At 46.2% G+C, this 60,889-nt stretch overlaps 1 protein-coding gene across 1 annotated transcript; it reads left to right on the plus strand.

The window, feature by feature from the left end:
- Window positions 1-12,800: 12,800 nt before the first annotated feature.
- MMP24 (matrix metallopeptidase 24) lies at window positions 12,801-60,406 on the plus strand. The gene is made up of 9 exons (XM_079321291.1): window positions 12,801-12,983; window positions 15,346-15,494; window positions 21,704-21,820; window positions 23,506-23,810; window positions 45,548-45,709; window positions 55,310-55,524; window positions 56,828-56,966; window positions 57,840-58,106; window positions 59,350-60,406. The coding sequence occupies exons 1-9, from the start codon at window positions 12,885-12,887 to the stop codon at window positions 59,685-59,687; spliced, it is 1,791 nt and encodes a 596-aa protein (XP_079177417.1). The 5' UTR covers window positions 12,801-12,884; the 3' UTR covers window positions 59,688-60,406.
- The last annotated feature ends 483 nt before the right edge of the window (window positions 60,407-60,889 follow it).

Genomic DNA, 60,889 nt, shown 5'->3' on the forward strand with positions numbered 1-60,889 from the left:
TTTGTGCTCTGAGCCAGCCCTGGGGCTAACGGCACCCTTGGGGAGATAGAGAACATGGGGCTTTGGTTTTCCTAGGTTCTAACCTGTCTGTTGCAGTATCCTGGTGTGGCAGCTTTGCTGAGGTTCCAGTCAAACAGCAGCTGGGGTTCCCTCTCTCCAGACAGAAAGAAAATAAGTGGAGTAGTTTGGTTTGCCCTAAAGTGCTGACACAGACCGTGAGGGTCTTCTTGGCAATGGGAGTGTTCAAAAGTCCCTGTCAACCAGCAGCTGCCGCAAGCAACAGGCTCACCCATGGGTGGCAAGGAGAATTCTGAAGCAGTGCCAGGTCCAACACTAAAAACTGCCCAAACTGCCCTGCTCCTAGCATAGCCACCTGGTTCTTCCCTCAGCAAGCCAGTGCCCAAACCTGCTCTCCCACCTTGGAAGCTTCCAATGGAATGGGAGGGTCACTGGCCAATTCTTTCATATCTCAGCTGCCCATCATTTATTCCCCACAGCTGTCAACTGCCCTCTCCTCTCCATATCCTCTTTTTCAGGTAACAAATGGGAGAAAATTCACCAAAAAGTCCTTCCAAACCCACAACATTTTCCACCTTGAATTTCTTCCTATACCAATATGTTACATCAAACTTAAACTTTTAAACTATATACATACATGTATTATCCTATATTATATACATACATACATGCAGATGCGGATACAGGCACAGTGTCTTGAGCAATTTACCCCAAAACAAGGTCCTCTTGAAATACACATCTTGTTTCTCCATCTTTCTGCATCACCCACCAAGTGCAACCCAGGCCCTGACAAAGACAACCCCATGGATGTGTTTGTCTTTGCTCAAGGTGGAATTAATCCAAACAGTCTTTTCTAGTATACTTCTCATGCACCACCAGAACCTTGTCTCCATCTGCTGTACACAGGGGTTTGGATTGGGCATGGCCAGCTCAGCTGGTAGAACCTCTGGTATTAACTAATCATTAAGCCCTGGCTAAATGCAGCTCCTGCTGCTTGAAATTCCCACCCCACCAATGCCTTCAATGTTGTTTTTAAGAGTTCATTGCACTGCTAAACTTTCCTGGCAGCTAGTACGTGGTAGGGAATATGATACATCCACTGAATGCCATGTTTTCTGGCCCAGGTGCTTATAAAGCTGTCCTTGAAATTAGTCCCGTTGTTGGACTAAATTCTCTCAGGGGTACTGTGCCTCTAAAGAACCTATTTTACAAGACCCAGGTGTTATGGGCTGTAGCATGAGGCACAGGGGAGATCTCCAACCATCCTGTGGCGGTTTCCACCATTGTGAGCACACAGCATTTGCCTTGGCAGGTCTGAGGCAGTGTGATGTAGCCAGTCTGCCAGGCCTCCTGTCCTGGTTTTGAAAGAACAGGTGTCTGCCAGTAAAGACAGAAGTTTCCCTTTGAAATAGAGACTTTGGTTCCACTCCCCCCAAGTATTATAATTGTTTGAATCAAGGACTCTGAGGCAGAGATAAGGGCGTAGGAATAACAGCTCTTTTACTAGTATATCTAACCATACAAGCAGAAAACAACAGCAGTTGTTAAAATTGCTAACAGAACAGAATAGATAACTCGGTTTCAGTCCCTCCTTTAGATGCAAGCACGCTGTCTGTGCTTAGTCCCAGTCCTGCAGCTGCAGAGGGCAGGCGGGAGCAAAGGCGGGAGGGGGCGGCAGTGGCCACGCCGGTCTCGGGTGGGAATGGGCTGGAGAGGGCGGCTCCTCACTCACCGTTTGTGGCCGGGTGATCAATTGTGTCCGCAGAGGCAGGAGGCTGGAACAGGGCAGATGCAGGGCAGCTGATCACAGAGGGTCTGGCTCTCCTGTGTTTGGCCACGTGGGCTGAAGATGGGGCGTTCTCCTCCCAGCTCGCTGGAAACACAAGTCTCCTCCAGAAGCCCGAGAGGCCTCTCCAGGAGCCACCGACCCCTTTTGTCTAGAGTCATCAGAGATCCTGGGTGTAACCAGGCCAGCTCCATTGGCATGATAATGGGAAAAATTCTTTCAATTGACACAGTAACAGAAAAACACTCAACCCCCAACATTGTCCACCCCAAATTTTTTCCATGCCAACATGCTACATCATATTGAAACCTTTAAATCATATACATACTTGCAGTTACAGGCACAGTATCATAGATAGTTCACCCTAGAACAAGGTCCCCTTGGGGTATGCAGCAGGTCTCTCCATCCTTTTGCATCACCCACCAAGTGCAACCCGGTCCTTGAGCGAAAACCACCCCACGAACAGGATTGCCTTTGCTGGAAGCAGAGTTCACCCAGACAGTTTTCCCTAACATGCCTCTCAGGTGTACCACTGGAACGTTATCTCCATCTGCTGCTCCCAAGGGCTCTGATTGGGCAGGGCCTGCTCGGTTAGTGGAACCTCGGGTATTCACTAACCATGTGGCCTTTGGTAGATTGATCTCCCAGTTCTTGAAAGTCCCCCCACCAAGTGACTTTAAGGTGGTTATCAGCATTAATCATTGCAATGTAGGTGGTATATTGAGATGGACCCAAGGTTGCCAAATTCCACAGCATCTGCCCTGTGTACTTGACCTTGTCAGGGTCATTGTCATGCTGTCTATCCCTCCCAAAGAGTACCTCTAATACTGCTGTTTCTCTCAGCTGCTGGATCCCTTCCTCAAGGGCCTTCCAGCGCATCCTATGGTGGTGCTCCTGCATTCTCTCTCTGTGTACAGATTTCTCTCTCACACTCATTAAAAGCCGGTCCCAGAGGGAAAGGAGGCCTTGTTCCCTTACAAATATCTGGTCCAAACCTGAATCCTGGGCCAAGGATCCCAAATTCCTGGCCTCAGTTCCATCCAGTTGTACACCTGTTCCCGTAAGGTCTCAGACCCAGAGTAACCAAGTTGTAAAAGGCTCACGGCCCCGCCGAGCAATGTCTTTACGCAGGTTACGGAGACTATCATATGAGAGGGACTTGGTGACGATCTCAACCTCTGGCTCCCTTGCTGGTTGTGAGGACCCTCCTTGCTGATCCCCATTATCTAGATGCCTCGTTTTAGATTTTCTAGTTTTCACAGGGGCAACTGCTGCTGGCTGTGGCTGCTCCTGTGATCCAGCTGGAACCTGGACAGATACAACATCTATGGGCTCTACTACAGCACCATCTGACTCTCCCTCTTTAGGGCAGGGGGAGGGTTTCTCACCAGCTGGAGAAAAATGCTCCTTCATCATGTGGCTGTGCTCCTTAAACATCTGGCTATGCTCCTTCAACATCTGTCTTTGCTCCTTCAACATTTGGCCTATATCCTTCATTAGAGTCCCCACCCACTCTGGGTGGCTCATTTCTGTGGTGGGCTGGGGGGCAGGGTTAGGCTCTGGGGCAGCATCCCTATTCCCTTGGACAGAAGCAAGTTCTGGGGCAACATCCCTATTGCCTTGGGCAGAGGCAGGTTCTGGGGCAACATCCCTAGTCCCTGGGGCAGAGGCAGGTTCTGGGGCAACATCCCTAGTCCATGGGGCAGAGGCAGGTTCTGGGGCAACATCCCTAGTCCCTGGGGCAGAGGCAGGTTCTGGGGCAACATCCCTAGTCCATGGGGCAGAGGCAGGTTCTGGGGCAACATCCCTAGTCCCTGGGGCAGAGGCAGGTTCTGGGGCAACATCTCTATTTCTTGGGGTAGATGTCAGAGTTGTTGTCCAAGCCAATATTCCCTTGTTTCTAAATGCTAAGTAGAACAGGCCTATCAGCAAGCCACCTACTGCATAATAGCACTAGCAATTAAAGCAGATTTGAAATCCTTGAGAACCAGTGGGGTAGCCTCAAAAAAACTGGATGATGGGTTGGGAGAAAATTTCCCTTGCACTCGTTATCTCATAGTAAGTATCATTACTGTAATAATCCCAGAAACACGCAGTTAGAGTACGATAGCTTTGGATCCATGCAACCGCTTCCCAGAAAAAATTAAAAACCATGAATTCCTGACATAATCAATCCACCAAACGAATTGGATAATAGCTACAGTAACTTTGGTGAGGAGGCCCATATTCAAATAAGGGCTTGTAAATGGGAGGGAGATGTCTGTGACCACATGGAGTCAAAACCAGACAACATATTGCCACTTAACAGAGCTGTTACTCCTGTCTTAACTCTCAACTCAGTGTACTCTGTCTCCTGCCTGGCTCGCCAAAATCTGTACTGATTTTGAAAGAACAGGTGTCTGCCAGTAAAGACAGAAGTTTCCCTTTGAAATAGAGACTTTGGTTCCACTCCCCCCAAGTATTATAATTGTTTGAATCAAGGACTCTGAGGCAGAGATAAGGGCGTAGGAATAACAGCTCTTTTACTAGTATATCTAACCGTACAAGCAGAAAACAACAGCAGTTGTTAAAATTGCTAACAGAACAGAATAGATAACTCGGTTTCAGTCCCTCCTTTAGATGCAAGCACGCTGTCTCTGTGCTTAGTCCCAGTCCTGCAGCTGCAGAGGGCAGGAGGGTGCGAAGGCAGGAGGGGGCGGCAGCGGCCGCGCCAGTCTCGGATGGGAACGGGCTGGAACGGGCGGCTCCTTGCTCACCGTTTGTGTCTGGGTGATCAGCTATGTCCAAGTAGGCAGAAGGCTGGAACAGGGCAGATGCAGGGCAGCTGATCACAGAGGGTCTGGCTCTCCTGTGTTTGGCCACGTGGGCTGAAGATGGGGCGTCCTCCTACCAGCTCGCTAGAAACACGAGCCCCCTCCGGAAGCCCGAGACGCCCCTCTGGGAGCCGCTGCCACTGACACCTTTTGTCTAGAGTCATCAGAGATCCTGGGTGTAACCAGGCCAGCTCCATTGGCATGATAATGGGAAAAATTCTTTCAATTGACACAGTAACAGAAAAACACTCAACCCCCAGCACCTCCCCATACCTATATTTGGACCACTGCCCCCCATCCCAGAGGGGCTTCACCTGCTTGGCCTGTTTGATTTTAGCACATCTCACAATCATGGATAACCAGAGAGATACTGTCCATGGTTCAATCCACTCCTCGGTCTCATGCCCACTTATAGTTGGCATCTCTGCCCTGATGACTTGAGGCATCATGGCCCCATCAAGCTAGGAACAACTGTCCCTTGTGTTGCCAATCCAAATCTATCTGTAACACCTCAATTTTTGCATCCTGATCCACCTGTTCATTGTTTCATGCTCATTAGCCCAACTCTTGGGGACACGGGCATTTAGATTACACATTTTCACAAGGAGCTTCTCTTCTCTATCCGAGTGGCAATGTCTTGCCATTCATCAGCAGCCCAGATTGGTCTTCCCCTATGATGCCAGTTGGCCTTTCTCTACCTTTCCACCCCAGGAAACAACTCCACAGAAGTCATTGTCTGCCATCCATGAGTCAGTGTGGAGGGAGAGTTCTGGCCACTTGCACAGCAATGTCCTGGGCCAACTGGATGGCTTTGAGTTCAGCAAGTTGGCTTGATCCACCTTCTTCCTTTGGTAGGTTCTGCAACCTGTCTCATGGGGCTCCAAACAGCTGCTTTCCACTTTCAGTTCGTCCTTACAATGTGACAAAGAGCATAATCTGTTTCTTCTTGTGGCAGTTGGTTGTAAGTTGGAGCTTCCTCAGAACATGACACCTGCTCCTGTTCCTCTTTTTCTGGTACACCAAAGGTCAAATCATAATTATCTCCAAGATCTTAGAGCAATTTGGGTTTCCACTACTGGCATGCTGTGTGATAAGGCAATCCATTTGCCCCATGTGGCATCAGTGGCATGGTGGGTAGAGGGAGCCTTTCCTTTCAACATCCACACCAACACCAGCAGTCAGGGTGTCAGGATGAGTTGTGCCTCTGTGCCAGTCACCTCTGAGCTTGAACTCCTTCATAGACACTCCAGCTCTCTGTTGGAGTGTAGTTGGCTTCAGACCCTCTGTAACTTTGGCTCCGTAATCCCAGAGGTTGGCCTCGAGTCTCGCCAGGCACCTTCTGCCAAAGGCTTCAGGACAAACCCTTGTTCCCAGCTGCAGAGTAAAACACATTCCTTACCTCTGGTCCTGTCCTGACTGGGCCATGTGCTGCTGCATGAGCGATCTCCTTGATCTGGGCAAAGGCTTGCTGCTCTTCAGGGTCCCAGTGGAAATCGTTCTTCTTGCAGATAACCAGGTAGAAAGGGATCACAATCTGGCTGTACTCAGGAATGGGCATTCTCCAAAAGCCCATGGCACCTAGGAAAGCTTGTTTCCTTGTTGCTGGCTAGTGGAGACATTGCTGTGAGCTTTTTGATACCTCAGTGGTATCTGGCATTGTCTGTCTTGCCACTTTACCCCCAGGAACTGGATCTCTCAGGCAGGTCTCTTGACTTTGCCCTTCTTGATGGTGAAGCCGCCTTCCAGCAGAATATAGATGATCCTTTCTCCTTTCTCAAATACTTGCATTACCATGTTCCCCCACACAATGATGTCATCGATGTATTGCAGTTGTTCTGGAGCTTCACCCTTTTCCAGTGCAGCCTGGATCAGCCCATGGCAGATGGTGGGACTGTGTTTCCACCCCTGGAGCAGTTGGTTCCAGGTGTGCTATATGCCCCTTCAGGTGAAAGCAAAGGCCTGCACTCTGCTGCCAGAGGAATGGAGAAAAATGCATTGGCAATTGGTGGCAATACCACCTTGCTGCCTTGGACTCCAGCTCTTCCTGGAGTTCCAGCATGTCCGGCACAGCAGCACTCAGCGGTGGAGTCACTTCATTCAAGGCATGGTACTCCACAGTCAATCTCCATTCTCTGTCAGATTTGTGCACAGGCCAGATAGGGCTGTTGAAGGGTGAGTGGACCTTACTGACCACCCCTTGGCTCTCCAGATCATGGATCATCTTGTGGATGGGGATTATGGCATCTCAATTTTTCTGATACTGCCAGCAGTGCACCATTGAGGTGGCAACTGGTACTTGTTTTTCTTCTTCCATCAAAAGTCCAACCGCAGAAATATTTTTGGACAGCCCAGGCAAGGACTTTCAATTGCCTAATGCCCTCTTCCTCCACAGCAGCTATTCCAAAAGCCCACCTGAGTCCTTTTGCATCTTTGAAATAACCACTCCAGAGGAAATATATGCCCAGAATACACAGGGCCTCTGGATTAGTCACAGTAGGGTGTTTCTTCTATTCTTTCCCAGTCAAATTCACCTCGACTTCCAGTAGGGTCAATTGCTGCAATCCCCCTGTCAGCCCAGCAATAGAAATAAGTTCTGTCCTCCTCATGTGTTCCAATGAGATTACACTCTTGCACCAGTGTCGTATTTCTATGGTTCTGATGTGCCAGGCTATGGGATCCACAGAGCCCAAAAGACACGAGACAGTTTTCCCTGGCTTCTACCTGGCTAGAGGCAGGGACTGTCGAGCCAGTGTTCCCTCCCTGGGTATATATTCTGGATGTTCCTTCAAGGGGATCTGACATACCATCCTCCCTTCTGTTATACCTGGCAGTTTGGTCACGGAAAGCTGGGCCTACATTCATTTGGGTGGAACTTGCTCCCTTAGTAGTTTCTTCCTTCAGCTTGCATACCCATGCTGCTAGAACAAAGATGGGTTTTCCATTCCATCTTCTCACGTTTTCCCCATGTTCACACAGGAAAAACCACAGGTCAGCTCATGAGGTGTACTCCCTCTCCCTAGCTGAGGGATGTTGGGCTCTGACATTGAAGCCTCTGGTTTGCACTGGTGGCACATTGGAACTGTACTTCCTCATCTCCCTCCTCATCTTGTCTCTGAATGTTTCCTTTTCATCCTTGAGATTCAACCACAGCAGAGACATGAGTGTGCATCAGGCCATGGACCATGGTCTCAAAATTCCTGAATTTGCTTGCTACAGAACTCACTATCTCTTGATTGTCCTCAAAATGCATTGTTCCCATGAAGCTGGAGTATTCAGATGGCCCCTGCTGTGCAAGGCGCTGTGTGACCTTGTCATGGTCATTATGCTGTCCATCCCTTCCAAAAAGTATCTCCAACACTGCCATTTGTCTCAGTGTTGGAGGTCAGGATTTTTCCTTTTTTTTTTTTTCCTTCTTAGGGAATTTTCTCACATTTGTTGCTAAGAGACTGATACTTGAGAGACCAAGGCTGGGAGCAGGAGGAGGTGGAAGGGTACAGCTAGCTACTGTCTTACCTGAGGGGTTTTCTCTTGGGAAAGGCAGAGACACCACAAGATTTTGGCCAGGGGGTGAGGGGCTCTGGTCCTCTCATCCCTCAGAATCAGAGGAGGGACAGCTTGTCTGCAGTCACTGCTTGGAGGATTCTCTGCCACTATAGAGCTTTTGTCTTCCCACTGCTTCTCCTACCATGCTTGCTGCTTTCATGGTTCCTGCTACAGCCCATTTCACCATCCGGAGGTGCACAGGGACCGGGTGCTCGCCGTGAGTTCCCACAGGCAGCCCCTTGTCCATCCCTCCCCCAGCCCACCCGCCATTCCCGTGTGGAGAGGGGCGGCCAAGCCCGCGCCACAGCGCCCCCTGCAGCCGCGGGGGAATCATCGCAGCTGCCCTGCCCGGCCGGGAGCCAGCAGCGCCCCTGCTGGCTGTGCCTGGAACTGCACCGCAGGGGAAGGTGCTTGTGTTAGGACAAGGCTGGGCCTGGGGCTCTGCTCAGGGCTGTGCTGGGGCTGCTGTTTGTTTGCCTTGCTGTACACACGCACACTGGGAACCAACTGCTGCTGCTTCTCCTGTAGCTTTGCCTGAAAGCCCTGTCATTTCAAAGTTATCATAATTCAGAGGGAAGGGGGGGGGGTCATATTTTCCATTCCAAGGGAGGTTCCTGCCTTCCTTGGCAGACACCTGTCTTTCAAAATGAGACACTCAGGCATCAGATCATTTCTTTTCTGGTCTTCCAGGGCTTTTTATGATGGTGGTTCTGCAGACTGTCCCTGTAAACAAACCTCTCTCTTATACTTGTTATAAGCTGCTCCCAGAGAGAAAGGGGACCTGGTTCCCTCACGAACACCTGTTTGATCCCTACATCCTGGGCCAAGGAGAAAAAAAAAAACTTTGGTTGTCCTCAAAATGCATGGTTCCCATAAAGCTGGAGTATTCAGATGGTCCCTGCTGTGCAAGGCTCCACCACATTTGTGCTGTGCACCTGACCTTGTCAGGGTCATTAGCAAGTTGCACACCTGTACCAATAAGGTCCCCAAACTTGAGTCAACCAGGCTGAAAAAGCCTCCTGCCATGCAATGTCTTTCTGCAGACTGCAGAGACTAACAAACAACAGGGACTCAGTGATGATCTTGGGCTCTGGCTCCTCTGCTGGTTCCCCATCATCATTTACTGGGTGCATCAGTTTGGTTTTACACTTCCTCCTCTGCAAAGGGGTAACTGCTGCTGGCTGTGGCTGCCCTTGTGGATGAGCTGGAACCTGGATGGTTGTAACGTCCATGGATTCCACTGCTGCACCATCAGCCTTTCCCTCTGACTGCAAGTGGTACTGCTGCATCATGTCCCTGACTCTGTGCCAGGTTTTAAGGTAGCTACCCAAAGGAATCCTTACCCTGTCTCAGAATGGTGAATGGACCTTGCTGAATACACACAGCAAAAGCATAAACAAGCATATGATCTCTTTAGCTTCTAGATGAAATTTAAACTCTCCAAAAGCTGTTGGGTTAGGGCCAAAGAAGTGAGTGAATGGTTGGGAGAAAACTGCCCCCTGTCTTGCTTCATAATGATAGGTACCATTAGTAAGGAAATCCCAAAACATTAACTTAGTGCATGATAGTTTTATATAGCCATGTGCCCACATTCCAGAAGACGTTCACAAGCATTGAATTCCTCACTTTGTTGACCCCTTCTACAAACTGGATCACAACAGAACAATGATCTTACTCACAGGACACAGGCTTCAAGAAGGAGCTGAAAATTGGAAAAATATAGCCACAATCATGTGCCAACCAAATCAGGGTGAGCTGAACCACAAGGTGCCACTTAACAAGGTTCTTTATCCTGTACACAAACGGGTTACTCAAGAACAGTGATTCTCTTTTCACCATCTCCTCTAGATGCCCTTGTGCTACTGGGTGCCAGTAATTGTCTTGGTTTTAAAAGACATGTCTGCCAAAAAAAGCAGGAACCTTTCTGGAATGGAAAAGATGACCCCGCCCCCTCCCTAAGTAAAGTTATAAGTAAATATAACTTCAAAATTACAGTGTTTCCAGGCAAAAATAAAGGAAAAGGAATAACAGTTCTCTACTATATATCAAACAGAACCAATGACAAACAACAAGATAAAACAGTAAAAGGAGTTTTCTACCCATCAAGCACCACTTTCCCCATTGGTGCAGTTACAGCCAAATCCGGCAGAGGGCGTGGGCAGACCCCAGTGAGGCGGGGCAGGGCCATGACTCCCCGTGGCCAGTAGGGGGCGCTCCAATGCGAGCCCAGCATCCTCACCAGGTGTGATGGAGTCTCGGGTCAGGAGCAGAGGGGAAATTGGTCCTTTTGTAAATTCATGGGCAGCAACAAGCCCCAGCACCATCACTGCAGCGGGAAGGAAACAGAGAGGGCAGGCAGATCGGATCAAGCAGCAATGGATCAGTTTTACTCACTGGCAGCCAGCAGAAATGCTGAAGGCAGGCAGATGTGATTCTAGCACCAAGTTACAACATAGCAATACCCCCGGCTAGATAAACACACACACACCCCCACAGCCACTCCTCCAATCCCCTCCACTGGAAGGGAAGAGGCAGCCCCAGCCCCACCCTCTATGGGATCCTGGGATCCTGGAGCTTATACCTCTCCTGATATCCCCCAAGCCGTGAGAGGCCTAGGGTAGGAAACAGTGACAGCTCCTGGCATAAATTACCATGGGATATCCTTCTATCACCATGAATCACCCCTAAAGACAGCTTGAAAGTAACCCTCTGAAAGCCCAGAAAAAAGGGTCTGTCACATTGAAATGTACTCCAACAATGATCTTGAATCTATCCCAGCATGGATAAGATAAGAATGTCTGTGTTTCAGAACCCCTGTGACAACAGTAGATAACATATCCAGCTTGCCAACCACTCAAAAGTCAGCATTCGTAACTTCACTAACAGAGCAGGACGTGATTCCAGCTATTACCTACCAGAAGCTGTGTGACAGAGCCTATATGTCAACTTTTCTCCAACACAAATTGAAATAAATATTACCATGGTCAAAAAACTGCTACAACAGCGAAGAAGAAAAGTCAGAAGACACTGATCAATGTCCATCACAATATAGAAAAGGCACATAATGTCCTAGAACAAATAAAGAGGGATTGAGAGAATTACTGGTGAGAAAACTTGCTTGGATGGTCCCCAACTGCCACAGGCTTTTCCAACATAAGCTACATCCGGCAGTTGTGATACTGGCACTAAGTGGGATTTGGTTTGTATTAATAATTGCAGTGTACATAAGAGTGTGGTACCTAATTAATCAATAGAGAAAACAGACTTGAAATAAATAAAATTTCTTGACAGAAATAAAAAGGCTGAAGGAAGGAAAAGTAGCATGCTTGTTTTCCCAGAACCAGATGCTGTGTTTTAGTTCATAGATGCCGCTAAGTTTTAACATTTTGATATAAGAACTGATTTGCTCCAACACTGAGCCAAGAGTCACCTCAGAGACCAAGTCAGTGAGGTGGGTATTTGCTTTAGTGGCCACCAGGTACATAGGGGATCGCTCCACCTAACACGCACTTTGCACAGCACAATATACTGTTACATTTCATGCATATTTATGTCATTCTTCGGTTAGGAGTGGTTACAGAAATTAATTCTTGGAATTTCTATCATTAGCATACATTCTGCACAAGCACAATGTCCTCTGGTGTTCCCACTGAGGAAGGGTCTGACTCTTCCTCAGGTGTCCTTCTTATGAAGGCCGGCAGTCTTATCCCATCTGCCCTTTTCACCTTTCTTTCCAAAGCATGTACAGTCCTTCATTGGCTGGCTCAGCATTTTCAACAGGTTTTCCTCCTCTTTGTTTTCACAAGGTGTGTTCTGTTTCCATTATCTTAAAATGTCTACAGCACATCTTCCTTCTTAGGCTTCTGATTAATATTTGCTGACTCTTAATACTTAACTCATGCATACCTGAGTTAACTACTGCTCCACCCCGTTTCAGGGCTGAAGCAGCAGAGCAAACATCTTCTGTCTGCTGGTACTCTCTAGTGCTTACCTGGCTGAGAAGAGGCTCCAAGGTGCCAAGATGCTCAGGAGCAGAACTGGCTACCTGCAGCGAGCACTACCCTCCCTGCCAGCAGTCTGAATTGCCGGAGAACAGCAGGGAGCTATGATCTGGCCTGGTAGGAGGGAAAGGCTCCCGCAGCCTGTGAGAGATGGGGCTGGCTGTGCACGTGTCGGGGGAAGTTCTGCTGATCCTGATGTGCTGGAAGTGTCCTGCGAAATGGGGTGCAAAGGAAAGGAGAGAGACTGGTGAAGTTCGTGGCTGAGCTTGATCCGCAACCAGGTACCTCTGATATACAGCAGTTCATCTGGGATGGCCTTCCACAAGCTAGAGCTAGTAAGTTTGTGCACGACATAACCCTCCTTCCCTGAGGAATGTCCCTGCTGACTGCCCCTCCAACTGTCCTGCCGTCGCCTACCGGCAGCTGACATCACATTCTCTCCCGGAGATGGTCACCCCGAAGAACAGCTTTTCTTAAAAAAACTTTGCATGTTCCACGCTTTGCAACATGCCGACCGGTCACGACGACCCGCGGCCGCACTCCCCGCGGGGCAGCCCTAGACCGACCAGCAGAGGAATCCATGGATTCCACTGCCCCCCTTCCCTTTCCCCGGTCCTCTTCCCCTCTTCCCCTTCCGGGTAGCCGCGCAGCCGCAGCCGCGGCTCCGCGCCGGAGCACTCGGAACCCCGCCGGTGCCGAGCCAGGCCTGGCCCCGGCGGGGCCATGGCGCGCTGCCCGCCCCGAGCGCTCGGCACGGCGGGGCCGCTGCTGCCGCTGCTCTGCGCGCTGCTCCGCGCCGCCGCCGACACCAGTACCGGACGGGTAGGTCCGCCAGCGGGGCCGGGCGGGGCCGCGGTTGCCACCGGCGTCCTGGGGCCGCGACGTGCGCTGGGTGCCTCGGGGTGGGCAGTAAAGCCAGGCGGGCAGTAGGTCTTCCCCTCCTCCGCCAGTAGCCTTCCATCATCTCCCGCAGGGCCTGTCTGAGCTCGGGTGTGCGGGCACAGTTCCTCCGCCCGCGCCTTGGCAGCTTGGGACCGGCGAGGAAGCAGCCGTGCCCCTCCTGTGTGATCATAAGCATCAGTCTTCGGGGACAGCTTCTCGGACTGGCCGTGTGGCCGTGGTGTGGTGCCCCGTTCCCGCTGCCGCCTTCGAGTGCGGCCGGGAGGGAAGGGAGTACGCGAGAGCAGCCCCGCTCCGACATGTTTTAGTTACTCTGCCCTCGCTGCTCGATGGCAGCTAATGTTGGTTATAATGGAGTGTCCCAGCATTGTTGTGCTTGCCAGGGACCAAAGCAGATGTAACAAATGGTCTTGAGCGGTTTTGCAGCTTGGCTTTGCCTGGAGCCATTGGTGATGTCCATGTTTAGCAGCGCTGTGTGTGCCCTTGGTGAGCTTCGGCGTGCCCAGTCCCATGTTCTCGTGTTGCTTCCCTAACCCGCCCGGAGCACTGCCCCTGGCTCTGGGGCTCCCAACACGAGACCAACGAGGAGCTGCTGGCACAAGGCCAGAGGAGACCACGGAGATGTTCTGAGGGCTGGAGCTCCACTGCTCTGAGCCAGACTGGGAGAGCTGGCTGAAGAAGAGAAGGCTCCAGAGAGACCTCAGAGCCCTTGCCAATCCTGAAGGGGCTCCAAGGGAGCTGGAGGGGGACTGTGGACAAGGGCCTGGAGTGACAGGACAAGGAGAATGGCTTCACACTGCCAGAGGGCAGGGTTAAATGGAATATTGACAAGAAATTTTCCCTGTGAGGGTGGGGAGGCTCTGGCACAGAATGCCCAGAGAAGCTGTGGGTGCCCCTGGATCTCTGGAAGTGTCCCAGACCAGTTTGGAGCAACCAACTAGATAGTGGAAGATGTCCCTGCCCATGGCAGGGGTGTGGAAAGAGATGGGCTTCCAACCCTTCTATGATTCTTTCTCCTGCTTTGAAAGCAAGACCCTTCTCTCTCCCTAATGGCTTCTGACATCTTCTTGTTGCCAGAAAGAAACAAAGATTGTTTTCCCACTTGTGCTTCTCCTGACTTGAGCCCCTTTTCTGCTCATAGCTGCTGTGCTATGTTAAGACAGAACAAATGTTTTCTCTCCCCTTTCACTGAGTGATCATGCTGTCAGTGGGAGAGCAGGTCATGCAGATGATTTATCAGTGGTGAAGACTGTTCTGTGGGTCAGATGGATTGGGAAAGAGTTTATGGGATAAATGCTGGTCTCATAATAATCCTGGTCTAAGAATTTAATCAACATGAAGAGTGAAGCACTAGGGGGTGTGCATGAAAAGCTATGGGAAAAAGTTTTTGAAAACAAGTTTTTATTCTCTTATTATTACTTAATATTCTGGTTTCTTCTCATATCAAAGTGAGGGAGGGGAAGAGAGGAGAGGAAGAAATATCCTGAATAATTGTATATTTTTGAAAATGCTGTCGTTAACATTTTGACAAGTTTAATATGCAGTTTTATCTAGGGCTGCATTTTAGGATGGAGGCAGGAAAAAGGGATGGATCTCCTTGAAGAGAGTTGGCTATTTTCCTGTTCTGGCAGTTTGCTGGTATTAGCTATTGGTTGAGGAAACACCCACCTAATCAGGGTCTTCAGATTTTCTGGGTGTGGTTTTTTTTTGGTTGTTCAATTTTCTGTATGTGTTTTCAGTTCTTTGGGGGTTTTGTTGTTGTTTGTTTGTTTTGGTTCATTTGGGTTTTTTTAGAATTACTGCTGTGCTCATTGCAAGTGCAAAGCTGAACTTGTGTTTTCAGAGATTTAAGCTGTTTTCTTGGAATGATGGCCCAGAGACAGCAGTGGATAGTGGGCAGTGGGCTCTTTGGAGCTTGCTGCTGTGGAGACTGAGGAGTCTCATTATTGCAAGGAGACAGAATGCACAGGAAATCACTGGAACAAGAACAAAGCTTCTTGGACATTTCTGGTGCTCCAAAGGCCTAAGTCTGCCCCAGTTGCTCAGAAGGGATGATGCTCATTTTTAAGTGGCAGGCCTGCCTTGTCATGTCAGGACAGGTGATCCTAAGCTGGGTCTTCATCCCTTCCTAGGAATCAGCTGATGTTACCAAACCTAATAAAAAAATAAGAGATGGCTGGATTTTTTTGGGCTAGTTTGTCACTTCTTCTTTTGAGGAAATATTCTGAACTGTTATGTTGGAAACTTACTGTGGCATCTTACCATCTGTTTCTTTCTTTTTCAGGGTTGGTTAAAAACTTACGGCTACTTACTTCCATCTGACAGCCAAATGTCTCCCTTTCAGTCAGGAAAAGATGTGCAGTCTGCAGTTGCCACTATGCAACAGTTTTATGGAATCCCAGTAACAGGAGTTCTGGACCAGACAACTATTGAGTAAGATTAATATAGGCTGCTTTTGTCTTTCTCTTTCTTAATGTGTTGTCGTATTTCCTGGGTAATTATTCCAGGTGCAAGAAGTCCTCAAAAGGGATAGATTTGCCTGACTGACTGTACCAGAGAAGTCTTGATTATGAAAAGGTGTCTCTAACAAAAAGCTATGGACAATTCCACTTTTCTTTTTGCCAACAGTATTTTTTGTGAGTATGAGGAGAAATTCTTGTTACTATTGTCCTTGGAACACAGATCCCCACTGCTGGTGCACAATCAAAGTGTGAATCTTGTGAGTTTCTGAAAGTGGATGGCATCAAGGGTTTATTTCCATCTCTGTCTGAATTTAGGTTAAATTCTGGCTCCAGAAATGGCTTCTAATCTATTTTTAATTATTTGGATTTGTGTATCTCCATAGATGCTGTTTGTGGAGATCCACAGTTTGAACTGAAGCAAGTTGTTATAGTCTGATGACAGTAGTCAAGGCTACTTAGCTGCCCATAGTTGCCATTTTTTGGACATTGGGTGTTCTCTGCTGTATGTTGACCATGTGTTATTTGTGATCAGAGTTTTGGTAGCTCAGAAACGTTGGTGTAAGTCACTGGTGCTGGAGGGACTTTGTTTTTTAGCCTTCTCTTCAATATGGGCTGCAAAGGGTGGTTTGGAAGTGGCTCCTTGTTTGCTTGTGTAGTGGCTGGATCCATCTGCTATTGGTCTGGGGAGCATCTGCTAACTAAAGCAGAATGCAGAAAATGTCTTCCTAAGGTCTTCTGGGGAAAAAAGCATCTCATGATGAGCAAAAAGAGAAAGCTCCATGGAATTTGCTTAAGCCCTGCCTGATTGTTCCTTTCCCTTGCTACATTAGCAGACCCTTTCAGAGCATGCTCTGCCAGGCTCTTCATCTCTCCTTGTAGGGCACACTGCTGACAAAAGGGACATGGTAGCCCAAAAGAAAGGGCCACAAAGTAACCAAATAATGTAAAGAACAAAGGAGTTTGGTTTTATGCCTTCCGGATTGCAAGAAGAGGGAGAAATAGAAGAAATTAGTGTATTGGACAGGAGGGGATCATCCTGGACTGGGACTACCTCTCCAGTGAACGTAACATTCTCTCCTGTAGCTCACAGGAAGAGCCCCTTGTTCTCCATTGAGGGACAGAGAAAATCCTGTTTGCTTTTCAAATGAGTTGAAAACAAAATGCTTTTTAAAGGGAGGGATTTTCCATGTGAGATCTCTGTGCCATTAATAACATGTTTTGTAGGTGAATGCCAAAACAGAGCCATCGAGCAAGGCTCTGTGTCTGCAGTTGGTGTGTAGAAGCTTGGATTTGGGATGGTGATGTTTTGGAAGGGGATGGGGAAAGATGAGGCTCTGATATTGGGGGGCTAGTTTGGAAAGTTAAGGAGCTGCTTCTTCTGCCTTGTGGGTGATAAGGAAAGGGAGCAAACTGTATGTGGGAATCCTTGCTTTAGTTAGGAAAAGTTTTCCTGAAGGAAACAAAGGTGTTGCTCACATTTTAGTGAGTTTGTGTTTATGGGCAGGGCTTGATCAGTGCATGAATACCCAAAGGCTGATGAGTGAAAAACCTGGATGGGTCACTCTTCTGAAACTCAAGTCTCCAAAAGCTTGAGACCTCAGCTGCAGCCAAACACTGTTGTGCTTCAGAGGCGTGTTGGGTTGCTCTGCCTCCATCTGTCCTGACTCAGTGGGTCCATATGTTATATGGCAGAGTGGAATTTGCCTAAAATTTGCATGAACGGAAAAAGAGGTCCAGATTGCTGTTAGCAGTGAGCCTGTCGTTTGAGCTGGAGGGGCATCTATCTGGGTTGTGTTGGGCTGTCACTTCCTCAGACCTGGCTCTAGAAGCTGAGCAGAAGGAAGAGAGCTGGCAAGGCAGGTTACCTCCAAGGGCTCTGAATTACTCAAGCATTTACTAAGCTGTTGTTTCAGTCTGTGATAGGAGTTTTGAGATTGCAATTAGGAATTTTTCTGTCACTTCTATCAGTATCATAAGTTCTGTCTCTTTAAAGTGACTTTAAGAATCAGAGTTATTTGCACTTCATATGGAAGCCTAAAATTTCTCATCTCCTTTCCTACATAGCCTCAAATTCGAAGCTTGTTTGGTACCCAAGCATGTGGAAGCCACCATGCAGGTGCTGCTAGTGATAGATGGAAAGAAACACCACCACTGGTGATGTTTTTTGGTACCCAAAAGGAGGGCTGAGTGGGGATCCGTTCAGCAGAGGATATGTAGTTTCCTGTAAAGAGAGCAGGAAGAATGCATTAAACAGCCTCCTCAGACCCTGCAACTGATGATGGCTCAGCAAATTTTGTGTCTTCGTGCACCTGGTGGGCTGCACTGTGGTTTTGCTGAGCAGCTGGGCAAGGATATAGTCCAGGAGCTGAACCGAAGCAGTGATTTGTCTTTGTCATGGTCAATCACATGGCTTTGGAAGGAGCCAAGAAATTAACTTCCTTGTGTTGGAAGTGTCTTGTGCTTTGTCTTGAGCCTGTTGTGCAGGTCTCTCACCTTGGGGTGCATCACAGGTGTTTAAAGTTACCACTGCCACCAGTTCCATAGTAGGGGATTAAGAGTTACATCTCTCTTTTTAGGAGAGCCTTGTGAAGGGCCTGGAGCCTGAGCTGGGGAAAGCAGCTGAAGGGACCCCCTGGCATGTCATCTCCTGAGATAAGAAATCCTTTCTTAGAATGATTCATGTTAGAGGAATGTTTACCCCCCCCTACAGAACCTCTATTATCTTTTAGAATTTATATCGGTCTTTAACTTTATAGATGATTGGTCTTTTCTTACCTAAAATCTTAAAGTAATTGGGTAGTTTTCAGCTTAGGATTTTACAGGCTAGTTGTCAATCCTCCATAGCCCTATAAAACCCCCTTGATATGCAATGTATTCGGATTTTGCTAGTGGAACCCTTTGAAGAAATAAAGTTATCTTTGGAACATCTGCAGCAATCCCAAGATCTCATTCCTAGCTAGCTAAGAAGGTCTGCAAGTGAAGATGAATCTCACAAAAGAGCTGTCTGCCTAATCGTTAGGTATTGCTCGCATTTAAAGACCTTGTAGCTGAATCCTGCCTCAAGGTAGCCCGGAGTTCCTACTTGCAATGCACATCTGGGCTTGCTATGGCAGCCGAGGGCAAGAACCATCCCAGCCCTGGCAGCTACAACTGCTTTTGGAAATTGCTTATTTTCTGATGCCAAGCAGCTGGAGGAATGCAATAGTCTGTGCTCAAGTATAAATTATGATGATCCAATGTTACTGGTGTTCCCATTTAAAAATTAAGGAGGGGAGAATCAACCATAAGTATCTGAATCTTGCTTGAAATAATTGTTTTTTCTTGTTTCTGATGTGATGATTTCCCCTGGAACACAGAGGGGGTTATCCAAACTGCTCAGTAGAGAATGATGTCATAAAGCTCAGCTACAGGTAATTAATAGCAGCAAGCTACAGCTTTATGGAGGACTTAGGGGCAGCATGAGTATCAGCAACTCTACCTTGGGAGTTTGGCTCAAGAAGTTCTTGAAGCCCCAAGTGTCAGTATTGCAGCTTCCTCTGGAACAGCCCCATGCCCTATGCCTGTACCTGGAGCTGGCAAAAGGACAGGGAATTTGACTGTTGGAGGGAATTCTCTTTCTGTGGGATCTCTTTGCAGTTCTGGCTTTAATAACAATGGGCTGAGCTGTGTGGGGATGAATTCCTATGGCCAGCTAGGCATAGGGCAAGTGTTGTGAACTTGGCAAGGTGTTCTTACAGGAAACAGATGCCGAGGTGTGAGGTCCTGCTGGTGTGTCAGCACTGCCCTGGACAGCCCCAGTGACTTCTCCTCATATGCAAGCTGGTTTGGTAGTACTGCTGTGTTAATTTTTTGTCTTCTAGATGGTATTAGTAAGGATGAAACAGAAGGTCATTTTCTGACTGTAGTCAGCGCCTGATGATGGTGATGTTCAGAGTACTGGAGTTCCCATGAGCTCAAGAGGTGGAAACCTGATTCACAGTATGGTTTGTGTAAGGTTATGATAAAAACATTGTATCGTAACATGAGTGGAACTGAAAAAAACTCTGAAAACTCAGGAAATATGTGGGAGAATACAGGTGACAGTAAGCTTGAGGTCTCTCTAGGAAAGTGCTAGAAGCAATGCAAAAGAGCACAAATAAAGGATGCTTAGAAAAATACTGTATGTTCAGGTTGAATTGATATTTTTAAAAGCAAGTCTTAGATGTACTGCTTTTCTTTAAAGGTGGCAGCAGTTGTGTGGGCAAGACAGATCGAATTTCCACAGGTTGCCTGGATTTCTGGAAAGATGTGCAGTGCTGATGAATGTGATGTAAGTGGGGAAAACCTATGCTGGCTCTGTATACACAGCTTGGGTTCTTGTCAGGTACAATCTGTTATATAATGTGTATAACAGATCTAGTTTGCTCTGTTGTTGGTGGGGAGATGATGACTGCACTGAAATTCATAAGAAGCAACCAGAATTACATATAGGAGGTGGAATCAGGAAAGGGCTGCATGACTGCCTGAACTGGGAGCAGGTGTTTGTGTTCTGAAAGAGTTTTCTGGTGAGGCACAGTTTCTGTCTGTCTGGTTGGTTTTAATTTAAAAGGTGTTCTGGCAAAAAGTCTTGTAAATTATCTACTGCTGATGGGAGACTCTCCCTTCCTGAGGGTCTGGGGCTAATATTTTTTGGTGAATAACATGTGCTTTGTTTAGGCACAAGCAGGGACTACTTGCCATTGGCTGGCTGCAGTTGATGGAGGAATGTCTACATTTTGAAGGCCAAAAGTTGTCCCCTGGGTGGCCAAGGATGTGGGAGAATATTTACTGCAGAGGAGGAAGAGAATTTGTTGTCCTGTGAGAAATGGGCCAGGACTGACTAGAATGCTTTTCTTGTGTTTAAAGAGGCAGTGGCATGTCCTAAAAAGTGTTCTTAAGGGCTCTGTCTTGTTTGCCTTTGCCATCAGAGTGAGTGGATCAAATGCATGAAATGCTTGAAGAATTCCAGTGGCCGAGGCAGTGCCAGTCTGCTTAGGGGGAGACTGTGGTCAGAGACTGCTTGCCTTATTCCTGGGCTTTGCTCTCCTGTCCTGGGATGCACTGCAAAATCTTAAAGGATATGACTGGGGACCAGTGCCTGTAGTTCCTCAGTCTCTGTCTCCTTCCCCAGTTGTCACATGCAGTGATGGGCAGATTTTTTTCCTCCATAAGCCACTTCTAGCTTCTCTGGAGCATGCCCACATGAGCAAGTGTATTTTGAGGAGCATTCTATTTCTCATTGACTCTCTGTCAGAGAATCATTGAGGTTGAAAGGAATGTCTTGAATTTGTCTACTCCAACCCTCTGCTAAAACAGGAACATCTGGAGCAGGTTGCTCAGGACCATTTCCAGTTGGATTTTGAGTATCTACAAGGATAGAGATTCTGCCACCTCTTTGGGCAACCTCTTGCCAGTTTTTGACCACCTCCAAGTTGCTGTAAAAAAGAAACAGAAGATCTGACTAGGCCGGAGGTCAAGGAGGTAGGGAAGGAGAGGGGACTTCTCTGGTAATACTGCCTGGATCTCTGTGCAAGGGACAGCATTCTTGTTCTTTCAGTTCACTTGGCAATAGAGACTAGAGTTTCCTGCATCATGAGTGACATCAGGAGTCAGGGGTTATGGGGAGAACCTAATGGAATTTGGTGTGTGACCCAGAGACTGGAGGGATCTGCTCTGGTCATTCCAGATGAAAGCCTTAGTTATTATCTGGGAGGCTTGTGTTTGCACTTGTTCAGTTTTACTTAGTGAGGTATGAGTTGGACTTTTTTTCAGTGGCACAGGGCCACTTTACCAAATGTCAAGAGGATCCAGTAGGTGATAGGTGAGGTGATAGGGCATACCTACCTGCAATTTTGATTTGCGTCTCTTGTGGCATTATCATCATTAAGCTCTTGTCAAGCGTAGGGACTAGCTGATCTGGAATCTATGTTTCCACAAGGAAAAATGAACCAGTTTTGGTGTGCTGAGGTGTGTGGATTGACAGCAGAGGTGGGTAGTATGGCCCTGTGCAAAGGATAAACCTAGAGGGAAGACTTGAACCCTTCTTGGGGGCAGCACTGGCCATATCTCAGAGGTCGTCCAGTCATCCCTTGACTTCTTTGGAATCTCTTTTCCAAACTCTCTGTAGCTTGTTGTTTTTGTTTTTTCTTCCTTTACTTGCAGGTGGATGAAGAAGCCTCGGTGTGGAGTTCCAGATCATCCCCATCTACGTCGCAGCCGGAGGAAAAAGCGGTATGCACTCACTGGCCAGAAGTGGAGACAGAAGCACATAACCTACAGGTACAGCCCCCTCCATCCCCCTTTTTGGTGGAGAAAAATGGTCTGTACTAGTTTGGCATGCAGAATTTGTAAGTACTTTTACCCAGAAACTGGATGCTCCCTGTAATGTCTAACCCAGGCTTTCATTCTCAGAATGTGGTGGAGGAGAATGCTGTGAAAGCACTGGAGTAACTGAAGAGTCTGTTATCAATTACAAAATAACCGATCAGTAAAAGCACCTAAATTGTTGCCATCAGTTGTGTAATTTTGGAAGAAAAATCTTAGTAAAAGGCCCTTTTTCTTCTATTAGAAATCTAAGGCTCTAGCCTTTAGATCATGTGCCACCTTTAACAGACCATTAAAGCAGAAGGAACATCACTGTTTGGGGACAAGGTGCTTCCTCCTTCTACTGATTTGCCACATTTCTTTTTGCAGAGGTTTTATTTCTGCTCCTGTAGTAGAGCCCTTGCTTTTATCCAGACTTAGGCCAGCTGAGGTTACGCCAGCTGGGGTGAGCTGCAGGTGTCAAGGGAGTGTTGCAGGGGGGCAGTTGTTTCCCAGAGATGTGTTCTGAGTCAATCAGGCTGTGAATTTTTGAAAGACAGTTGCTGAAAGATGGACAGTGGAGGTTTCTGGCAATAAGAATGTCACTTCAAATTAAATTAACCCACCCTCTAGTTGAAATTAACAACGTTTTAAAAATTTTGGATGGGGAAAGGAGACTGCAAAGGAGTGAAAATTAGAGATGTACTCATTAAGGGGAAGATCTGGGTAATACTAAGACAGAAAATCTGTGGTGAAGAGGTAGAAATGTGAGTGACCAGCATGGAGAAGGTGCCAGAATGTGTAGGAAAGGATATGATGGTGTGAGGGGAAAGAGGATCAGGGACTGGGGCCCTCTGTCACTTCTGCCAAGAATTCTGAGGAAGGACGAGGATGCTTCAAGTGACAGTGAGGGACTGCAGGGACTGGGAGGAGAGACTTGTTCTGGGGACTAGTTCAAATTGAGCCCGCTTCATTAAAGACTGAAAATTGTTCCCATGACATAGATACTTCATATTCCCCAAGTCAAGTTTAAGAGATCATGAGGCTATTACATGCACATGCACAAAATACCTCAAGAACAGCATTTTTAACCACAGATTTAGAATTATGGATCATTTATGTGTCGTTAAATGCCCCTTACTCTCCCCTTTTTTGTATCTTTAGCTGCCGTGGCCTGGACTGCACAAAACTGACAAATCCATCACTCTTACGAATTCTAAAATTTTTTAAGTAGTTCAGAAATGAAGCAGTTCACATAAGTAAGGTTGTGTAGTTTACTGGAAGTTTGTTTCTCAAAATGAATTTTAGTGGTTGAGTGTTTTCATGTAGTAGAGTCCATTTTAGCATAACCTTAGACAAAATCTGAAGTAATTTACATTTTTTTAAAAAATTTACTCAGCTGTCTACAACCAGATTTGAAAGGTTTGTAGAAAGTGATCCAAAATCAACCAAAGCATTATCAAGCTTCTTGTTAATAAATGTAGACTTCAGATCAGGGTGGTAGTTCTGTTGGTAACTTCTTTGTAACAGCAAAACTTTGCATGCACAGCGTACTGTCTGCAAAAAATTTCCCTTTGGAAGTTGAAACTGTGTGGCCATAGAATGATAAGTCTCAAATGTGTTCTGCAAATTGAAACATTCCTTTTTTCTCATTCCCACAGTGTACACAACTACACTCCCAAGGTTGGTGAGATTGATACAAGGAGAGCCATTCGTCAGGCCTTTGATGTTTGGCAGAGAGTGACACCACTTACCTTTGAAGAGGTCCCTTACCATGAAATTAAAAATGACAGAAAGGAGGCAGATATTATGATATTTTTTGCTTCTGGTTTCCATGGAGACAGTTCTCCCTTTGATGGAGAAGGTGGATTCCTGGCTCATGCTTACTTTCCTGGACCGGGAATTGGAGGTGACACTCACTTTGACTCAGATGAGCCATGGACCCTGGGAAATTCTAATCATGATGGTAAGAGTGTAGGTCATCTTTCCCAGCAAGGTTAAGTTGGATACAGACATGCTGATGGGCTTTCAACTAGAAAGCATTTGCTTGGTGGAGCTATAACCTCCCATACAGTGGTTCAGATGCTTTCTAAATATGTATTCTATCTTAAATGGGAAAAGAATATTATTAGTTTGTTTGTGGCTGTGCATGGTGTGAATTTTAGGAACAGAGGAGTGTATCTGCTGGCTTCTTACATATATCAAGATTTGCGCCTTAATTGCTAGAAAAACCACAACTCTGGGAGGGAAAAGTTGAACAAAAAATACTTTCCAAGGGCAATTAAAGTTAGTTGTGAAGGTGAATAGAAAGTTGAAAGTGAAGACATTTGAATGTCAATTTGTTTTGATCCATATTTGTTTTATTACACTCTGGAATTCCTTATCCTGTCAGAGTTTGGGGCTGGCTGACTAGTTAAGGGAGACTGATGATTGGGACAACTGTTTTAGTCTTATTAAACATGAAGAGTATCTTCATTTTATAGCTTTATCTTTCTGTCTAAAGACAATGAGCCCTTTCTCCTCTGTTTTCAAACATTTGATTGAGGATAGTGATGCCTTGTAAAATGTTTAGGCTGATAATCAGAATTTCACAGTGGCCTCAAAAAATATCTCTTCAGTTTTCAAAGTTCTAATGGTTTGGGTTTTGTCTTTCAGCCTTTATGGATTCAAAGTCATGTTTTGATATTTTAATAAGGATTAAAAGTTTACTTGGACTGTAAATATGTCTTGATTTTTAAACTGCATAAAAACAGTGGTGTTGTGCCTGTGATACCTAAGGACATATGGAGAGGTGATGTCTTTCATTAGACCAATGAGTGCAGTTTGAAAAGCAGAAAAGCTTTCAGGCACACAAGCCACTTTCAAGCCTGGCCTAAAGGTGGCAGCTTGTTTTCAGGATGGATTTCAAATGGGGAAAATCCCTCAGAGTTGTGAGTCAGTGTCAGATCATCTTTAACAGGAAATGGAGCTGTCAGGTTCAGCGAGGGAGTGCGAATTTCTAGGAAAGCAGAAATGATGCGATACTTGTCTTTGTAGGAAAAAAGAAGTAATGTTTCTTGGCATACTTAAATGGCTAGAGGAGGTGTAGACTGAGAAAGAGAGAGGTGGGGTGTGGAGAGGGGAAGGGTATGGAGACTGTGGGAAGTTATAGTGTGACCAAGAAGCAGCGTTTTGCTATCTTGAAATGTTAGGAATTTTTATTCCGAGGTTTGTGGCTGGAGGTCTCCCTCCAGGAGTAGGAGTGACAGACAGTTGGAGGCTGAGTGGTTACCTTGTGAGAGTTGCAACCAAGTGTGTTTGTGTATGTCAGTGCTCTGTGCCGCTTCAGTCTGCTCTCAGTGGTCATTTGAGCTCACTGTGGGAGTGTGGGAGGCCCAGGCATTGGTTATGACTTCCTGGGAAAGCCCGTGTATGAGACGTGGGAGTGCTGGTGTCTGGGATAGAATGTCCTTACAGGGAAGGAGAACGGAAGGTTTTGACAAGTGTTACTTGTCTTTTTCTATTCTCATTTTCTCCACAAAACACTCCCTTTTGAGATAAGCTTAGCAAGATTGGGAGCCAGCTTAAAGACTGTCAGAAAGACTGCAGAAAATTTTCAATTTTTTAATAGGATGTTCTGCCATAGGTGATCACTTCTTTGAGGATTTCTTTTGATGCAGTTTTTAGGATGGTGTTTGAGAGCAATGCATATGAGTGGAGCGTCTCTCTTTTCATAAAATCTATTTTTGTGCTATTCTTATCCATGTGGCTCTTTCAAAGACATGATGTATTTCTGTTCTGTGCTGAGTGAGTTCTCAAAGGTCATTAATTGGTATTTGAGGGGCTGGTGTGCACTTTGTGTAAGAATTGATAGAAGAATTGAGATTTCCTTTTCAGAGGTTGTCACCTATGTATTTGCTTTAAGATTGATGTGCTGCATAGACTCGGCTGCCCAGGCTCTTTTAAAAAGTCGCCAGTGAGGATGTTGAGAATGGTGGGGTTGTATTTGACCCTTCCATGTGGGGGAAGTGTTGATGATACAAGGGGAATTTGATGTTTTGAGGGTGACAGGGGTAAGGCTGTAGTCAGAGCATTATAGATGTATTGTGTGGGAATTTGGTTTAGCCTGCATCCTTATCTTTGGTGTGCAATTGTGAAGGTGTCCTGCCTCCTCACTGGATGATCCAGGCCTCTTTAGGAAGGGGTTTCCTTCTGTTTCACTATTCCTTGTCACTGGAGCGCTCTCTAGCTTCAAGTTCTCACCTCTGAAATGTTCTATTTGAAATGCTTTTAGCAAGGCTTGAAGAGTTTCTTTATGGTCAGAGGTTTCTTGCTCAGTTCACTGTTGATTTTCATTGAAAATGAGGTATTAATGGCAACAATATCATCTGTTTAACAGGAAGTGTTTCTTCAAACATGGCCTTGCTTGTCCTTAGGATAGGATTTTTATTGTGACTACAGAGTCGATCAGTCCGGAATTGGCCCTACCAGTAAATCATTAGCAAAGCTCTCATTTATTCATGTGCAAAAGAGGAACTGGTTTGGCCATTCAGGATCTGTTCAATGATTATAAGAGCTTTGAAATAAGACTGAAGTAACAGTGGTATCTTCACATCAACCCACAAAATATCACAGTGTAAAATACTCCGCTCCTGACAAGAATGTATTAGTTGAAGGGAAAATTTGAGCCATCTGCTCTGGATCTCTCTTAGCCTCACAGTTGTGAAGGTAGATCTCTTGTCACAGTGCAGAGTGCTGAAACTGGTAATTGGTCCTTAGAATATTTTGATGCCCTCTCACCCATATAGTTTTATTACAATTATTCCAGTCTGATCTGAAGCTTTGTGCAGAGGTCCAGTCCCTCTGTGTTTGGATGCAGCTGTCACCTCACAGAAGAGCTGCTTTGCAGTCTTCACTAGCAGTACAAATTATATGGGTAAAAATGAAACATTTCATATGAAATTTCATCCACTCAGGAAAAATAAGAAAGTTTGGAGCAGATCTTTCTATGCAAACAACCATCTCCAGTTTGTACACAGAGAATGCGGTGTTTCCTGTTTATGAAAGCTTCTGTCTTGTAAAGATGCCTTGTGGTAATCCACTGGGGTTATTGGCAACTTTATCATCCCAGCTAGGGTATAGTTAGTTGTACTTGATATACTCATTATCATTTTGCATTGTCATTAATGTACTGACTTAGCCCTTGTGGACAGCATGGCCACTACCATGTCCCTTGAATTTTTTTGTATTTAATATTCTGTTTTCTTCTGCTGTGAAGAATGATCCCTGCATAGGTTTTCAAAGTGAATGCAAAATTTCCTTTTCCCTGGATATTACTTACAGTTCCACTCAGGCATTTGGTTTCTTTAGCCAAGTAAGACTGCACTTTCAGTTTATAGTTGCTGATTTATCCTCATAATTGTACTGCCTTCTCTGGAATTCTCATAAGCAGGCTGTGGAAGATTAATTTAAATAATCTTACTATGAGGATGGGCAAAACCAGATACGAGGTTGAACTCCTGGAGCAGCTCGTATTAACTGGGATCATGGGATTCAAAAAATGTCGTATCCCATTTGTTTTCTGGTGATAATGATGATGAGAGCAGCTGGAAAAATGGAGCAGAACATTAGAGTTTGGAGGAACCAAGGCAGATCAGAGAAGTGATGCAGCACACAAGAGGGGGAGTATTTAGAGATAAATCAGCTACACAACCACACATGAGGAGCAGCTGGCATGGTCACAGTGTTGGGGGCTGCTGTAGGGTTTTTTCTGAAAGGTGCTCTTCAGTGGGAATGAAAGCAGCTGTTGGCCTTTAGGTGGTCCCACACTCGTTAGGCTTTGGTGCCTGGCACATGGAGGCAGGGGAAGCTGTTTGGAGTCCCTGTCTTTCAGCAGGACCTGTAGTGCAGCTACTCCCTGGCCACAGGGCCCCTCTTGGCTGCTCAGGTGCAGCATTTGGTCAGTGCAGACTCAGTGTCCCAGCTGCTGGTTCTATCAGAAGGAGCACCAGACTTTCCTCTCCTTTCTTGAAGTTTTGGATATTTTTTTCTTGAAATGTGCTATAGAAAGGGCGAAGCAGGCTTTGAACTTCCCATCTCAAAACTTGAAACACTGACATGTTCCTCTGGGAGCTAAAGCCTGAAAGGGGGTGAACAGACTTGGCAGTGCTGGGATTTCTCTCCCTTGGCACCTCATTTGGCTCAAGCATAGAGGTGATGCATGAAGTACATAATTAACTGGCCAAATTAAGTGTTCACCAGCCTTTATATGGATAATTATAGATGTATGTAACTCCAAAAACAAGTTGAAAAGGAATCCTGAGTGGCTGAAACTTAGCTCTGTCAGTTTAAATATCCACATGACATGTAACAGCTCTTACACATCTCTGACAATTCAAACATTTATTTAATTACAGAAAGTAAATTTTTATCTCCAGTTTAACATTACAAAGAGTATTAATAATAATCCCAGGCAAATCTCCCTCCTGGTGTTTTAAAAGCAAAAATACATTGCTGTTATGCATGTTGCTAACACCATACCACTAAATCTATGGTGTCTGTCAGCCTCCTGCAAGTAGATTAGAGAATCTTTTTAATAGTAAAGTGAGGTAAGACCATACGCTGCCAGGGATCACCGGATTTTTTTTCTTTCACCGTGCCCAGAGTTGATCTCTAAGACCCTCCCTGTCATCTGTTGTCATGTAGCATTGCAGGTAGGAGTGTGCCCAGGGCAGCCACTGCAGCTCCTTTAGGAAACACCCGCAGCTGAGGATTTATTTTTGTGCACCAGATCCAGTGTGGCTCAGCTTCACATCATATGATCATTGTACAGATTACAGGCTTTACCTTTCAGCGCCTCTCTGCCACACCTGTACCAAGTTTTCTCTGTAAATGTAGGATGACCACTGTGGTAGCTTTTTAGATGTTGGCAAGAAATGCTGAGCTTTGCTAACACCAAATAAACAAATTTTATACTTGTTCCAAGTGTGTGTGTCCCCCACAGATCCCAGCAGGTTCCTGCAGAGGCTTCTTTGGAAAGCTTCCTGTTCAGCTTCTAAAAGAAAGCCAGCCAAAAATAATGCCAGCATTTGGAAGACACTGGCAGAAACAGTATGGGAGATGAGATTTCACAGATCATCTTTATTTAATTCAGTGCTTATTCGGTCCAGAGCTTCTGTAGAAGAGGAAAAGGGCTTGCACCACCTTTGGGAAGGTTCTGTCATCCACAGAGGAGAACTGGACAGCTTTTTACCTGTGATTCTAGCATAAGGAATAGCATTGTTTCAGTGGACATCTACCTGAACAGCAAAGCAAGCACTGCCATCTGAAAATGGCAGGTGTTCAAGGAGTCTGAGCAGCTTCTTCAGGACAGCCAAATGTTGTCTAGGCTGACGAATGTGAATATTCAGCAAGGATCTCAAGGAGAAAATTTTGATTGGGTGTCCTGGTTTGAAAGGACAGGTGTCTGCCAGTAAGGGCAGAAGTTTCCCTTTGGAATAGAGACTTTGGTTCCATTCCCCTCCCAAATATTATAATTGTTTGAATCAAGGACTCTGAGGCAGAGATAAGGGGGTGGGAATAACAGCTCTTTTACTAATATATCTAACTGTACAAGCAGAAAACAGTAACAGTTAAAATTGCTAACAGAATGGAGTAGATAACTCGGTGTCAGTCCCTTTAGATGCAAGCACACTGTTTCTGTGCTTAGTCCACAGTCCGGATCTGCCGAGGGCAGACGGGAACGGAGGCAGAAGGGGGTGGGGCGGCAGTGGCCATACCGGTCTCGGGCGGGAACGGGCTGGAGCGGCGGCTCCTTGCTCACCGTGTGTGTCCGGGTGATCAGCTGTGTCCGCAGAGGCAGGAGGCTGGAACGGGGCAGATGCAGGGCAGGTGATCACAGAGGGTCTGGCTCTCCTGTGCTCCGGCCGCGTGGGCTGACGATCGTGGGCGTCCTCCTCCGAGCTCGCCAGAAACACGAGTCCCCTCCCGGAAGCCTCAGAGGCCCCTCCGGGAGCCGTTCCCACCCACCCCTTTTGTCTGGACTCATCAGAGACCCTGGGTGTAGCCCGGCCAGCTCCATTGGCATGATAATGGGAAAAATTCTTTCAATTGCCACAGTAACAGAAAAACACTCAACCCCCAACATTATCCACCCCGAATTTTTTCCATGCCAACATGCTACATCATATTGAAACCTTTAAATCATATACATACATGTAGTTACAGGCATAGTATCATAGATAGTTCACCCTAGAACAAGGTCCCCTTGGGGTATGCATTGGGTCTCTCCATCCTTTTGCATCACCCACCAAGTGCAACCTGGTCCTTGAGCGAAAACCATCCCACGAACAGGATTGTCTTTGCTGGAAGCAGAGTTCACCCAGACAGTTTTCCCTAACATGCCTCTCAGGTGTACCACTGGAACCTTATCTCCATCTGCTGCTCCCATGGGCTCTGATTGGGCAGGGCCTGCTCGGTTAGTGGAACCTCGGGTATTCACTAACCATGTGGCCTTTGGTAGATTGATCTCCCAGTTCTTGAAAGTCCCCCCACCAAGTGCCTTTAAGGTGGTTTTAAGCAGACCATTGCACCGTTCGACTTTCCCAGCCACTGGTGCATGGTAGGGAATATGGTACACCCACTCGATGCCATGTTCTTTAGCCCAGGTGTTTATAAGGCTATTTTTGAAATTAGTCCCATTGTCTGACTCAATTCTTTCAGGGGTACCATGCCTCCAGAGGACTTGTTTTTCCAGGCCCAGGATAGTGTTCCGAGCAGTGGCGTGGGGCACAGGGTAGGTCTCCAGCCATCCGGTGGTGGCTTCCACCATGGTCAGCACGTAGCGCTTGCCGTGGCGAGTCTGAGGCAGTGTGATATAGTCAATCTGCCAGGCCTCTCTATACTTATATTTGGACCATCGCCCCCAATACCAGAGGGGCTTCACCCGCTTGGCCTGTTTGATGGCAGCGCAAGTGTCACAGTCATGAATAACCTGAGAGATGCTGTCCATGGTCAGATCCACCCCTCGGTCTCGTGCCCACTTATAGGTGGCGTCTCTGCCCTGATGGCCTGAAGCATCGTGGGCCCATCGAGCCAGGAACAGTTCTCCCTTGTGTTCCCAATCTAAGTCTATCTTTGAGACCTCTATCTGTGCAGCCTGATCTACCTGCTTGTTGTGCCTATGTTCTTCATTAGCCCGACTCTTGGGAACATGGGCATCCACATGACGGACTTTCACGGGGAGCTTCTCTACCCGAGTGGCAATGTCTTTCCACTCATCAGCAGCCCAGATTGGTTTTCCTCACGTTGCCAGTCAGCCTTTTTCCACCTTTCCAGCCAACCCCACAGAGCATTGGCTACCATCCACGAATCAGTGTAAAGGTAGAGCTTTGGCCATTTCTCTCTCTCAGCAATGTCCAAGGCCAGCTGAACAGCTTTGAGTTCAGCAAGTTGACTCGATACACCTTCTCCTTCGGTAGCTTGTGCAACCTGTCGTGTGGGGCTCAATACGGCAGCTTTCCACTTCTGGTTCATCCCCACAATGCGGCAGGAACCGTCGGTGAAAAGGGCGTAGTGTGTTTCATCTGCTGGCAGCTGGTTGTACGGTGGAGCTTCTTCAGCCCGGGTCCCTTGCTTCTGCTCCTCTTCATCAGCGAGACCAAAATCTTCACCTTCTGGCCAGTTCGTAATTATCTCCAAAATCCCAAGGCGATTCGGGTTGCCAATACGGGCGCGCTGCGTGATGAGGGCAATCCACTTTCTCCATGTGGCGTCGGTGGCGTGGTGGGTAGAGGGAACCTTTCCTTTGAACATCCACCCCAGCACTGGCAGTTGGGGTGCCAGGAGAAGCTGTGCTTCTGTGCCAATCACCTCTGAGGCAGCTTGAACTCCCTCATAGGCAGCCAAGATTTCCTTCTCTGTGGGAGTGTAGTTGGCTTCAGATCCTTTGTAGCTTCTGCTCCAGATTCCCAGGGGTCGGCCTTGGGTCTCACCAGGCACCTTCTGCCAAAGGCTCCAGGACAGACCATGGTTCCCAGCTGCAGAGTAGAGCACATTCTTTGTCTCTGGTCCTGTCCTGACTGGGCCAAGGGCCACTGCATGAGCGATTTCCTGTTTGATCTGGGCAAAGGCTTGCTGTTGTTCAGGGCCCCAATGGAAATCGTTCTTCTTGCAAGTGACCTGGTAGAGAGGGCTCACAATCTGGCTGTACTCAGGGACGTGCATTCTCCAAAAGCCGATAGCACCTAGAAAAGCTTGTGTCTCCTTCTTGCTTGTTGGTGGAGACACTGCAGTGATCTTATTGATGACCTCAGTGGGAATCTGGCGCCGTCCATCCTGCCACTTCACTCCCAGAAACTGGATCTCTCGGGCAGGTCCTTTGACTTTGCTCTTTTTAATGGCGAAACCGGCTCCCAGCAAAATCTGGATGATCTTCTCTCCTTTCTCAAATACCTCCATTGCTGTGTTCCCCCACACAATGATGTCATCGATGTACTGCAAATGTTCTGGAGCCTCACCCTTCTTCAGTGCAGCCTGGATCAGTCCGTGGCAGATGGTGGGGCTGTGGTTCCACCCCTGGGGCAGTCGGTTCCAGGTGTACTGCACGCCTCTCCAGGTGAAAGCAAACTGAGACCTGCACTCTGCTGCCAAAGGAATGGAGAAAAATGCATTGGCAATGTCAATGGTGGCATACCACCTTGCTGCCTTGGACTCCAGCTCGTACTGGAGTTCCAGCATGTCCGGCACGGCAGCGCTCAGCGGTGGAGTCACTTCATTCAATGCCCGATAGTCCACAGTCAGTCTCCATTCTCCATCAGATTTCTGCACAGGCCAGATAGGACTGTTGAAGGGTGAGTGGCTCTTGCTGACCACCTCTTGACTCTCTAGATCACGGATCATTTTGTGGATGGGGATCACAGCATCTCGATTTGTCCGGTACTGCCGGCGGTGCACTGTCATGGTGGCAATTGGCACCTGTTGCTCTGTCACTTTCAGGAGTCCTACTGCAGAGGGGTTTTCTGACAGTCCAGGCAAGGTGTTCAACTGCTTAATGCTCTCTGTCTCTACAGTAGCTATTCCAAAAGCCCACCTGAACCCCTTTGGGTCTTTGTAGTAGCCGTTCCTGAGGAAGTCTATGCCTAGAATGCACGGTGCCCCTGGGCCAGTTACAATTGGATGTTTCTGCCACCCCTTCCCTGTCAGGCTAATCTCAGCTTCCAGCAAAGTGAATTCCTGTGATCCCCCCGTCACCCCAACAATGGAAACAGGTACCTTCCCCACATGTTCTGATGGTATCAGGGTGCATTGTGAACCAGTATCAACTAGCACTTTATGTTTCTGTGGCTTTGATGTGCCAGGCCATCGCACCCACACCATCCAATAAATCCTGTCATCCCATGCCTGTCCCTGGCTAGAGGCAGGGCCCCTCTAGACCTGGTTATTATTTCTTTCCTGGGCATACATAGTGGAGGTTCCTTCCAGGGGATCTGACAGAACATCCTCCTTGCTGTAATACCCTGCACCTTGCTTGTGGGAGGTTGAGGCTACCTTCATTTTAGTGCGGTTCCCTCGGTTAGCATTTCCCTCCCTGAGCTGACGCACCCGTGCTGCCAGGACAGAAGTGGGTTTCCCATCCCATTTTCCCATGTCTTCCCCATGGTCTCGCAGGAAAAACCACAGGTCAGCTCGTGAGGTGTAGCCTCTCTCCCTAGCTGAGGGACGTGAAGCTCTGACTTGGGGGCCTGTGACTCGTACTGGTGTTGTGCTGATCTTCCTCACCTCCTCAATTCTCTCCATCATCTCCTCCCTCATATCCCTCATCCTATCTTCGACCTGTTGGAGGTCCCTGGCCACGGCAGAGACATTAGCCTGCATTGGGCCATTCATCATGCTCTCGAAATTTCTGAGTTTGTTGGCAACAGAACACACTGTCTCTGGATGGTTATCAGCATTAATCATTGCTATGTAGGTGGTATATTGAGATGGACCCAAGGTTGCCAAGTTCCATAACATCTGCCCTGTGTACTTGACCTTGTCAGGGTCATTGTCATGCTGTCCATCCCTCCCAAAGAGTACCTCTAATACTGCTGTCTCTCTCAGCTGCTGGACCCTCGAGGGTCTTCCAGCACACCCTACGGTGGTGCTCCTGCATTCTCTCTCTGTGTACAGATTTCTCTCTCACACTCATTAAAAGCCGGTCCCAGAGGGAAAGGAGGCCTTGCTCCCTTACGAATATCTGGTCCACACCTGAATCCTGGGCCAAAGATCCCAAATTCCTGGCCTCAGTTCCATCCAGTTGTACACCTGTTCCCGTAAGGTCCCAGACCCGGAGTAACCAAGTTGTAAAAGGCTCACGGCCCCGCCGAGCAATGTCTTTACGCAGGTTACGGAGACTATCGTATGAGAGGGACTCGGTGACAATCTCAACCTCTGGCTCCCTTGCTGGTTGTGAGGACCCTCCTTGCTGATCCCCATTATCTAAATGCCTCATTTTCATCTTAGATTTCCTAGTTTCCACAGGAGCAACTGCTGCTGGCTGTGGCTGCTCCTGTGATCCAGCTGGAACTTGGACAGATACAACATCTACGGGTTCCACTGCAGCACCATCTGACTCTCCCTCTTTAGGGCAGGGGGAGGGTTTCTCACCAGCTGGAGAAAAATACTCCTTCATCATCTGGCTATGCTCTTTCAACATCTGGCTATGCTCTTTCAGCATTTAGCCTATGTCCTTCACTAGAGCCCCCACCCACTCTGGGTGGCTCATTTCTGCAGTGGGCTGTGGGGCAGGGTTAGGCTCTGGGGCAGCATTCCTAGTCCCTGGGGCAGAGGCAGGTTCTGGGGCAGCATCCCTAGTCCCTGGGGCAGAGGCAGGTTCTGGGGCAGCATCTCTAGTCCCTGGGGCAGATTCTGGGGCAACATCCCTAGTCCCTGGGGCAGAGGCAGGTTCTGGGGCAGCATCCCTAGTCCCTGGGGCAGGTATCAGAGTTGTCGTCCAAGCCAATATTCCCTTGTTTCTGAATGCTAAGTAAAACAGGCCTATCAGCAACACCAGCCACTGTATAATAACAGTGGCAATTAAAACAGATCTGAAATCCTTGAGAACCAGTGGGGTAGCCTCAAAAAACTGGGTGATGGGTTGGGAGAAAATTTCCCTTGCACTCATTACCTCACAGTAAGTACCATTACTGAAATAGACCCAGAAACACACAGAGTTAGAGTACGATAGCTCCGGATCCATGCAACCGCTTCCCAGAAAAAATTAAAAACCATGAATTCCTGACATAATCAATCCACCAAACTAATCGGATAATAGCTACAGTAACTTTGGTGAGGGGGCCCAAATTCAAATATGGGCTTGCAAATGGGAGGGAGATGGCTGTGACCACATGGAACACAAACCAGATTAAACCAGACAACATATTGCTACTTAAGAGAGCTGTTATTCCTGTCTTAAGTCTCAACTCAGTGCCCTCTGCCCCACGTTGGGCGCCAAAATCTGTCCTGGTTTGAAAGGACAGGTGTCTGCCAGTAAGGGCAGAAGTTTCCCTTTGGAATAGAGACTTTGGTTCCACTCCCCCCCCAAGTATTATAATTGTTTGAATCAAGGACTCTGAGGCAGAGATAAGGGGGTGGGAATAACAGCTCTTTTACTATTATATCTAAATGTACAAGCAGAAAACAATAACAGTTAAAATTGCTAACATAACAGAATAGATAACTCGGTGTCAGTCCCTTTAGATGCAAGCACACTGTTTCTGTGCTTAGTCCACAGTCCGGATCTGCCGAGGGCAGACGGGAACGGAGGCAGGAGGGGGTGGGGTGGCAGTGGCCAAGCTGGTCTCGGGCCGGAACGGGCTGGAGCGGCGGCTCCTCGCTCACCGTGTGTGTCTGGGTGATCAGCTGTGTCCGCAGAGGCAGGAGGCTGGAACGGGGCAGATGCAGGGCAGGTGATCGCAGAGGGTCTGGCTCTCCTGTGCTCCGGCCGCGTGGGCTGACGATCGTGGGCGTCCTCCTCCGAGCTCGCCGGAAACACGAGTCCCCTCCCGGAAGCCTCAGAGGCCCCTCCGGGAGCCGTTCCCACCCACCCCTTTTGTCTGGACTCATCAGAGACCCTAGGTGTAGCCTGGCCAGCTCCATTGGCATGATAATGGGAAAAATTCTTTCAGTTGACACAGTAATAGAAAAACACTCAACCCCCAACATTGGGGTAGCTAATTTTGGAGTTTACTGACAACCTGTTTGGGGGAATGCAGACAGAATTGGAGTTCCAGGAACTTAAAAGCAAATTGTAGTGACTTCTTATGGCAGCTGAGCCATAACAAGGTATTCAGCTCATAAATTTTCTGTTTCTATCAGCTAGTTGCCTTCTATAAGCAGAACTGATTAATATTGAAATCTTTCATGAGGGAAGACCAGTGATGCTCACAGGTGCACGTATAGGCAATATTTTTTGCCAGTTGTTTGATCCTTTTGAAGAACCAGCTCCAACTGTTCCTTTTTTTTTTTCTTTTTCATGCCTTAATGTACAAGGTTTCTGGAGCATTGACTAGACTAATAAACATAGGATGTTTATTTTAGAATCCTACAAACATAGAATGTATGTTAGAATATCCAACAGATTCCGTGATATTAAAGAGGATGTATCAGTAGGTTTGGCTTTTTCTAGGTAAAGACTAGTCATGCAATTATTCATTATCAAAAACTTCCAGGTGTTTCCAGTCACTTTGGAAACATTGCTGGCTAAACATTATTTATCCTATTTGTCTTGTTTGATTACAGTTGTGATATTTTATGTGGAGGGAGGGAACTAAAACAAATGCAGAGTATCCAGCTGTTGCTTTCTTTTTGTCTTTGATATTTGTACTGCCATCCATTTTCCTAGGTTGACTCTCTACTCTGCTCCCCACTTACCTGATTTATGCAAGTGCAGGGCCTGCTTGGAAAAGAAAATGCACCTTAACCCCTGTACCTTCACCCAGCAAATTGCCAGAAATTGTAGTCTTTTCTCCTTGATTAATTCCTGTTTCCTCTGTGTGTTGCCTTGCTTTATCTCATTTCTTTCTTCTTTTCTATTTTACCACTTTTCTCATGTTCATTTTCTATGGAAGTACTAAGAGCAATCTACAGAGTGTGAATACAATGAGTAACTCACAACAGGGAGCATGTGTAATTTTTGTGCTGTTTGGTTGCTAAGTCGATTTTAAATTTACTTTCTTTGATTTCTCAGATACAGAATATCTCCACATATGAAGAGTTTTGTTCTAACAAATGGCATTTTGAACGCATCATTATTTTTCAGGCTTTTGACACTGTTGTTGGAAATGAGCGTTAGCATTTTCCAGAGCAAAAACCAGAGCTGCTTTGAAGTTAAGTCTTGTGTCCCTTAACACAGAAGACCTGGAAGACTTTCATATACATGTTGGAAGTCAAGTGGGGCAAAAATTGTATTAAAATTTCAATTTATTCTCTCAGGCCTTTTGATGATACATCACCAGGTCAGTGAGCTGCTGCTCAGTACTTTGTGCATTGCAGATCAGTTCAGTGTTTAATCTCTAGGACAGACCTACTTAACACTGGTTTCATCCTGTAGCTGCTAGGAGAGAGATTGATTCCCCTAAGCCAGAGCTCTCTCACATCCTTTGCTAATGTTGAATGGATTTGATATAGATACATGATTTCAAGACAGCTGGCCACAGTAAAAAGAAATCAAATCAGGCAACTTAAATCAGCAACAGTTTGAGATTACACCCCTGTCCTGTCAACCTAAAGGAGAAGAGAGGAAGCCCATCAGCACACAGGGAGGATTTCTGTCTTCAGATTCTCTTCTCCACCCCTGGACAGCCTCTCTGTAAGTAGTGCTTTCTTTTGGTGTATTTGCTGTCATTCTGCAAACAGCAGTTGGCTTCACAATGCAGGCTGGATTTTAAAGCTTTGCATTGCAAGTTACTGATTACAGCTGAAATTCATTAATAGGGTTAATCTCCAAGTTCCAAATTTTCAAAACACTGTACTTGTAACAAGTACCTGATAGTACTTGTCAATACACTGGATGTTACAGTGTTCTTTAAAGAAAAATGTTATCCCATTGCATTTGTTAGTAATCATTCAATACACAGAGTATGAATATAGTTACATAGGTGTTTGGACTGATTTATAAATAATGAAAGTAAAGTATTTTACTTCTTTTCACAGAGAATTAAATACTCTGGGATTCACAGGAAAGAGCCAGTAAGGATCAAAATGATAATGTTGGCCTTAAAAAGGAAGAAAAGACCCAAACAACTGTAAAAAAAAAAACAGGTCATGAGAATCAAGGTGAGCCAAAAAATATCTTTTTATCACTGTCCTTTTGTAAAGCAGAAACTGATGGTGTGACATGAGCTAAAACAGAGCAGTGTCTTTAATAAACTTGCAGCAGTCCACTTGCTGAAGGGGGGAGGAAAAAAACAGCAAACCATCATGAGAAAAAAAAAAGAAAAATTGAGGAATTCTTGAAAAGAGTTTACAGGTCATCGCAGAGAGAGGGAAAATGGCATCCAATACTCGGGATTTTGACATCACACTCAAACAGCAAACTTGGGAATTGCCTAAATTACTTTTTTCTTTCATGTTTCTGGAGGAGAGCTCACTGTTTCAAAACAGTTTGAGTAGTATTGCTTTCTCTATACAAATCCATCAATACTATGACTCTGAGGGGGAGATCTCTTCCATCCCAACTCTTTTGTGTCTCAAGGCTACTCAATCTTTACAGCCTCATCAGGAACATATGTGTCAGGGGAGCACAAATATAGAAAGTTTCCTTTTCTAGAGAACACTCTTGCTGTGGCCCAGAGCTGCTCTCATAGCTTCCAGAATAACACTTGCTCTATTGCCAGCAACAGGAATTAAATATCATTTAACCCGATGGGCAGGAAAGGATTCCAAATATCACAGACTGGATTGTCCACACTGACTGTGCCAAGACCTGGGGTTTTTTTGTTACCTTCCAGTGTTTCCACACAGCTGGGTCAGGACTGAATTCTGTCAGTAGACCCTGCTGTATATAAATAGCTTTAAAATACAAACAGTAGCTTTTTTTCAAGGCTGATGGACTGGAAGTCATATCTACATTTTTTGTGTTTCTATTATTTTTTTTTCTTTACTGCTTTACTGTCTGTTTTACCAAATTCCCTGCTGGTACAGGCAAATAATAACTTTCATTTTTGAATTATTTGTAATTATTTGACAATGAATTGTTTATGGAATTACAACCTACATTTGTGAAAAGTGGAGTCAGTTTTTCAGCAGAACACTGTTACTCCAGTGTCAGGCTGCTAAGCTAACTGAAATGGCACAACTGCCCCTCTTTCTGGATGCCCACTTGTCAGTTTTGGTCTCACCATTCCAGACCATTAGTTTGTATTTTTTCTTTGAGTTTCTACAGGAGGTTGTCCTCATAGTGCCCTCTGTGCATGTCAGATAAAGCATAGCTTGCCCTATTAGTAAAGTGTATAACACAGCTACCAGCCCTGATTTGCACTCTGCCTTTTGGGCAGTAAAGGCAAATTACCTTTCATGTTGGTAACATAATGTGGTTCTTTGTCCTTCTGCAATCCCTTGGTCTCGTGGGGATCAGTTTAACAAGGCTGTGGTACAGTTGTTGTTAAAGCTGCAGATCACTCCTTTCTCCAGGGAAGTCGTTTAGACACTAAATTAGTTTTCATTAATTCCTTAAGAAGCAACATAATGTTCATTGCTATATGTCACAATAAGTACTTATGAACTAAGTAACACTTGTATTTCTTTTTAACATGTATTTTCTTCCTTTCTAGATGGAAAAAATGTTTTCCACAGAGTTCCACAGAGAGGTACCAGCCCTTCTTCAGGGTCTGTAGAAGACTGAATAGCTTTCGTTGAGCAGAGCGTGTTGTGGAGGTGAATGAAGGAACACGGACAAATCACAAGTTCTTCTGTTGGGCAGGTCAGACCTACCAGGTCTGGAGATGCAACAACCAAGGCATAGCTTAGAGTAGCCCTAAAGCTTCTTTAAGTTGTGCTTGGGAAAGCATTGTCTCTACATGGAACAGATCATTTTAGTGTATTTAAGGCATGTTTAGTTCATACCATCTCTTCTGTAATTACCTGAGATATGCTATTGTCACACACAATCAATCATCTGACTTCTTCAGTATCATTCTTACTTTAATAAAATTTCAGAATATTACCATTATATGTCTTTTTGTTTCTGAGTACACTGCAATATGTAAGTGTGTTGGCAGAGTGATACAGTTCATAAGGTATGAAACTAACACTACAAAGAGCAGAGATTCAGTCTCTTTTCTGCTGTTAATCAGATATGCAATGTTATTTGTACTTCTATTGTCTTAGAAGCTGTGTGATGTATTTGCAGTCCCCAGTGCTGTATGGTCTCCAGGCCTACCCACATGCACAGCTGTGTTCAGGGCTAAACACTGATGGCAATAACTGATAGCACTGCCCTAATGGAGTCCCTGTGACTGCTGCTGCCAACTGACAGGCATTTCAGCAGGTGGCTTCACTGATTACAGGAATTATTCAGTGAGTTACTTAGCCAAATAAAGCATTTTGATATGGATTTTCATAGTTAAAAGGAATGACAACTTCACCAAAAAAAAGCTTTCTCAAGGTGTCTGTTGCTCATTGAATGTTTTTTCTAGAGGAAGATTAAAATCAAAGAATCAGGAGGGATGGAGTTTGAGAGTTGAAGGAAGTTCATAGGTAAATGGTTTATCTATGACTCCAGTGTACTCTGGAATAAAACCTTGTGTTTCTTTACTCTGCAGGGAAAGGTACAATGTTACAAACAATTTGAGAGTCTTTTCATCAAAGATCTGGGTTTGATGTGGGATTATATTGCAGTTTATCTAAAATAAGTTAGCTCATCTGGGAGTACACCAGCTAATGAGGTTTATCCTGAACACAGATTGTTTTTAATTAAGAAAATTCAACTTAAACCTATGTTTCAAGGTGTATAGAACCATTGAGCTGGATGTATGGTAAGCAGCATATTCACCTGGTGTAACATCATGATAATGGAAGATGCTTTTATAGTGCTGTAGGTGTGTCCTCGGTTGTCATTTTCTGTGGTGATAACATTGTGCTGGTAAGGAAAACACATCAGCAACTTCACAGTTAACTGTTTCTTTGTGTTTAGCATAGCAGGTCAAACTATTTTGCTCAGTGAACCGACTTACTCCCTCCAGTTTTACAGGGTCATCTTCTTTCTGGTGCCCACTGATGGACATTGGGCTGCCTCCTGAGAACTGGGAAAGAGGAAGCTCAGGCAGTTTGTTTTGTACAGATGGTGCAAATGAGCAAAAATTGTTGTATTTCTCTTGGGACTGCTTCCTCCAAGCACAGATATTTCTTAACCCTACTGTCTTATCCGGGTGCCTAGGATACTCTGAGTGCAAGTTTTTGTTGTTCCTTGGTCTTGAGGGAGTGCGTTGAGCAGGAAGTTAAGGAGCTGTACCCCATTGCCTGACCTTTTTTCCATAGCAAAACATCAAGCTAGACTGTTAGTTATCCATCTGAATCTTGCTCCAAAAAGGTGGATACTACGGGGAAAGCTGTTTGGATGAGAAATGTGGAGAACTGGGAGGTGAGAGACCTTTCTGTATGTTCAAGAATCAACAGAAACAATGTGAGAGGTACAAGGTACTTTTCAGATTCTTCCATCTCAGCAGTGGATGAGAACACAGAGAGCCCTCTCAGCTCCAGGCTGAGTGCAGTGGGAAGAGAGAACCACTTTGGCTGTTTTACACCTCAGTATTTTCAGAGCAAATCCTTGCCCACCAAGGATATGAACCATATGAACTCTTCCATACTGTGTAATTTCCTACCATTAGCAAATTAAAGGGAACTTGTTGCTTAACCATATCGTTTTCAAGTGACCCTGATGATGAATCCAGAACTGGATTTTTGGGAACTCTGGGGTTCTGATATGGTCTTAAGACTTCTTTCTCCCATCTCCTCCTCCCATTAAATGCTGTCTCACTTGTTCTCTGAGAATGATGTAGTTGTTTCAGATCTGGGACTCCCTTAGAGTACATCAGGATGGAGAAAGGAGATGACAGGGGCATGCTGGAAGGAAAAGATGAACCTATGTGTCTGGGAGGAGGCTGGAATAGAAAGATGAGGGGATTAAACCCTGTTGTGAATTTTTTGGCCAGCGCAGGACACGGAAGGAGAGGGAGCTGTGTGTGCTTCTGCCATGACTGCCTATCAGCAAAAGCAGATGAGAAGCAACCACAGCACTGAGAATCAGGGTACGTGGAGAGAACTAAGAGGAGCTTCTTGTCCTGCTTTCTGTGAAGGTCAGTTAATTTTCTAGGAATTCTCTTAAGCTCTACTTTATCTGGTCCAGGCACTGCCTTGGGTTTATCACTGCTCTGGCTTGGGTGTAGTCTGGCCACGGAGGAGGAGAGCTTTTCCACTCCACTGTTGACCTGCCCACCGTGGCTGTCCTGGAACTGAGGCAGTTCATTTGAGAGTTTCTTACCCCTAGTTGCAACAAAGCTTCCCAGCCAACAGTTTCTGTGCTCTGTGACATCCTCACACACAACTGCCAGTTAGAATGGTGATTTAAAACTGGGCAGCAGCAGCTGTTTACCACGGCTGTGTTTCCAGGAATAAGTATTTCCAAAGCATAGCTGGGAAAAGGTGTGTTTCTTTTCCATACTGGAAGAGCTGGTTGGCCTGAGCACTGTGGTGGTTGAGGCACTTCTTCAGGAATGAGCCTTCATCTTGTTTGTCAGCACGGAACTCTTACTGGTTGTCCTGCTGGTGATCAATGAGCAAACAACAATTACCTGCTGGACCTGACAGCTGAAGAAATGTAGTTAGTGTTAAGATCAGTTCCTTCCTTGGCTGCAGTAACCACAAGATGAAGAAGTTCAGGATATGTGTCAGAAGAGTTGCATATGATGAGTACTTGCTCATACCTTGATGAAATGACATCAGAGATGTAGAAGAGTGCACATTCAATGAGTTTGAAGATGACAGGAAATTTGAGGAGTGGTTGATAACACTGCCCAGTGATGCTCTTGTTGAGAGACCTCAAGAGGCTGGAGGAACAGGCTGACAGGAGTCTAAAGAAGGTGAGCAAGGGGAAATGCACAGCCCTGCTATTGATGGCTGTTGGTGGCCCAGGGACTGGGAAGCAGCTTTGCACAGAAGGACCTGGGGCTCCGGGTTGTCAGCAAGTTGAACATGAGTCAGCAGCACAGAAGGCCAACAGCATCCAGGGGTGTCTCTGGAAGAGCGTGAACAGCAGGTCAATGCCAGCAGGAGATGATACTTCCCACCTGGCACATCTGGAGTGTTCGGTGCTTGGCTTCCCATTATGAGAAACTTGACATTCAAAACCTGACAAGACAACCTGCTTTACTTGACCTTGCTTGAGCTGGCCATTGGACCAGACAACCTCCAGAGGTGACTTCCAGCCTCAGCCTTCCTGTGAGCCTGTGGGGTTCATTTTCCACCTGTAAGGTGGGCTGGCATTTATTTTGGGCAGAAACAAGTGATTGAAATCTATTTAAAACTAATTTAACTTAAGATAGTGCCTGATCTTATGCTTCTGGTAAAGGTTTAGCACACAGAGGCAAGTCACTTCCATAGATTTTTATGTAAAGTTACATAGAGACAAGTTCTAAACCTGCTGGCAGCACAAATACTGCAGATAATTTAGTAAGGAGGAAAATGCCACCAAGGGAAGCTGAGGGAAGAGGAAACTGAGCACGGGCACAGACTGTCAGCCTATGGTGAGTGATGACCAGAGTCTCATGAGGTCAGCTCTGTACTGAGTGACCTTTAGTGTGGTGGACTTCCATATGTGAGTGGTTGTGGTAGCAGTGAAAATTATGCTTTCATGAGCATTTAGGTGATACAGGAGACTAGGTCCATTCAATTTTGCAAAAGGATATTGAATCTCTGAATCCCATTTGGAATCTGGGTGCATCTTGTAAGCTTGAGTGTTTTTGAAAACCTGTGAAGAGTGATCAGTCCTCCAAACTTTACCATAAAACTACTTCATGGATTTTATACTATCTGTTAGAGATTGTATTGATTTGTTCTGCACACACCAGATTTTTCAGCAACAGATGAGAAAAAATTGCTAACTACGCTTCCATTTGAATTTCCGAAATACAAACATTCTAAAATTTTTACATAAATATGTGACTAAATTTGAGGCTGTATGTAGTTTTGGACAATAAATTTTCAAATGTATTTGAAATGCATTTGTGTATTGTAATATGTCCTGCATATTCAGATGCCTTCACCCTCCAACTCAAATGTTTAGCACATTTAACCACTTTGGGATGGCATGTGTGGCTGGGGCAGCACTGTTTGGTACTGACCTCTGGTGTTTTCAGATGCTGGCAAAGCTCCCTACTGTGGAGGCTTGCAGACCCCTGAAATTGCTTTGTCTTGTTTTTATGTGTAACAGTGAAGTAGTAACTATTTGAAAAGTGGAGATGGTTCTGTGTGAGTCACTGTGAGGCAATTCCTGCCTCAGGGGAAGCTTAGCATAGAACTGAGCTTTGGTACCTCCAAGGCAGGTGCAGTTGGAGGTATGAAGAAGCTCTTTAGAGAGGCTGCAGAGCAGCCACTGAGCTGCCACTGACAACTGATTGCCAGTGTCTGACTGCAAGTGTTCTTGGTTTCTGCCTTGCCCAAAGAAAAGCAAAACCAGAGGAGCTCAAATTCAGGCAGAATTGAGGGCTCAGGCATTTTGCTGCCATGAGGAGACCCTTACATCAGTTCTTCCCGGCTGTGTCTTCATCCCTGCACAGCATTGCCTGGGTACTTTCCAGTGCCCTTACAGAATAGGACATCCAGGGACCACACTTGATCAAAGAGATGAGGGTCCCAGGCCCGTGGGACTGAAGAGGAATGTGTGCCTGTCAAGTTGAAGGTACCCCTACTTTGCATTGCTCCCAGCTTCTGCACCAGACAGGGCTCTTCATCCTTTCTTCCTCCTGTCAGGAAGAGTCCTGACCCTTCTTTCCTCCTTCTTCCTTCTGTCTTCCACCACTGGGATCCAACCCAACCTTTTCCCTGTGAGGGAGTGAGGCGGGATGGAGCTACCTTTTCTCAGCTCCTGCACACATGGCAGTGCCATGGGTTCAGCAAAGTAAAAGTATGCTGAGGAGCACATGCTGGAGGAGATGGGGCTGCCCACATGGGACAGTGGGTGTTATCCTGGTCTTCTCTGTCCTTCCTCCTGCCTTGCCAGGTGCCTGCAGACCTCCTCTATGATTTGTTGGTCCAGGGCAGATCAGAGTGTCACCAGAGGATCCCGAAGGAACTCAAAGCACTCAGAGCACTGCCCCTGATTAGGAGACAATCCGTGCTCTCACCTCTCCTGGCAAAACTTAGATAAGGAGCCAGTGGTATCACAGTGACCATTTTGTTGGCCATTTTCTGTAAATTCTCTACAAAAGAGTCTAGTCAGTATCCTTTCACTCTAAGCACTGCCAGTTTTACCTGCTCTAGGGCTGGCAGCATCTGGCTCATTCTGTGACAATGGCTAAAGGCTGTTCAGACTTTTGGGACTAAAACCATCTCCAGGAGCTGACCCTGGCATTGTGACCAGCTGTGCAGTAGGAGAGCAAAGCATTTGCTTCTGGCTTTGTGGGCAGGAGGAGTTTGGGATGGGCTGAGGCCGTGGCTGTGTGCTGAGCTGGCTGTGTGTTCCTCCCACAGGGAACGATCTCTTCCTGGTTGCAGTCCATGAGCTGGGGCATGCGCTGGGTCTGGAGCACTCTAATGATCCCAGTGCCATCATGGCTCCTTTCTACCAGTACATGGAAACACACAACTTCAAACTGCCCCAGGATGACCTCCAAGGAATTCAGAAAATCTATGGTGAGCAACCCTGCCTACTTCTTTACTTACACCAAGTTTGAGCCTAGGGTGTATTTTGCAATTAGCCCCTCCATGCCTGCAGATGTTGAGCTGCATTTTGTGCCAGAGCTGAGTGGGGAACTCTTTAAAGCCTTTGATCCAAGTACCAGAAGACTGCACAAGTCTGAATAACCAAACCTCTGTTGATCCTACTGCTGCTCCATCCCTCACTGTGTCCCCAAATCAAGGAGTACTGCAAAGGGAAAAACAGGCTTTGCTGTGTGCCCAAAGTTTGTGCGTTAGGAACAGCCAGTGCAAATAAAGGAAAAGAATGAAAAGAGGCTGGAACATCAAGGAAAGGTAAAAAGTATTTATGCACTCTGTTTTGGTTTTTTTTTTCCTCCCCTCATTATATATAAAAGATAAGGGAAAGAAAGTTTGGTTCTGCTTAAGGAGCACTTTGCTTCTTTTAATCTCCAGCTGAACATGTACAGCATGTCCCACAAAGATATTGGGCGAATAGGAAAATAGAAAAGGGACAGAGACATTATGGGAGAAAACCAAGGGACTGCAGATGATGTGGTCCCATGTGATGGGATCATGGATACCAGGGTGTGAGGACAGGAGCTCACAGAATTGTTGGCTGAAGGAAACTCTGAGGGCAAAGAGAAATCCAGGTTTTAGGAGCTTAAGGGGAGTCTGACACTAATGGCTGCAGTCTGCAGCAACCTGTGGAAGATAGGTTTTGTCAAACATCCTTGATTTCATTCTTTGTGGAAAGTACAAGTTTGACAGAGAGGTTACTTAATAAATGCAGCACAGAGCAGTTGTGCTGTGTAACTGTGCAGTTAAAGTCAAATATTAGCTCCCAGAAGAAGAGCAGATACTATATGAATTAAATGTGAAAAAATACTTGTAAGGGGATTGTCAGTGGGAAAGCTGGTGTTTCTCAGGGCTTGCTGCAAGGATTGGTGGCAGGCCTGATCCTGGTCAATGTTTGCATCAGTGATCTGCTGGTGAATTTGAAATTGCTGCTAATAAAATGTGTGCCAAGACCTGTAAGATTCTAAAGCAGTGTAGCAAGTCTTCAGAGGTCTAAACTGCATCTCAACTGTTTGAGTCAGATAGGGTGTTTGTTTTCTGTGACTGAATTGAGATTAGTTTGTTTAAGTGCAGATGCCTGGAAAAATATTTCTGGGCTAATTTCTCTGACTTGTGAGGGAAAACCAGGCATTTGTAGAGTGCAGTCGAGCCTTAATGTGAGACAGATATGCAAGTAAGGTCCAAAATGTAAGATAACATTGCTTAAAGTACACCCAGGGGAACTATCTTGTCTCATTTGTGCATCTCCTTATTGATCATTACCAGGGTGAAGTTGTATGTTGATTGTCCTATGGTATTATTTAATTATGAATATATAAACATAGGACATGTTCTGGTGCTCAAGATAGCAGAGACTCTGGAAGGTTTTGAAATCAAATGCTGGGGTAGTCAGTGTTAAACTTTCATTAAGTAATAGATCTAAGTGTTAATTTTTGAAAGCTGCCAAAATGCCATTATACTGTGTCTGTTTTGAAGTGTTGTTTTAGCTCCTGTGAACTTTGATTAATCGGGAAGAAAAAAACATAATTTATTGCAGACAGTGGAAGTACAATCAAGAAAAAATGACTGGTTTCTCTATTTTCAGACACGTTTTTGGAAAGGGAGCAGATAAGGAACTGACAGCCTTCCTGCTTCCCTTTTGGGATTCAAACCAAGATCAGCAGGGGCTAAGCTGGGACCAGCACTCCCTAGAATGGGATTCTGAGGCCTTTGAGCTGGAGTGGGCTGGGAATGGTGTTAGGGGTTGTAGAGATAACTCATCCTGTGAGTAGAAGGAGAAGCTTCTTCAGCAGAGGCTTTTCTTCCCCAGGAAGAGATTTCAGCCCTTGGTACAGAGTTACAGTCAAAAAAAAAAAGTTGAATTTAAAAATAGGTTTTACGCTTATGATTCACAATGAAATTATGGAAAATGCAGGTGATGTTTCTCCATTGAACTAATGGTGAAAGAACAGAACCCTTCATCTCATCTTAAAACTGAGAAGGGCCTGCTGAAATATCCTTCTTGTAGCTTTAGCAAGAACATTCAACTAATGTATTTTATTTCCTCAGTGCCACTCTATTGTGCATTGGGAATGCCAAAAGCCCATCTACCAGAGAACCTTTCCAAAAACCAAAATCTCCTGCTTTCTTGCTGCTTTGACCTTCTCTACAATGCAGCAGCATGTGCTCAATATGTATTATTTAGTAACCTACTCTGCCAAGTCATAGAGCCACCGTCTTGCTTGTAGTGTCCTTTTAAAAAAATAGTTACAATCAAAACTTCCAATTTTTCATTCCACTGAAGTTGCTAGAACAAAGAACAGAGGATTTACTAAAGCTGAAGTCCATCTTGTTTCCTTTTGAGAATGGTGCATTTCGAATGTGGTTTATATTGTATCTGTGTTTATCCATTAGTAAAGAAACATATCCAGATCTGTCATATAATGATGTCTGCATTTTTAAATTTATTTTCTGCTGAATTTATTTCAAAACTCACACAGAGAGACAGTAGGTGATGTGAACTCTTGTTTGTGCTTCATGCTGATTAGTATAAGGCCAGTGTTTAAAATGTTACTTCCATTTTGTGTCACTGAGGGCCAGGCCAGCAGCTCTCTTTGTGACAGAGCTGTAACACAAGTCAGCAGTATTCCTATCTTCTGAGAGCTGCTTCTTGTAGCAAATTCCTTGACAAAACAAGGAAATATCAGGGTTCTACTTTATGTGTGTTTCTCAGAAGGATATCTTCCTCTGTATTTATGTGCCTGTTTACTTCCTTATGGAAGGAATTAAACTGGAAGTGATACCAATTTGGTCCCCTGTATACCCTGTTGAGTTGTCTCTTAACTTTGGAATTGTTGAAGCCAGGGCTGCAGGCAGCTGTGGAGAAAGGAGAGATACTCAGCTGTGGCTGTGTCCTAGCGCCTGAACTGGTCACTCTGCAGCACTGGTCGCCTTGTTCTAGCAGGAGGGTGCAGACAAGGGGAGCTCAGGGTTTTCCCAGGTAACAAGTGACAGCATGAAAGGAAACAGCCTCAAGTTGTGTCAGGGGAGTTTTAGGCTGGATATTACGGAAAATTTCTTCACTAAGAGCGTGGTCAGGCATTGGAACAGCTTCCCAGGACAGTGGGTGATATTCATCCCTGGTGATATTCAAAAAATGTGTGGATGTGGCACTTGGTGACATGGTTTAGTGGTGGCCTTGGCATTGTTGGGTTAAGGGTTGAACTTGATAATCTCAGAGGGCTTTTCCAACCTGAATGAATCTGTGATTCCATGATTCTTCACGTCCTGCTATCTGTGCTGGCTTGCAGTGGGTAATGAAGCAGCCTCTCATGGGAAGTGCTCTTGTGACGCTGTGTCTGTGAAGCCAAGGGCTTCACATCATGTACAGGGAAAACTCATGCCCACATGGCTAGTTAACCCTTTCCTTCAAGGGCCTTTCAAAGCCTAAGATCACAAAGGGGAGATCTCCTAATCACTCAGAGGTAGACCAGATCATTAACCCTGGAACAACCTCAAAGATCTAGGTCATCCCAAATCTCACTGAGTAGGTCTTAGCCTCACATGTCTTCCATGCAGTTCAAGAGAAGAGATCCCAGTCAGTGCAGATGCTGCATCCCTGAGGACTGAGGTCCAGAGTGGGCATGAAAACCACTCCAGCCCCTGGCTGAGGATCTGGACAACAGCAGCTCTGACAACCAGGAACAGGGGATCAACAGTGCACAGTGTCCATGAGAAACCAGGACCTTCTGCCAGCCTCACCTTTTCAGTGCAGCATGCACTGGTTCCATAACCTCCCTCCCATTTTCTCAGTGGCAGCCATAGGGATTCTTGTAACCTACAGACCTTCCCAAGTCACTTGTAAATTGCACCTATGTGTGAGATGGCTTGTGAAGAAACAGCAGAAAGACCTGGTGGAGAATTACCATGTGGTGACACTGCACAGTGAGTGGGACCATCAGAGCAAGCTTTGCTGACATGTGGAACCTGAGAATGTTCTCTGAAAATGTCCTCTTGGACATGGGGAGGAATATAGAGTAACATCCAAGACCTCATCTGTAGAAGCTGCAAGATTTGGGACTTGTGGATCTATGCCCCACAGTACTGTGCTCGTAGGAGAAGAGGGGAAAGAAAATGCTTGGCAATCAGGAATCTGGAAGGATATTCCCTGGTGCCACATCTGTGGCATGCTGCAGAGATACCAGACACCCTCTCTATGTTGCATCACTTCATTTGCACCTTTCCTCCTGTCCACAAGCTCTTTCAGCAGGAAACACCAAACTCCACCTCAGGTGCATCCACAGAGCCTCACCGTATGCTAAGTCTTCATTCCCACTCCTCTGGAACACAGGGAGTACCTTCCTGGTTCCCAATTCTGTCCTTGGGCTGACACCTGGAGGACTCTGCCAAAGGGGAGGATGAGAGGGAGCCCATCTCTTTTGGGAGCTTTCTCAGCTGATGGAAAAACACTGGTGTGTGTTCATGGCTGGGCAGGAAATACTTTTCTCACCCTACAGATTCTTCTGAGTGTAGAAAAATGTTTTGTTTTGCCATGGAGCAGATGTCAGGCTTCTGAAAGTCTTTCCACAAGGAAACTGGAGCATCTTGCAGAGCCCAAACCTCTCATCATTTGCCTGCCTAAGCCTAGGAATTTTTGACCCAGTTTTCTGGCACCCAAAGCAGAGAACCCAAGTGCAAGGTGAATCACCTCATCCCAGAGCCTAAGAGGGTATTCCTATCTGGGAATGATGTCTGCTGTGGACACTTGTCTCCCAGGTCAATGCTCTATCACCTGGGGGGCAGTTGTCATTCAGAGGAGAATGTCTGTGTGAGAAGGGCTTGAAAAACTCTTCCTGACACCCAGTGATGATCAGAGGTGCCTTGACTATCAACCCATTTTTCCATGGGTGCTGGGACTTGTTCTGCATTGTGGCAAGGATCCAGGCTAGCTGGGACATCTTAACTCACTTTAGCCCTTTAGCCCTGAAGGCTGAGCCCAGAAGTGCAAAGTGCTCTGTGGGTGAGTTTGTCAAGTGAGTGAAGGAAAGGAGTCCTTCCTGCACTTGGAGTTTTGTGGACAATCTTTGGCCCCTGAGATTGCTTGTTGGCAGCTGTGTCATGTAGTGTGAACAGGAGTCTCTCTGCACTGCCCTGGAGCCTGCAGAGCAGCCAGGTGGGTTTCTTTTGCTCTCCCTGGCTCCTTTGGATCATAGGCTTTGATTGAAGGAAGGATGAGGAGCCTCACCTGTGTACCTGGACAGCTGTTTCAGTGCTGCAGAAACATACTGGCAGCTCAGCTTTTTCAAACCAAAACTTTCCTGTGAGTTATTCAAACTATAACTGTACTCTGGAGGATAGTTTTCTTCTCAAGTGGATATTAAGAAGATAAGGACAGGCCTTTGTTTGCAAGTGGATGGTTCTCTCTCCTGAGCTGACCCAAATCCTCCTCTCTGCTGGCAGGCTCGGGGAGCCGCTGGCTGGGACAGGAAGGTGCTGAGCCTCCAGGCAGGTGCTATGCAGTTGAGGGAACACTCTGTCAATAGCCAGGAGGACAGTACAATTATATTTTGTCCTCAACTATCGACACAGTGGCTCCTAAATGCCTCCTCTCTTTGTGTTATCTTCACAGGTCACCTTGATATTCAGATGGTCTCCGACAGAGGAAGCATGAAGGGAGGAGGCTAAGTGCCAGTGCTGGAAGTCACACTCTAAAGGTGATCTGCTGTGACCCAAAAGCTTTCTGACATTCTTTGCCTTTCTTCTGATAGAGAGAAAGAAACATCTTCTCCACACAGTATCTGTAAAGTCCCAGCAAGTTGCTTTCCTCCAGAACATAGGAAAGTTGCTTTCTTCCAGCTCCAGGAGATTTCTTACCTGCTTTCCCTGTAGAAGTGGCTGCGGGATCAGTCCCATGGGCGGACTTGGCTCTGGTGTTGGAATCACACATGATAACTAGGTGACTGGGTTCAGGCCCATTTGCAGACTCATGCAATAACCTTTCTCACTAAGGTTTTTCGAATTAGATACTTTTCCTCTGTCTGATTTTCTGAAGTGTTATGGCAGAGGATGTGGTTTGTGTGTGATGTTTCCTGGTCTCACTAGTGATTTGGTCAGTCTCTGTATTAAATACCACAGTGCCGGCATGTCTTAGGTGACTGTTCACACAGTCATCTCTGCTGCTTTTAAAGCTGTTCCATCCTGCCTTGAGCTGTTTTGGAAGCAGGGTGCTGTGATGGGAGTATGGAAATAGGAATGACTGGTGAGCTTCCCTAATGGACAGGGTCTGCTCATTCTGCTTTTGTGCCTGGTTGGGCTCTGCAGCGCCTTAGGTCTTATGAGGGAGCGTCTTTCTCCACCAATGGGCAGGCTTGCTTCTGCTTGCTGCCCCCATAACGATACACCAAATTCTGCTTGAGTAGCACTTGGACCTGAGGATTTCCATGTTTCCGGTGTGCTCCTCCATTCTTCAAATTTGCACAGCTGTGGGATCACCTTCCACCTTAAGCCACACTCAGGGACTAAGTAGAGACAGCAACTAAAAATGAAAAGGCAGTCTGTGTAAATATGGGAGGAGACAAACCTTCAATCAGAATCAATTAGAAGGCCTGGGTTATAAAATAAAAAAAAAAAACAAGTGAAAGGTAGCAAGGGAACATCCATGGCTAGCAGGAAAAGACAGTAAGAGGAATATTAGAAGTGAAATTACAAAGTCTACATCCAAGCAAGTTGCAGACCACCTGCAGCATGTGTGGGAAATCTTGCAAGGGCTAGTTTGGCCATGGCCAGTTTGGCCACGGCCAGCTCTGGTTTGGCTGTGGCCAGCTTCCCTTGTTGGGCCTGACTTGAGATCTCTCTCCACTGGTCTAGCAAATGTCTTCCCTAAAGCAAATCCCTGGTTCATCTGAATCCTTGCTGCTTGGCACCACCTTGACCACAGTGTGTACAGCTGCCTCTGCCATGCCAGTTCTGTGTGGGCTGCCTCAGTGGTGTTTTAGAGCTAATTAAAACCTTTACATTGGTGCCCTGGGTTGCAGGTGCTGTTTGAACTTTCCTCTTCTCCACAGATGACTGTGACAGGCCATGGGCACTGGAAGTGAACAGGGGAGCTGTACAGGACTGCCTGTATGGGCAGGGCAGGCTGTGACTGGGTACATGAGTGGTCCTCACTTGTGCAGAGACAGGGAAGTAGTAACTCCAGTCATGGAGGGGTTAAATTTCCGTTTTATAAGCATAACACTACAGTCCCTATTCTGCATCTTATGGTGATATTCTCTGTGTGTCAGATTCTCTGTGTCCAATGGGTCTTTGTCTGGCACATTCATCTGTTTTTTATTTAGGTGCTACTCCTGTCTCACCCTTTATTATGTGTTTTTTTAAAAGAGAGGGAAAAGGAATTACCGTCATGTCCTCATCTTACTGCTAATGGTCATGTCTGGTTTGGTCAGTGCATGGCAGCATTTACCTCTTGCAAAGGAGTGGAACAGCAAACTACACCCCCCCTTGTGTTTCTGTGACAATGGGCTATAGCTGACCCTTGTGCCAGGCTGTTGGCTGGGGAATCCCATCAGGTAAGACAGACATTAGAGGTTTTCCATGTTATTTACCAGCCACATCCACCCAAAGCCATGGGGAAGGCATCACAGGAGGGAAGAGGTCATGCTGCTGTTTAATGATAAATGTCTGCAGTGCTCAGTAAATCACTGGTTATTGTCCCCTTGCTTAGGTCCCAGTCGACTTCTCTTTTCTAATGCAAGCATTTCCATCTTCACTAAACATGTGAATTCTTGGTTTTCACACTTCATTTACTTGGGTTCTGTCACTAACACTAAGTGCCATTTTTGGCATCCAAAACTGGTTGTGAACTGCCTGCTCCTGCAGTTGTTGCAGGCAGGAGCTGAGCACTGCTGCTCCCTTGCATGTGAACAAACCAGAACCCCGCTGTTCTTGTGCAGGGTCTGTCTTTTTCTGCATTCCCAGCCCTTCCTGTGCATGTCCCACTGTACCGAGCCCTGCCTCCAGGAGCTTTCCAGCCTGTGCCAGACATCCAGCTGATCTGCTGCCTTTGGGGAGGTGCCTTTGCTTCACACCACAGAAAGGTCCTGTGGGTCAGTGGCTGCCAGCAGGAACAGCAGCAGCATACATGAAGATCCAGCTGCAGGGATGGTGTGAAATAAAAAAGATCCTGAGGGCTGAGACCCCCACACTGTATCCACAACACTTGCACACAAGATTCTTACTCTTACACCCTTATTAACCATAATTGAGGTGGCTTTCTCTGCCGACTTCTTTGTCATTAGCTGTGAGGATATTCCTAATCTGGTCACCTTTCCAGAACATGCTAAGTACTCATTCATTTAGAACTCTTTGAAAATGGAACATTTAAGAGTAAAGCTGCCATGGGGACTCAGGCACCAAACCATTATTTCAGATTGCACAGTTCAAAATGTTTGTCTGCAAAAACCCTCTTCTAGCCCCACAGATGTGTGGCCTCCATGCATACCCAATCCTTCCTCAGAAATCCCTGCCCTGGCTATGGGCAGGTGCCCAGCTCAGGATGACTCTTCTCATCTTCAGTGAGGATGAGCCTTGTCCAGCGCCAGGGCTCACCTCCAGCTCACCTCCAGTGCAGCACCTTGGCCCCAGTCTGTGACACTGGAAGAGCACCCATGACAGCAGCTCCTATTCTGCCCACAGATGGGGGTTTATCCTACAGGCTTAGAATGAAATTGAAACCATAATCCCTGCAAATAAACCGTCTTCACATCTCAAGCCTGCCAAAATCCCTTCTGTTTATTGCTGTATTAACTCTGAGAAACAATGAGAAATGTGACTCTCTGAGTGAGATTTGGCCCATATATGCCACCAACAGTTAATGAAAACATTGTATGGCAAGAGGCAGTTTGAGATCTCTGCTTCAGTCCAATTCACTTGTATTTTTATTTCTCTGTACATCCCCATTGCCTTGTTAGATCCCTGAGTTGGGGAAGCATGGAAAGGGAGAGCTGTACTTGGAGGGCATCACTTGAGTGGGATAAGGTCCTTTAAAGTCACAGCTGTTTGCCAGGGAAAGCACAAATTGGTCACTGATGTGTAATCAAGTACTCCCTGTAGTTCCCCTTACAATGTAGCATTGGTTCTCATACCCTAACTTTTTTGTTTTTTCTGATTTTGCTTTGGTTTCCACATTTTTTGTTGCCTTTTTTATGGTCTACTAAACATTTATATTCAAGTCTTACCGCCTTTCCTTTCAGTTGGTAACCTGACTGGTGTGGCTCCTCTCCTCCTTCCTTTTAGCTCCACCCTCCCTGGGAAGATCTACAAAAACATTCTGGCTCTTCTTCAGTTCTTATCATCTGTCTGTTTTGGGATAGTTTTCACATGTGGATGTGTCTTGTTCTGCTCCCCATTTCTATGGAATGAGCTCTCCATCAGGAATACATAAATCCCTGGCAGCGCTATCCATCCAGCCTGGAATTTTTTAAAGCTTACAAAAAAAACCAAGCTTGTCCACTTTGCAAACATATTCCTTTTTACTTCTAGGTCCTCCTATAGAGCCTCTGGAGCCAACCAGGCCTTTACCGACTCTTCCTGTTCGCAGAATTCACTCCACTTCAGAAAGAAAACACGAGAGACAGCCACGACCTCCCAGTCCTCCTCTGGGTGACAGGCCAGCTCTCCCTGGCTCCAAACCGAACATCTGTGATGGCAACTTTAATACTGTGGCTCTGTTTAGAGGAGAAATGTTTGTTTTCAAGGTACTAAGAATTCCCTCTTACCCATGAGTCTTCCCTTCATTTTATTTCTGGAGAAGGTTAATAGAAGTATTTGATAGTAAGATTTGAAATGTCTGTGAAAATAGCTCTGTTTCTCTGAGGGGATGTCTGAGTAATATTAAAAGGAAGTGTGAGCAGATTGGCTCTGTAATATTTGGAAACAGTGCCTGATGGGATTTACAAAATGCCCAGGCATCCTGTGCTCCAAAATGTGAACTGGGTGCATTGGCAGAGAATTCAGATGCCACCATGCGTGAGAGGAGCCACCTGTAAAGCCAGGAAGTAGTACCAGTACCATGGGTGACCATGGAGTCCTGGAGTGGGTTGGGTTGGGAGGGAGCTTAAAGACCACCTTGGTCCACCCCCTGCCATGGACAGGGACACCTTCCACTAGAGCAAGCCCCATCCAAGCTGGTTCGAAACACTTTCAGGGATGGGACAGTCACGGCTTCTCTGGGAGCAAGCCTCCTTATCTCAGAGGTGACATGCATGGAACTGGGGCTTTGGGAGCACTCAGCCTAGGGGAGTTTGAGTCAACTTTTCTTGTCAGCTACAGCCCTTTGCTCAATAACTCATTAGAGTACCTTGATATGGATATCCATGATCCCATTCCCAAAAATATCAGTAGCTTTCACTCTTCTCAATGGGTGTGAAGTGTCGAAAGGGACATATTGAAGGTTATTAAATGGACAAATCACATCAGTTGCAGAAGATTCATGAAATGGAACTAGTTGAAGGTTGCAGTGGTGTCTGGGAAAAGTCTCAAATGTTCTGTCCTGCTCACACTCATCCCTGAGCATCCACTGCAGCTTTAACTGATGACCAAATATCTGAAGTGATGTTTCATAACTCCTTTGTGCCTTTAAACTGTGTTTCACACAGTCACCAGGTGATGTTCAGGCTGTCTGGCTCTCCTGGGCTCCGAGAGCTGAGCTTCAATTGAACCAGGACAAACATGACACCTCAGTGACAAGATATGGAGAGGTCACAATGCTTACAGCTATGGACTTGCTTCCCTCCTGCTCCTTTTCCCTCTCTTTCTTTCCACCCTTTTTCACAGCACCATCAATCAGTATCTCCCCCTTTGGGCTTCCATCTTTCCCCCGCAGCACTTCCCACACTGGAGACAGTGCTGGACTGGGTTGGAGCTGTCACCTGAAGCAGGACTTGTATCTGTCATGGTTGTGGGGCCTAGGCAAGGATTAGCAGTGCTGGATGCTGGACTCAGCCAGGTCTGACTGCAAGACAAAAGTACTCAGTCTCAAGAGGCTTCTGGTTTCCTCAGGATCGCTGGTTCTGGCGTCTGCGCAACAACCGGGTGCAGGAGGGGTATCCCATGCAGATTGAGCAGTTCTGGAAGGGCCTCCCCGCAAAGATCGACGCAGCCTATGAGCGCTCTGATGGCAAATTCGTTTTCTTCAAAGGTACAGTACAGTTCAGTAGGAGCCAACCACTCCTACCTCACCCCTGACTGCTTTTCTGGCATGAAAATGGTGAAAACAGGTATGTTGTACCCTTGCCCTTTTCCAAGGGGGCACTTCAAGAAGCCACTGATCTTTAAAATGGGCTGGCCTTGCTAGGACAATCTCTGTATAGAGTTAATATCAGTTAGGAGAAGTTGGCTTTCATGTGGTAAAAAGAAACGGCTCCTTTTTTTCCCACGGAGTGTCAGTCCCCTGCTTATTTCCTTGAGCACCTTTTGCCAGGGCACTGAGGGCTCTCCAGGTGCAGGGCACTCCCAAACCTCATTTATGGACAATTGTCTCCTAAAGAGACAAAATGACCAACCTTGTGCTGGGGCCCATTTAAGTTCCTTGTATGGTGGCAGTGCCTGATCAGGATCCTGTAACTTGAGAGCAAATTGTGAGCAGGGAAGGGTGGCTGGAAAGCATGTCAGGTACAAAACCACAGTACCTAGGCTTCTGGATTTGTGTCTGCAGCTTCAGTACCTCAGCTTTCTAAACTGCACTAAGACTTGAGAGGCTTGGAGAAAGGCAACAGAAATTTCTGAAAAGTGTGGGCTGATCAACATTTCAGCTTGAGCAAAAGATGGCAGACAGGGGATGAGACAAGTCTTTGAAATCAGGACTGGCATGAGAAGGTAAATGGGAAAGGGCTGTTCAACAGCTCTCCCAAAACAAGAGCACCAGATAAATAAGGTTCTGATTTCAAAATGAAGTGGAGGAGCAGCTTTTTCACAGATGACAGTTAAGACTGGAAGCACTCAACACGCTGTGGTTCACTTGATCCAACTCCTAACAGGTTTGTTTGTTGTTTGTGTCCCCACTCACCTCTAGGAGATAAATACTGGGTTTTTAAGGAGGTGACGGCAGAGCCAGGCTACCCTCACAGCCTGGTGGAGCTGGGCAGCTGCCTGCCCCGGGAGGGCATCGACACGGCACTGCGCTGGGAGCCCGTGGGCAAAACCTACTTCTTCAAAGGGGACAGGTACTGGAGGTACAACGAGGACAAGAGAGCCACGGACCCAGGATATCCAAAGCCCATCACCGTGTGGAGAGGAGTCCCTCAGTCTCCACAGGGGGCTTTCATCAGCAAGGAAGGCTGTACGTGTCTGCAGTCATGACACCTGTTAGGTCAGGAAGAGCTGGTCTGTGCTGGGAGCTGGGCGATTGGATGTGGAGTGTTTTGAGTATTTTCTGATCCAGGAATAAGTCTCAGAAGCCCTTGGGTCAACTGGGCTTTCTGAGCAGCCACAGTCTGAGATCCTTCCCAGCCCACACACCACCTCAGCTGCTAAACCACATTGTGAAAATCCAGCTCTGTGGGAATCGAACTTTTTCTGTCAGAATAGACCCTACCCAGCTTTTCCTGGGCCCTGGTTCTGGGGATATTGGAACTTACATTTCCTCCTAGTTTATCTGTAGTGAGCTCTGGCTCTCTGCTAAAGGCTCCAACCTGTCTGTTAGCAGTTAGCCTTGAAGTTATGCTCCAAGTAGGGGCTTGGAGGTCCAGAGACTCCTTCCTTTCTCTGATTTGAAGATTTCCTCCTCTTCCAGTTAGGGAAAGAGTCAACAGAAGGAGCTTGTGCCGTTCAGGCTGTGTTCAAATCTGGAGCTGTGTTGTGAGAGGAGGACTGGGCCAGGCTGGAGGATGGCAGTGAGAGCCAGCCAAGCTGGGGAACAGTGCAGGAGACCAACACTTTTACCACAGCTCCCTTCTCCTGTGCTCTTTCTTTTTTTCTAGTAACTTGAGAGTCATTAGAAAATAGGTCATCTGGGGAGAGGGAGGTGCTTCAAACAACATGTAGCATAAAGCATCACTCTTTTATTAGCAGCAGGACAACACTGCTCCTTAACACAGGCCAAATCTTCGGGGTGCTGTGGCAAAAGGACTCAGCATTTGCTCCCTCAGGCTTAATGAACAGAAACCTGGTGTGCTTCCAAACACTGTCACACCCAGGCACATGCTGGCTCCCTGCAGATGATGTGCACCACTTGGTAATGATGAGCACATATTTACAGATGCTTTAGTAAAAAATAACTCACTGCAGAACCCTTCCTTTAAAGTTAGTAGGGTTTTCTTTTTTAATTCCCAGCTTGCTTGGCCAAGGGGAATGGTGTTCCATGGGCAATGTTGGACATGCTAGCCAGGGTTATGGCTTCTCCTTTAAATCCCAGCTCCAAAACTGCATTCACTTTCCAATGGTGTGGGAATACTGTGGATAAATGTGTTATATTGACTTAGGTAGTGGTTATCTTCAGGTTGTCCAGGCTCCCTTAATGTCCTCCCACAAGCACAGCTCATTAGCTGGAAATAGTGAGAAATACTCTCTGTTTTGTCTCCTAGTTTACACCTACTTTTATAAAGGGAAGGAGTACTGGAAGTTCGATAACCAGAGGCTGAGTGTGGAGCCAGGCTACCCCAGGTCGATCCTCAAGGACTGGATGGGTTGTAACCAGAAGGATGTTGAGCGGAGCAAGGACCGGCGCCTCCCTCACGACGATGTGGACATCATGGTGACAATAAATGACATGCCCAGCACTGTCAATGCCATCGCAGTGGTCATCCCCTGCATCCTGTCTCTGTGTATCCTTGTCCTGGTATACACAATCTTCCAGTTTAAAAACAAGGAGGTGCAGCAAAATGTTGTGTACTACAAAAGACCTGTCCAGGAATGGGTATGACACAGCCTGCTGCACATTTCAGCTCATTGAGGTGATGAGGACTATGGACACACACAAAAAAGAGGAAAAAATGCATTGAAAAGCCTACCAAACAAAACTACTTCAGTGACCTACAAGTTTTGGACACCCTGGGATGGAAATAAGCAGAAAAACTGGAAAAAATACAGGCAGGCAGCCTTGCAGTGTGGAACCTCTTTCCTTTGTATTGCTTTGGTCACCTGCCAGTTGTGGTGCCATCCACAGGCCAGCACCAGAGTCTTTGAGGCAGGTTTCAACTGATCTGGGAAACTTCCCTACGCCAGTGCTCCCTGTTAAACCCAGCATTCTCCAGTGTAGCTAAACCACCTCTATTATTTTTTTAATAGCTGTCTCATAAGTGAATTAAGATCATGAAATCTATGAACAAGAACAATTTCAGTGTCTTAAGTAGAAGACATTCTGATGCTGAATCATTCTAAAAAATCTTCTTAGTTTATTAAAAAGTCCAGGGATCTACCTGGATACAATTTTCCAATACCTGCTGGTCAGATGTTTTGTACATTCATAACTAATCAATGCTGCCACTCAGCACAGTGCACGAGGAACCACCGAGCACTCAAAGAGGTACCGGAGTGCAGAGCAGAAGTTCAAGAAGCACCAAACCAGACACCTAGCAAAATCAAGCCCTAGACTGGGACAATCTGAAGACAAAGTAATTGGGTCTAAAAAAAAAAAAACAACAAACAATCATGGTTTTTGTTTTGGGAGCCACTCATGAAAGAAATATTTAAATGTCATGTAAGTTGGTTTAAGCTCCTGCCAGCAAGAACCCTGGAACCAATGGTTACTGAAATACCAGGAATGTGTATAGACAGACTGCACTTAGCCCGTTAAGATGCTGGGAAATGATGAGTTGTTGTTCCGTGGCATGTGTATCTAGATTGTGGAATTTCTGTGTTGGGCTTCAGGAGAATGGAAATGTTTGTTTGAAGTTGTCATTATATTTTGCTGAAATAGTCAAGGTACAGTAAGAATTACGCCCGTTTATAAAACTAAATCCAACCCCTGTAGATGTTATTGTATGCCTTCAAAATTTGGGGTTTGTTCTGCTTACTTCTTCACAGGCAAATATTTGGCAAGGACCATAGGAAACATGCCACTCAGTAGAATGAGTTTGCCAATATGAGCCATAAAAATCAGGTAAAGGCAAGGAAAATACCTTA

This window comes from Erithacus rubecula (genome assembly GCF_903797595.1).
Source record: "Erithacus rubecula genome assembly, chromosome: 18".
In the NCBI taxonomy this organism is placed as follows: Eukaryota; Metazoa; Chordata; class Aves; order Passeriformes; family Muscicapidae; genus Erithacus; species Erithacus rubecula.

Coding starts and splice junctions, on each gene's coding strand:
- MMP24 (XM_079321291.1), top strand. CDS start 12,885: ATGGCGCGCTGCCCGCCCCGAGCGCTCGGCACGGCGGGGCCGCTGCTG. Junction 21,821..23,505: donor CAGAAGCACATAACCTACAG/GTACAGCCCCCT, acceptor TCATTCCCACAG/TGTACACAACTACACTCCCA. Junction 55,525..56,827: donor GAGAAATGTTTGTTTTCAAG/GTACTAAGAATT, acceptor TGGTTTCCTCAG/GATCGCTGGTTCTGGCGTCT.